The sequence below is a fragment of the Mixophyes fleayi genome, chromosome 4, assembly GCF_038048845.1.
Source record: "Mixophyes fleayi isolate aMixFle1 chromosome 4, aMixFle1.hap1, whole genome shotgun sequence".
In the NCBI taxonomy this organism is placed as follows: Eukaryota; Metazoa; Chordata; class Amphibia; order Anura; family Limnodynastidae; genus Mixophyes; species Mixophyes fleayi.
The window spans coordinates 98774041-98834988 of NC_134405.1; the positions used below are offsets into that span (position 1 = coordinate 98774041).

At 39.7% G+C, this 60948-nt stretch overlaps 1 protein-coding gene across 2 annotated transcripts; it reads left to right on the plus strand.

Annotated features, from left to right (window-relative positions):
* Positions 1-24168: 24168 nt before the first annotated feature.
* Positions 24169-59821, plus strand: LOC142151821 (ras and EF-hand domain-containing protein-like). 2 transcript variants are annotated; one of them, XM_075207843.1, is made up of 17 exons: positions 24169-25190; positions 35101-35256; positions 36063-36153; positions 37736-37831; positions 40962-41039; positions 42951-43066; positions 44447-44515; positions 47823-47901; positions 50521-50570; positions 52271-52475; positions 52589-52705; positions 53125-53272; positions 54966-55047; positions 56071-56185; positions 58187-58300; positions 58395-58471; positions 58951-59821. In XM_075207843.1, the coding sequence occupies exons 1-17, from the start codon at positions 24877-24879 to the stop codon at positions 59042-59044; spliced, it is 2001 nt and encodes a 666-aa protein (XP_075063944.1). In that variant the 5' UTR covers positions 24169-24876; the 3' UTR covers positions 59045-59821. The 2 variants fall into 2 exon arrangements, with proteins under 2 accessions (XP_075063944.1, XP_075063945.1); XM_075207844.1 differs by lacking the exon at positions 24169-25190 and adding an exon at positions 30771-30969.
* The last annotated feature ends 1127 nt before the right edge of the window (positions 59822-60948 follow it).

Below are 60948 nucleotides of genomic sequence, written 5' to 3' on the forward strand. Positions count from 1 at the left end.
ACATTCATAGAGCTGCACCTTGAAGCTGTTTGTCAAGGGTGTCTTATGTAACTGCAGGAATGTGTGGTATAAAACCCTTTTGTAATATCCTTTTCACTAGTAGTCCGTTACCCAGTAGACTCTATGTGGGAGAATACACAGGCACTAACTTAAGTTACAATGCGGAAAAGATCCTATAAACACAGAAGACATTCTCTTGATTTCCTAGGACACAGGATCAAAGAGGTTACGTCATCCCATAAGACTATATATCCGTTTAACCAGCATCTTCAGTAAAAAAAAAAAAAAAACGTTTATAGTGACCTGTCATCATCACATTAAATCATAGTAGCATCTTTAAAATAGCAGAGATTAGTACACTCTACTGAGCTTCCAAAGAGAATATGAAATAAAGTCACTGAATAATGGAACTTCTACTGCACTAAGGGTTTGATTGAAGTTCTAACACATCGTGCATATAAGTTGCCTTTTAAAAAGAGCACAAAACTTGTGCGTAGTGCCGACCATATTCAAATCCAAGTGGATCTCGAGATATATTTCAATTTGAATCTGGGTGTAAGTACGCTGTGCCTACACAGTTCTTGCTTTATGTAGACATACTGAACACATTGCAGTATACATACATGTGTAAGTAACATAAAAGGTCACATCAAAACACATAAACAACAATTTTTAACATAAAATAAAATAACTTGTAACAGTATAATTCATTTATAGAAATATTTATTTTAAAATAAATATTGTTTTACATTAAATTAAGATGATTTCAATGCAAATTGTACATATAATGTATGTTTATACCTTAGTTGTCCTGTGATAGCTACTGACTCTCATACTTTTTAACTCAATGCCTATGCCGTATCAGTCATCACAATAGTCGGCACTTACACCTGCCCTGTAGTAGGTGCAAATGATACAGGTGAGCACAGGCGCACTTACGGGAAACACAGGACTTGTATCAGCCGCATCTGCATTGGAACGCCCTTACAGTACATGGTCTATGTTAGTCCGCCCCTTCTCTCCTCCTTTCTGTCTCTTAAGTCCTAGTGTCATTTGCATTAGGAAATTTATTGCATGCAATCACGTTCATTGGCCTAATGTTCATTTCTGGGTATGTGTACAGCTATTTTGCGCAAGAAACACTACGCAAATGGATGTGCATCCGAACATGAATCAAGCTCTTAATGTTAAAAATACAGCAATTGTAAATTTATATATATATATATATATATATATATATATATATATATATATATATATATACATATACATACAAGTTAACCCGTGCATGATACTAGGGATGTGCACTGGCGACTTTTGGTGTCTCGTGTTTTGTGTTTTGAATTCGGATTTTCTCGATGTTTTGGGTTCGGATTTGTTTCGCAAAACACCTGCCGAAAGGTTTTGGTTCGGATTTAAGGTTTTGGATTCGGATTTTTTTTGAAAAAAGCATAAAAAGTTAAAAAATCAAGTTTTTGGGCTTATTTTCACTCCTACGCTATTATTGACCTCAATAACATTCAATAACAAGCATTTCCACTAATTTACCGTGAACACCTCACAATATAGTTATTAGTCCAAAACGTTGCAACAAGGTATCTTTCTGGACTGCGTAGTGGAGTGGTCCTCACAATATAATAAGAAAACCATCAACTGGTCTTAATCGCACCAAAACATGTTCCTGGACTGCGTAGAGGAGTGGGTCACCACAATATAAATTAAAAACCCTGAACTTGTATGATTCGCACCAATAATGTACCTGGACTGTGTAGAGGAGTGGGTCACCACAATATATATAATAAGAAAACCATCAACTGGTATGAATCGCACCGAATAATGTACCTGGACTGCGTACAGGAGTGGGTCACCACAATATAAATTAAAAACCCTGAACTTGTATGATTCGCACCAATAATGTACCTGGACTGCGTAAAGGAGTGGGTCACCACAATATAAATTAAAAACCCTGAACTTGTATGATTCGGACCAATAATGTACCTGGACTGCGTAGAGGAGTGAGTCACCACAATATATATAATAAGAAAACCATCAACTGGTATGAATCGCACCGAATAATGTACCTGGACTGCGTAGAGGAGTGGGTCACCACAATATAAATTAAAAACCCTGAACTTGTATGATTCGCACCAATAATGTACCTGGACTGCCTAGAGGAGTGGGTCACCACAATATAAATTAAAAACCCTGAACTTGTATGATTCGCACCAATAATGTACCTGGACTGCGTAGAGGAGTGGGTCACCACAATATAAATTAAAAACCCTGAACTTGTATGATTCGCACCAATAATGTACCTGGACTGCGTAGAGGAGTGGGTCACCACAATATAAATTAAAAACCCTGAACTTGTATGATTCGCACCAATAATGTACCTGGACTGCGTAGAGGAGTGAGTCACCACAATATATATAATAAGAAAACCATCAACTGGTATGAATCGCACCGAATAATGTACCTGGACTGCGTAGAGGAGTGGGTCACCACAATATAAATTAAAAACCCTGAACTTGTATGATTCGCACCAATAATGTACCTGGACTGCGTAGAGGAGTGGGTCACCACAATATAAATTAAAAACCCTGAACTTGTATGATTCGCACCAATAATGTACCTGGACTGCGTAGAGGAGTGGGTCACCACAATATATATAATAAGAAAACCATCAACTGGTATGAATCGCACCGAATAATGTACCTGGACTGCGTAGAGGAGTGGGTCACCACAATATAAATTAAAAACCCTGAACTTGTATGATTTGCACCAATAATGTACCTGGACTGCGTAGAGGAGTGGGTCACCACAATATTATTAAAAAACCCTACACGGGTCTGAATTCCACCCAAAAAGTTTATGGACTGTGTAGTGTAGTGTTCCCCACAATATTATTTAAAAATTTTGCAGCAACAGTCAACGTTGTTTAATATCTGATACACCTCTATCTGGTCTGCATAGTGGAGTGGCCCCGGTACCCAATTTGGTACCGGGGCCACAATACCTCCTCCAACCATGGTACAGACCATTCGTCATTGAGATCCAATCAAGTATGTTAAAGACAGACAGGGTCAAAGTGTTATTGTTTTAAATAATGACAGGGCATTTAACTTTTGATTTAATTTATTGAATTTGTTGGCATTTTCTTTACTTTTTGAACATGGCAAACGACTGTTGAATGGTCACATAATGCCAAAAAAATAGTTGCAAGATGGAATTGTCCTTGGGCCCTCCCACCCACCCTTATGTTGTTGAAATAGGACATGTACACTTTAACAAACCAATCATTTCAGCGACAGGGCCTACCAAACAACTGTGGCTGAAATGATTGGTTTGTTTGGGCCCCCAACACCAATAAAACAATTCATCTCTCCCTGTACAAACTAAACAGGCTCTACTGAGGAAAGATGTCGTCCTCATCCTCAACCTCTGATTCCTCTCCCCCTACAGTGTGTACTTCCTCCTCACACATTATCAATTCGTCCCCGCTGGACTCCACAACCACAGGTCCCTCTGTACTGTCTGGAGGGCAGTGCTGTACTTCATTGAGGAATTGATTATTCATTTTTATAAACATCATTTTTTCAACGTTATGAGGAAGCAACCTCCTTCGCCGCTCACTGACCAGGTTCCCCGCTGCACTAAAAACTCTTTCCGAGTACACACTGGAGGGGGGACAACTCAGTTAAAACATAGAGCCAGTTTGTACAGGGGCTTCCAAACTGACTTTTGGAGTTCTACCACGTCGCTACCTCTAGTTAATTTAGATTGCAAGGCTTGTAAATATAAATACTTTGAAGATAAAAAAAGCAGGCTGCACAGACTGTGGAGCTAGAAAGTGAAAATAAATGGACCACGTTACTTTGATGGCTATCTATGCCCCCCCCCCTGCCCTACACTTGTAGTTGAATATAAATAAAGCAGCCTGCATAGACTGTAGAACTAGAAATTCAAATATACAAAGAAATGGACAAAGGCAGTTTGGTATCTGTCTGCATCAGATCCCCTCTCCACTAGGAGTAAAACAGAAAACTTTTCAGCTGTTATATAATCTAGAATATAAATAGAAATTGAGAAAGGCAATTTGGTATCTGTCTGCATCATAATCATCAACATCCTCCTCAGCGCCAGCTACATCAATATCCTTCTCCCGGTGTACAACATTCACACCTTCATTAGCCAAATCTGTAACTGGACTGTGGGTGATCCTTCCAGCATATGCAGAGGGCATGCTGCAAATGCTGGATGGAGTCACCTCTTCCCGTACAGTGATGGGAAGGTCAGGGTTCACAACCAACAACACCCTTGGACTCGCCTTGGGGATTTGTGATGTCATCTGTTTAGAAGGCAGAGTTCTTTGCTGTTTTGTTGTTGTTGCTGACAGCATAACTCTCTTAAATTTTTTGTAGGGGGGGGGAGGAGGAGGGCTTAGATCCTTGGATGAAGCTGGACCACTAGTCATAAACACGGACGGGCCAGGGCCTAAGCCGTTCCTTGCCACTACGTGTCGTAAATGGCATATTGCCAACTTTACGTTTCTCCTCAGATGATTTTAAGTTTCTCTTTTTGCTATTTTTGGAGAACTTGGGCTTTTTGGATTTTACATGCCCTGTACTAGGAGATTGGGCATCGGGCTTGCCAGACGACGTTGATGGCATTTCATCGCCTTTGTCATGACTAGTGGCAGCAGCTTCAGCATTAGGAGGAAGTGGGTCTTGATCTTTCCCTATTTTATCCTCCAAATTTTGGTTTTCCATTATATGTAGCACAAGAGAGCGTACCCCTAAGCCACACACACTCGGCAAAGCCTTTAAAAATTATATGCGGCACAGGAGAGTAGCACTGGACTTATACTGCTGAATCAGTGAACTTTGTAATAGCAGTACCACTGGACTTATACTGCTGAATCAGTGAACTTTGTAATAGCAGTACCACTGGACTTATACACTGCTGAATCAGTGAACTTTGTAATAGCAGTACCACTGGACTTATACTGCTGAATCAGTGAACTTTGTAATAGCAGTACCACTGGACTTACACACTGCTGAATCAGTGAACTTTGTAATAGCAGTACCACTGGACTTTTACTGCTGAATGTGTGAACTTGGTAATATTGCAGTACCAATGGGCTTATATACTGCTGGATTGGTTTTGCAAATTTGGTTATAATAATTTTTTTTTTTTTTTTATAACTTTTTTTTATTTTTTAAAAACTTGGGAATAATGGGGAAATAACTATGCCCTTAGAAGCACAGAGCACAGGACACAGCACCACTGGACTGAACAGGACACAGCACAGGACCCAGCAGCACTACTGAACTCAGCAGGACAGAGCACAGGACACAGCACCACTGGACTGATACTGCAGAATGTGTGAACTTTGTAATATTGCAGAACCACTGGACTTTTACTGCTGAATGTGTGAACTTGGTAATATTGCAGTACCAATGGGCTTATACTGCAGGATTGGTTGTGCAAATTTTGTTGTAATTAAAAAAAATAATAATTAGTTTTTTGTATTTTTTTTAAATAACTTTTTTTTATTTTTTTAAACACTTGGGAATATTGGGGAAATAACTATGCCCTTAGAAGCACAGAGCACAGGACACAGCACCACTGGACTGAACAGGACACAGCACAGGACCTAGCAGTACCATTGACCTCAGAAGGACAGAGCACAGGACACAGCACCACTGGACTGAGCACAGCACAGCACAGCACAGCACAGCACAGCACAGCACAGAACTTAACTCAACAGCACAGAACTGAACTGAACAGCACGAGATATAGCAGGACAGAGGACCACCTAACACACCCTCCCTCTACCCTGATCAATGCCCGAGTGAAGATGGCGGCGACTAGAGGGGAATTGATAGGATCCGAGTATCGCGAGATCCGACAACGGGATTATGAGTCAGAGCCTCAGTTTCAGATTTGAATTTGGCGCCAATACCCGGATCTGTCTCGGATCCGACTCGGATCGGCAACGTTCCGGTGGGCTCGGATTTCATAAATCCGAGTGTGCTCATCTCTACATGATACTCATGCATTCTAGTCAAATCAAGCTACTTAAGGTGTTAAAAAGGTTCTTGTCATCTTCATCGCCACACACACACGCCGCTAGGCTTTTATATATTAGATAATGCTAAGAATTTAGTAGGTCAGTGTAGTATATAACTCCGCACAGCAGGTGGCACTGCAGCTTGAGCACTCTGTCACCCGGTAGTTTTTACACACACACACACACACACACACACTAACACAGCATGTGTGTTCATGAGGTAAAATTACCTCACGAAAATGAGTTTGAGCCCTCAACTCGTAAATTTAGCCTTTACTACCCCTCCCACGGGGTGAAGGGGGGATGATGGAAGTTAACTGACTTCACTATTATAATTTTTTTGTCAAATAATGTCAGTATACCAAATTTCAGGTCAATTGGATAAGCCCTTTCTGAGAAAATCGTTTTTTCCACACACACTAACACACGCAGCTACGTTTTTGTATATTAGATAATGCTAAGAATTTAGTAGGTGAGTGTAGTATATAACTCCACCCAGCAGGTGGCGCTGCAGCTCGAGCACTCTGTCACCCGGTAGTTTTTTCCACACACACACTAACACACGCCGCTAGGCTTTTATGCTTTTATATATTAGATATATATATATATTTTATTTATTTTTTACAGTATTTGTTTGGAAGCTACTGAAATGTTTGTTGAAATTGGACATGTTAGTAAAGGCATTTGGAAGATAACTGCTATTAACCTCTGTGTACAGTCAACTTCCAACTGCACTAACAAACCTCACTGACACTAAAAGAAATACAATTAACCCATTTATGTGCACAAAAATCTGCTCTTTCCCGACTGCACAATACCACCAAAGGGATACAAAGTTATATTATATACCGTATTTCATTGATTCTAGGACACCATCGATTGTAAGGCGCACACTAATTTCAGAACCACCAACAGTAAAAAAGTTTTATTTATATGGAATTGCAATAATTTTTCCAATGACGAACATTTACCATACTCAGGGTCAGCGCCACCATTAGGCAGCATTAGGCAGCTACCTAGGGCGCTGGACTCTGGGGGACAGCACGGTGGCCAGGCACCCATACTAACAATGTCTCTGAACGAGACATTGTTAGTTGGGCAGATGGGCAGTGCTGGCCATTTTTCCAATACTGACACATAAAGGAGGTGCTGCTCCCAGCATCTCCCCGGCTCTAGGCGTGTGACAGAGTTATGACGTCACCACTCTGTCGGCGGAGAGAAGCCCAGAGACTCCAAGAACTAAGAAGTAGGAAAAAAAAAGAAGCGATGAAGATGAGAAAAGAAGAAAATGTAATTACATTAATGGAAGGAGAGTGGCTGGAGAAAATGGAGGGACAGAGTTGGACTAAAGAAAATGTGGAGAGGGAGCTGGAGAAAATGGGGGGGGGGGGGGTGGAGAGACACGGAGAGATGGGGTACCAGAAGTATGGGGAGACAAAGAGAGAGAGAGAGAGGGGCACCAGAAAATATGGGGAGACAGAGAGAGAGAGAGGGGTGGGTACCAGAAAATATGGGGAGACACAGAGAAAGGGAGAGAGAGAAGGGGTAACCAGTAAATATGGGGAGAGAGTGAGAGAGGGAGGGGCACCAGAAAATATGGGGAGACTCAGAGAGAGAGAGGGGGGCACCAGAAAATATGGGGAGACTCAGAGAGAGGGGGCACCAGAAAATATGCGGAGACACAGCAAGAGAGAGAGAGTGGGCACCAGAAAATATGAGGAGACACAGAGAGAGAGAGGGGGCACCAGAAAATAGGGGAAGATAGAGAGAGAGGGGGGGGGCACCAGAAAATATGTAGACACAGAGAGAGAGAGGGGGCACCAGAAAATATGGAGAAACACAGAGAAAGGGAGAGAGGGGGGGCAGTAAATATGGGGGGAGAGAGAGAGAGAGAGAGGGAGGGGGCACTAGAAAGTATGGGGAGACAAAGAGAGAGAGGGGGGCACCAGAAAATATGGGGAGACAGAGAGAGGGGGCACCAGAAAATATGGGGAGACACAGAGAAAGGGGGCACAAAAAAATATGGGGCGACACAGAGGGAGAGAGCGGGGGCACCAGAAAGTATGGGGAGACAAAGAGAGAGAGCAGGGCACCAGAAAATATGGGGAGCCAGAGAGAGGGGGCACCAGAAAATATGGGGAGACACAGAGAGAGGGGGCACCAGAAAATATGGAGAGACACAGAGAGAGAGAGAGAGGGGGCACCAGAAAATATGGGGAGACACAGAGAGAGAGAGGGGGGCACCAGAAAATATGGGGAGACAGAGAGAGGGGGGGGGTGCACCAGAAAATATGGGGATACACAGAGAAAGGGAGTGAGAGATGGCACCAGAAAATATGGGGAGAGAGAGAGAGAGGTGGCACCAGAAAATATGGGGAGAGAGGGGACTACAGAAAATGGGGGAAAGGGGGCGGATATTTTTAGAAATCCACACAATTTACATACCATTCATTTAAAGGGACTTAAGGTTTGAGCATCCATGTATTTTATTAGTATTTGCTCACTATTTGGCTATCCCCTGTTGCTATCTATTAGTATAATTAATTTAAGACTGCAGAATACTTTAACACATAAATAAAAGTAAACTTAAATGTGACACATACAGCATTAAGCTGCTTATTTAAAATTTTGTGGGCAAGAGGGCATGTGAGAAAAAAGCTGGCTAGGGTACCTAGGACAAGGGTGTATATGAAAGAAAAGCTAGTGGGCAGGGGGCATGTGAGAAAAGCTGGTGGAATGGAGGTAGCGTGTGACAAGAGCTGATGGGTATGGGTGGCATGTGTGACAAAAGCTGGTGGGCAGCACGGGACATGTCAGTGTCTAACAGGTGTTTTTTTTGTTTTGGCTTATTCTGAAATCCAACATTTGGAGCCTGCCCTCTAGATATCCTGCATTTGCTCCTGGGCAGCAGTGAAGCCTGGACAGTATTCTGCGTCAGACATCTGGACAGCAGTGCATCTGGACTACAGCCTTACCAGCCAACTAGGAGGAAGCAGGGCCGGATTAACCCGAGGTCTAACTGGGCTACAGCCCAGGGGCCTCGGGCATCCAGGGGGCCCTTGACAGAGCTTAGCAGAATTATTGATCGGGAAAGGGGCGGGGGCGCCCCCGGCCCGATCAATGCTGAGCTCTGTCACTGCAGTCCTCCTTCTCTGGCGCTCAGTAATCTCCTTACTGAGGAGATCTCGCGAGAGTGTCATGAGATCTCCTCAGTAAGTAGCTTACAGCGCGCAGCGGAAGAAGGACTGCAGTGACAGGAGAAGGTAAGCGCTTGGGGGGGGGGGGGGGGGGGCGGTCGGCTAACAGGGAGGCCAGTCTGCTAACGGGGGGGGCCTCACGGGGGAATGGGGGCCCCCTTAGCCCAGGGGCCTCCATTCCGTTAATCCGGCCCTGGGAGGAAGTAAGAGTTACTATTTTATTTTATAAATGTCAAGTGTTTGAGAATCTAGGAAGTGGGTATTGGTGAGAGGAGGGGTAGTAGCCTGAAGTTTAGCCTAGGGCGTCAAAAAACCTTGCACCGTCCTGACCTCACTAATGTCAAAATGTCGACTTGTAGCTCTATTTGCACATTCTTCTGCATACACAATAACATTTTGTTTCAATGTGACTTCGTAGTGCAATCTTTTTGACAACATTTTGATTGCAGTAAGCAATCAAAATGAATGAAATACAGCTCCACTATCATGAAATAATGGTGGCTTCACACTTGCAAAGAGCAGCACTGTATTTAGAGGGCAGGGGGAATCAACAACGGTCAAAATTCTGCCTGCTATTCTAAGGCGCACCCGCGATTCTAAGACGCACCCCAATTTTCGAGATGTTTATATGGGAAAAATGTGCGTCTTAAAATCAAAGCAATACGATATCTCTTGATGTCTTACCGTGTTTGTATTTGCAATTCAGCTGGTAATTGTGTATACATGTTTTCATAACAATGATGTGTTATGCAAAATATTTGCTAAAGGAAAGAAAACTTTTGTTCCAAGTCATGGCAGTTCCTTGTATGTAAAGTTGTGATGTAAGCACAACAGGAGGTAAACAGAGAAATAAGAGGCTAGATGTCGTGCTGGACAAGTGCTTTCGGTGAGTAGGGCTGGATATTTATTATAGTTATTCATATTTGTGGGTGCTCCAGTTCCTCCCACAATTCAGTACAAGTAGGTTAATTTGCTTATGACAAAATAGACCCTAGTTTTTGTGTGCTGTAACAAATTTTGACGGTAAGCTCCAGTGGCTGACTGGTGTGAATGTATAAACTTTCTCTGAAAGTGGTGCACTCATTCGAGCTAGTCAGTATAAACTTGTTTTACAGGGATATTTCTCACAGTTTGTCAAAAACAACTTTAAATGTACTGTAAATTAAGAGAACCTAATAGCTTCCAGGTACTTTTTGTGAATTTAAAGTATGTCTTGTTAAGATAGGTCACAGAAGCCTCATCTAACCAGACAAGTGATAGTAAAAACAAACAAACTCGCCTTTCTGGGAAAAGTTGTATTTTGTCAGTCAAGCAAGTACTTAGTGCATGTTGTGGACATGACCAAGGTTGAAGAAACAGTCACACCTTCCCTCAGACAAAGCTCTGTTGAGATTACTCCTTTGAACCCATGGGCTTTGTCTTTAATAAAAGTGTTGTTTTAAAAAATTACTTCAAAACTATGGGAATTGGTGGTTCTATGGACCTCCTCATAGTAATATACTATAAAACCTCTACCCTATTCTTCTCCCCCCACTCTACTATCTGTCTACTCAACCCTATTCCCCCACAAATCACTCTATCCGTTTCTCCTGTACGCATCCCAGGCTTAACTAACATCTGTATTATCTATGACTATCCACGGATATTTTTCCATCATTATTCAAGCAAGCTGTTATTCCTATTCTGAAAAAAACAAATTGTAACCCAAATTCTTTCAGATTACTCTCAACCCCAATGCCCCTCCAAGCTTCCTGAGAAGCTTCCTTACACTCACCTCACTCATTCTTGGACCTTCTTTGGTAGAGATACTTAGAGTTGTGAAAATGGTTTTTCAATCAGTTTGTCGAAATGGTTTGAAAATTAACTAAGCTTCTCTAACATTAGATCTCTAACTTTAGTGTCTAAAACAGTGCTATGTAACAGGCGGCCCTCCAAGCCTTCAGCTGCGACCCCCAGCTCCTTCCTGCTTGATTGTCAGACTTGTTTGTTATAGCTTGTGACACTTGTTTAAAATACCTGCCAATATGTTATTACAGAGGTGTCCCTTTCTATGATTATTAAATGTTTTATTTTAACTGTTTATTGATATTGAAGGTAATTGCGGCCCTTTTGAAGTTTAGAGGGCCGCACCATGACACTGTCAATCACCCATCAATCATACAAAAATTCAGGCAATGTTCTTTCTGGCTCTCATCAAACAGCTCCTTCAGAGTTCATTTTTCTAGATTCAACTTGTTTGTGTTTCCTGTCAGTCACAAGGCTCTGTCCTACGCCCTCTTCACCTCTCTATCTATGTCACTTCTTTTGGAAACCAATAAGCTCCTTTGGGTTTCATTATCACCACTATATAGATTACACCTAAATGTATCTATCCTCTCTGGATCTTTCACCAAATCCGCATTTCTGTACTGATCATGTGTACAAAAATATGTATGCATGTATAGATGTAGACTTGGGGGCATCTTCCCCTTGTGACTTTACACTTAGAAGTGGAGCGCGGGAGGAAAGGGGTATGCAAGAGTACAATAAGGGCGTGTTAACATAACTGCAGCACATTCACATTCAGAGGAGTAAGAACCCGCAGATATGTCTGGTAGGTGGCCTATATGTTGTGGGTGCCCACTCCTGGTGCAACATACGTAATGGTGATGATGATCAACAGCATGGACCTTGCTAGTGTTTAAAAAAATTAAATAGTGACTGGTAGTGGCCTAGAGGAATTGGGACCTTAAAAAAATGTGGCTCCATTTCCCTCAAAAAAACAGTCCTGATCAAGAAGTGCAGGCATACCCATGATTCCCAGGGTCTGCTCTAGCCTGTAGTACACCAGTGTCACAGAATTTGCAGAGGTGGCCCCTAGACGATATTGGTGCTACTAAACAGGGAGGCGTGGAGTCTATCGTACCCCTGGAATTCACCAGGGACCCACGCAAGGGAGTTTGGCCTTTGCTGTACACACAGGTCACGGTTCACGGTTCACTGGTATTGTGACAGAGTAGTCAGGCGTAGTCGAACAATCTGAGTCTGAACCAGCTGAGTAGAATAGTACACAGGGAGGATCCAGAGAATAGTCAGGACACGCCAGAAGTCAGAACCAATCGAGCAATAAGGCACCAAAAAGTTAACCAGGAGAATAGTAGGAGAAACCAAGCTGAGTCAGAACCGAGGAATCCAGGATACAGGAACCACAGGTAAGTGCTGAAGCAGGTAGTGAACCAGTACTCTGGCATGTGAGGAGGTCTGAGTGGCATGCGGGTGCATGTGGGGAGGTATGAGTGGAATTTTGGTGTACGTATGGGATCTGAGGGCAAGTGGAGGTCTGAGTACTTCTGGGTGCATTTGGGGGCAAGTGAGGGTCATGTGGGGGTATTTTGGGATGAGTGATGTGGGGGTGCCCTGGTCGTTTGGGGGCTGTATTTTCATTTTTGAAATAAAGAGTAATCGGCGGCCCTTTTGAAAGTTGGAGGGCCGCACATGCTGCCCTTGAAGTATGTCAGAATGCTCATCCCTGCTCTATGCCACCCAGACTCATACATGCAGCCATTGCAGATTACATAAATCCTATCATGACTCATTTAGACCGATAAACAATTTCATGTTCCCATTTTTACCGCTGATTTTCCAGTTACATTGATCTGGGCAGAATCAAAGTGTGGAAGCAAAACAAAGGGTCTTATTGAACAGAATTAGATAATTGCCCAGCTTAGAACAGTACTGTCCTAGCACAAAGGCGATATTATTGATTATATTAAACGTAGTCATGCCGATAGAGTACTGCTTAGTAAGGAGCTTTCTTTTGGATCATCGCCTACGTTTGCATGTAGCACACAAATACTAGGTAGAATCAGCTTTACACAGTGATTCAGAATTGACCCCTCCCATCTCTAAATATGTCTATATATGTAAAATTTTGCATGTAGAACATAAATATTAGGCAGCTTCATTTTTACTCTGGGATTTACAGTTGACCCTCTCCCCCCATCATCCCATCCCCATACCTCCCTACTCTTAATTTGTCTGCATATTTTATACCCCCCTCCCCTACAGCACATCATGGTTCAAAATCAAAATACATATTTACATTTTTAACTTGATTTCTGTATTTTGCTCTATACACTATCATATGTCCCCAGTGGCTGCTACTGAAAATAAATCCAGTCGGCGTAAAGAAAATAATATCATTTAAAAACACAGGACTTTGTCACAATAATAGTAAAATGGCTCTTCGGGTTCTTTTTGACTTTTACACAATTTTACACAATTGTATCCTTAACACACATGTTCTGAATACAGGCTTTACCTGCTCTTCGGTCATAAATAGAACTAACAGCAGCTGCTCATTACAATAGATGGCTCCACCTTACATAAATTATAACTGGAGAGTGCCAACTGCACATGTACATTGAATCATTTGATACTATATAAGATCATAAATAGTTCTTTATCATCATTCATAGGGGGGAATTCAATTGGGCGCGTTACTGCCCAAAGTAACGTGGCCTGCGCACTATTACGGTAATAGTGAGCGTAACTACCGTTAATATGGTAATATCAATGCCGGCTAAGGGAGCCGTGAGCAGAAAGCAATAGCAATAGTTTAACATGGCTTTACTCTGGGGGGAATTGAATTTCCCCAATAGAGTACCTACATTTTACTAAGTGTTATACAATTATGGATGCACATAGAATAGCGATTTGAGACAAAACAGAGAGGGGAACCGAGAAAGTTAGAAACCACAAGCTGAAGAGAAAAGATTGGTAAGATAGGAGAAGTTTAATGAAACAGTATATTTAAAAAGAGATTAAAACAAAAGTAGGATAACCTAATATGAACTAATATATAGAGTATAATAGAGGCAACTGAAAGTTATATATAAAAACTATTTATATAGAGAAATATATAACAAAAATAAGAGTTTTGATAAATCTTTAACGGGGAATAATTAAACAACAGTTAACATATAGTGGCAGGCAAGAGGGAAGGACAGGCAGAGCACTATAGAAATGGAAAGCACTATTGCCTCTAAATAATGTTCTCCCAAAATACCAAGTAGAAGCGGGTGGAAACAGGCATTAAAAACACAGTTAAAATATAATAAGGATTCAGGCGCTAATTGCAAGCAAATCAATCTATATGAAACATGAATAAAAAAAGAGGCTAAGAATAAAAAACTAAATGCAGCAGCTGTTCGAGTAAGGATTAGAGTTACAGTCAAAAACCACAGTACAAAAAAGAACAGCACTGAATAAGAATAGTATGGCAGAAAATATATCCTAAAAATTATTGACAATAAAACATATATTTATTCATATAATACCATCACACAACACACATTAAAAACACAATTTACATGCACGTTAAGCCTCAATTAGACAGTATAAAATCCTGAGTAACGCTTATAGTTTATGCTTGCAAATCTGTAAATATAGGAGCTGATCCTACAGAAAACTTTAGTAGCCATTTTCCTTATGTCTCCGTTTTGAACACCGTCAGCCTAATTAGGAACAATACAGTCCAAAATAAAAGTTCTTTGTACGATTCCAGACCTTTTTACTATGGTTAATAGCTAACTCCAACCAAAGAAGTTAAGGAACAGCACAATACCTTTTACCACTACAGTCCCTGTATTTATAACAAGGCAGATCTCCACTGCAGGACCGTCCTGATATCCTTCACTTCTGTCTTTCCATCAGATTACCACAAACCTCATGCACTTTACATCAAATTGCTGGTTATCAGCTCCAAAAGTCTTTTTAATGTGTGGATTTCAGTTGGCTCTCAAAACACACTTGACCTCAGATCATCTATAAAAAGCGTTATCTTGGATTGGTTTTTGAGGAGAGATCATCCACACACTGATTACAAATCTACAAGTACAAGCATGGGCCCCAATGCACACACACACAAGTGTACACTATAAATGATGCCCCTATAATGAAATAAGAAGTGTTACCCCATCATAAAAAAATTCTTAGTGCCCATTGTATAAATCATATAGTACGGTTTCATTTAGATATTAATGATTTAAAATTGCCCCTTTCATTCACACGCTGATTACAAATCTACAAGTACCACCATGGGCGCCAATGCACACATACAAGTGTGAATCGCCCTTTGATACATTGCATGATTTGTATTCTTTACATGTGTATAAGTCAGTTTCAGAACTGGCTCTTTGAAATAATGCGGTTTGATGTGCGTTTTTGCCTTTAGTAAATCTCAAGGTTTACGAACTGCCAATCAGTTCTGCAAAACTTCACTTTCGTAGAGCTCCCCCTGAAACTTAGTAACTTCCCTCTTAGAATTACCAAGCATTTCAAGTGAAATTTTACTTTTATAACTACAGACAGATTCTGAAACCCTAATTGGTGCAGATGCAATTTTTGTTGCATGCAGTGACAATTCTTCCATAAAAACTAGGTAGCATTATTTTTACATAGGGATTTAGCTTTGAGCTAGAATAACCCCTACACACAACTCTAAATTTTTATATTTGCCCACCCTCCATCACGCAACATGGTTTGGCCATTATGCCAAATTGCACCTTCTAACTGGAATTACTCCTAACCTAATAAGGACAAGAATGTTTTGTACAACTAGTAATAAGTGACGAGGGCGAGTCAAAAATGAACTGCACTCTGGCTATAGAATTTATTTTAATCAACTTTCAGAAAAGACAAATACATTATTTTTTCAACATAATCTCCTTGCTTTTCATTACACTTTGTCCATCTGTCAACAAGCTTTCGTATTCCTTTATTAAAAAATGTTTTAGGTAGAACTATGAGCCACAAATGTACCACTGTGTTCACCACTTTATCAGGCGTAAATCTTTGTCCTCTTAGGGCTTCTTTCAGGGGACAAAACATGTGATACTCCGATGGGGCAAAATTAGGACTAGAGGGAGGATGATTTAACACCCCAAAACGAAGTTTTTGGAGAGTGTTGACGGTATGAGCAGTGGTGTGTGGACGTGTATTGTCATGCAATAACACAACACCCCTGGATAGCAGTCCTCTGTAATTTGTTTAAAATTTAGGCTTCAGCTCTTGAGTGAGGATCTCACTGTAATGAGCACTGTTGATTGTTGAACCATTTTCCTGATAATGTTCCAATACTGGTTCTTGAAAATCCCAGAAAACTGTAAGCATCAATTTTTCCAGCTGATAGTTGACTTTTGAACTTTTTCTTTGGTTGGTGCTTGAGGATGTTTCCATTTCATACTCTGCCATTTACTCTCAGGCTTGTAGTGATGAATCCATGTCTCGTCGCCGGTAATGATTCTTTTTAAGAAACTTTCTTCTTCCTTAGAGTATCGGTCCAAATTTTGTTTGTACATGTCCAAACGCTTGTTTGTGCTCATCGTGAGTTGTTTCGGAACCAATCTCGCAAAAACTTTTTGATACCCAAGTCTGTCGTGCATTATTGCATAGGCAGAGCCATAACTGATTTGCAAATGATTTGCAACATATTCCATGTTCACTCGTCTATCCAACAGAATCAGTTTCACATGAACGCTCAATGTTCTCAACAGTCGTGGACGTGGACGGGCGTCCGGGTCCTTCTTCGTGGCTGACACTTGACCTTCTTTGAGCTTGTCTATCCATTCATACACACTTCTTAGCGACAAAACTCTTTCTCCATACTGTGCACAAAGTCTTCAATAAATATCGGCACCAGACACACCCTCAGACCGCAAAATACGAATCACTGCATGTTACTCTTCTTTCATGGAAATTACAAGTGGGGCACCCATTTTTCTTGCACTGCAGTCACAAATGAACTTACGTAACACGTTCATACCTGCACAGCAGTGACTCGGGAGACAGTGACCTAGTATGGAAAGCGTTTGTAAGACAGTGCGGCCACCAGAAGTTTTTTGTTTTGTTTTTTTTAAGTTTTATTTTTGCAAGGTCAAGATAATAACAAAGAATGATTGACAGAGTGAATACAGTTAGCAAAAATAGACACAAAGTAACAAAGTCAACGACCAGCGTAGCACATGTGAAACGTTAAGTCAACCGAACTTTTAAGTTTGGTAGTAACGAGTGACCCAAAGTTTTTGTAGAAAGAGGAAAGAAGGAAAGAAATTGTATAGAGGAAGAAAGGAGTAAGAGAAGAGGGGAAAAGGAAGGAGGGTAAGAAGTGACTAGATCCATTGTAAGGAGAAAGAAGTCCAAGAAAGAAATGAAGTTTTTGAACTTGGTTATGTAAAGGGTGGGCACGCCTGAAAGAAGGATGACCGTGGATCCCAAACCTTGGTGAAAGCTCTTGAAGAATTCAGAATAATACTGGTCTCAAAGAATTCCGAATAATACTGGTCATATACTCCATCCGTTGTGTCAAAGTCGTATAATTGGATGAACGAAAGTATATTGGTTAATATTGTTTTGCCGTGCGATTGCGATTCGTACGCCACGTAACACAGATCCGTACGCCACCTAACACAGCGCGTGGTGCGATCGCACGGTAAAATACGCACGTACACACTCGCATTACAACATTTAGTTATTTATATAATTCATATTCATGCTAGTCCGTTACACTGTAATTTATGAGCAGATAGTATTTGGTTTATTATTAGTTTATATAATATGATTATATGTACACTTCAGTGATATTTAAGGTTCAGCTTATAAGAAAGGTGTCATGTCTAATATCATATTAATCCCCTTTACATCAGCAGCTGTTCGGTGCATTCTGTGAAGAGATCGCACATTGCATACTCTAGTTATTGATGTTAGGGAATAAACCTTTAATATGATATTAACTGTCAAATGCTAATGGACTGATTGTAATTGGAGTTTGGCGGAAGGAACAGAGCAGTTTGGCGGGAAGAACAGAGCAGTTTAGCGGGAAGAACAGAGCTATCCCCTGGAGAGACCCCCACCTTTGGATTCCTTAGATTGAATCAGCCTATGATATGTAACCCCCTGGACCCTCCTGATGCCTGGACCAATAGAAGCAAGCTATACCACCTGCATTGTTTCACTGTATCTCTGTTTGCATATAAGCAGTAGCTCTCATGTAGTGTTCAGTCTACTCTGATCACAGTATTCAAGGGTGAATTACTGTTCACTGGTGCCCGTGGTTAGCGCAGCGGTATGTATTTATCTTTTGGTATTGGCTGTACTGTACTGTATTATATTACAATCATGTATTAAATTGTTGACTTGTTACATCTGCTAAAATAAATCACTTTGTGCGTTAGAAACACAATACAATCGCTTGGGCAATGCTTATTTGAAAACGATACAATTACTTTAATAGTTGAGTCTGCCAGACTCTATTAATTATGGACTGCATGGAGGGAGGGGATTGCATACGCCAGTCTGCCGCTATTTGGCAAGTAGCTGCCGAAACAATGTGCCTAATCAGTTTATTCTGATGTCGGGATGCCGAGGGAGCCCCCATAAGGTGTAGAAAGAATTTGGGCTCCAAGGGAATGTCCACCTGGAGAACTGAATTAATCAGACTTCTAATCTCAACCCAGAAGCCTGATAGTTTTGGGCACGACCACCATATGTGGAGGAGTGTGCCTTCATGGGAGCACCCTCGCCAGCACCGATCAGATGAGTCATGGAGAATTCTGCAAAGACGCAAAGGCACATAGTACCATCGGTAAAGCACCTTGTAAATGTTCTCTTTAATTCAAATACAGATGGAGCTAGAGGTGGCATTCTCGTATATATTTGACCACTCCTCCTCCGAGAGCTCCTCACCAAGGTCCCACTCCCAGACTAGTTCATGGGGGGCTCTAAAAGTTGAAGAGGAGGGAGCAAGTTCATAGTAGAGCATTGATATTAGACCTTTAATTGAAGATTGGCATAGACAGAGGGCTTCAAAGGTGGAGAGAGGTCGGGATAAAAGGCGACCTTTAGCAACACTATGAAAATGGCGAATTTGCAAAAACTGGTAGAAGTGCTTTGAGGAGATGTGGATATGTGATTGAATTTCAGAGAACTGAGGAAAAGTTGCAGAGGTGGATAGATGATTAAGGTGCCCCCAGAAGTTTTAATACAACTGGAGTGCGGATAATTTTTGTATTTTATATAACTGTACAAAGATTTATTTTTTTAATAATTTGGCTAACTTACTAGTGTTATAACTAATTAACTTTTCATTCATACATTCAAAATTCCTTTTCTTAATAATTGGCCACAATCTGGCAAGAGCACCACAATTTTTTTTTTATTTCATGATGTTAGGATTCCTTGTGCATTCACGAGGCAGCAACAGAAGTAAGAAACCAAGGGGTAAATGTATTAATCTCCGGATTCTTGAACTCCCGCGAGTTTGGCGTCTTCAGTGCTTAAATTTAAAGCGGCGCTGCCTTGTAAAGGGAAAGTTCCCTTTACAAGGCACCGCCGCTTTAAATTTAAGCGCTGAAGACGCCAAACTCGCGGGAGTTCAAGAATCCGGAGATTAATACATTTACCCCCAAATGTCTTTATTCAGGCAAAATATAGGACAATGATTCTGTTTTGAGAATATGCAGATTTCGGAAAAGCAAGATTAACAGGTATACTCCAAACACAGTTATGAACAGGTGATTAATGGCAGGAAATGTCCACAGAAATAACAGGTTCCAGTGAATGCAAATACAGTTTAAATGCAGGAATAAGAATGGGGAGTTACCCAATGCCAGGATGCAAGAGTCTGTCCAGGGAAACAAACAGAGGAGTAGAGTCCAATGACCGGGCAGAGGTCTGAGCAACACAAGTATAAGCAAAGTCCAGAAGTTTAGCTGAAGGTCAGGGCAACAGGCAAACGAGCAGGGTCCAGGAATCAAGCCGAGGGTCACAACAGAAGATCAAGCAGTAATGGAGCAAATGCGGGAACAGGGCAACAGCACCCAGGAATAAATGGATGAACTGCCCTGAGCACAAGTTGAGGCAGCCATTTGAAGCAGTGAGACAGGTGCAGTTCTAATTAGGCATCATGCAAGCAGATTAACTCCTTCAGGCATGTACAAGAGTTCAGGAACAGAACAGCAGCACCTCTGGTCGTATGAGGTACTGCTGCTAGATACAAAGAACAGGCAGAGTTGTAACACATAATAGTTATTTTAATCAATAACTATCCCCCGCAGTTTGTTGAGCATTACATGGCAAAGTCCTGATTGGCTTTTTCATATTGTTTGGGGTTTATCACTCTAGGTTAAGATAAAAATCAAGACCTTATAGAGATTTTCCAAAGATAAAAAATTATATTGTCAAAAGCCTTTCAGTTTACTTTGCCAATTGTTCTAGGCCCAATGTCTAATTAGATAAAATGTGATATACTATATGAGGAGTGTATTTTAATACTTTTTCTTTAATTGCTATTTCCACTCAAAACTTAAACAAATAATGTTTGAGTGGAATATTCTAAAATAGAATATTACCTGTCGTCCGGTATTCTTGAGCTCTGGCAGGAACCCTCATATCTCCAGAAGGATATAAATACATTAGAGACTGTACAAAGAAGGTCAACTAAAATGGTGCATGGCCTACATCAAAGCAGAGAAGGGAAAGGGGGGACGTGATAGAAACTTTCAAATATATCAAGAGTTTTAACAAGATGCAGAGTGCCGCTATGGACACTATCACTTGTTGGGTGCGCTATAGCAGGATATGGGAGGTCAAGATCAGATCTACCCTTCTACTTACAGTATTAGATGAAGCGTGTAACCTGGGTTCAATAGCGGCTTGTATGCCAGCTACCATAAGATATATATTGTACATAGATATGACAATGGAGGTGAACAGTAAATTAGGTGAATGAAAGGTAGTCAATGCAGATACCAGAATGATCACTTAATAGGAGCCTAACAAGATGCAGGATGTTGGTTGCTGTGAATCCTCCTTGCCAATGAAGAAGCACTTAGGACAGTGTTGGATAACCTGTGACACTCCAGGCGTTGTGAAACTACAAGTCCCAGCATGCTTTGCCAATATATAGCAGCTTATTGCTGGACGGGTATGCTGGGACTTGTAGTTTCACAATGTTAGGCTCTTACCCGCTGAAGCTCCGATGCGCCGCACTTCCGGGTAGTCCCGGCAACGATCACATGACCCAGGGGCGGGGAATTCAAATTTCTATTTCAGCCTGCTCTGACACACTATCTGTGTCAGAGCAACGTGTTCTCAGTGTCTGGCTTCCTCTCCTCGTGCTTCCTTCCCCTGTGTCCTCCTGTGTGCTTTGCCTGCTTGTTTCCTGTGCACCGACCCGGCTATTGTTCCCTGGCTATTCTCAAGTCTCATCCCTGGCACTGCTGACTGGACTGATTCCTGTGTACCGACCCGGCTATTGTTCCCTGGCTATTCCCAAGTCTCATCCCTGGCACTGCTGACCAGATTGATTCCTATGTACCGACTCGGCTATTGTTCTCTGGCTATTCTCAAGTCTCATCCCTGGCACTGCTGATCGGATTGATTCCTGTGTACCGACGCGGCTATATTCTCCAGGATATCACGGTTAGTGAGTTTCTTGCTGCTAACACCTTGTTGCGCTATTTTACCCTGCCTGTTCATCTCATAGAGCTCTATCCTTACGTCAGTAGGCTAACCTGGGGGCCGCGACCTGCGGTTCTCCGGCAGCAAAAACCATCCTGCCTGTTCTTGGAGAAGACCAGGGGGGCCGTTAGACTCCGCACCCTGGGAAGGCCAGCACTAATACTGATTAAGGTAACTCCTGGAATTGTAACACAACACCTGGAGTGTCACAGGTTAGCTAACACTAATTTAGGAGGTAACAGGAGAAAGGCAAGATGACCTTGTACAATTCAACATTAAAGAAAGAAGTAGCAGCATCACTCCCGTATGCATTTTGTCATGTAACTTCAACAGAGGTATGTGCTGCTATTAAAGGTGATGGTTTATATAATATGCCCTTGATGGCTATTGCTGGATAAATATAATATAAAATAGGTAAAGGCATTTTTAATATTAATGTATATAAGCTTAGGTGTACACTCCACTTAGGACTGTGGAAGACCATCAACATCCTGCATCTTGATAGGCTATTATTAAGTGTTCTTTCCAGTAGGTACATTAGCTGTAATTCATTTACCTAATTTACTGTTGGGTTCTCCGTTGCTCATCCTTATATACTGAAAAAACACCTGGGAAGCAATGTGACTTAGGAAGGATGTACCCTCTCCATATAAAATTTTAACAGATCCTGATTTGCTCGCCCAAGCTGTATTATTTGCGGGTGGTTAAGGGCAAATGCAAATAGCCCATGATGATAATGATGACGGTCACCAGCAATAGAGAACCGCTTGTGATTTGCTGTTTGCGAATGTTCCGCTGACAGGTGCTTTCTTTGTTGCACGTACATACATTATGCTTTTGTGTACGTTTTTCACATACGTGAGATGGAAGTTGGTTCTCCTGTATCAGAGGGGTTTTTGATATGTTATTGCTGCCTAATAGTGAATATGTATTTTGCAAACCAAACTATGGTTTTAAACAGGGGCGTAAGTGTATGTGACATATGCCTGACATAAACTGGGTGCAGAAGTTACTTGTGCAGACCTACACGTATTAGCAGCTTTGCATATGCCCACAATTGCATCATTTTTACTGAGTTTACATCAGTCCCTCTATGTTTGCCAGTTTTTCTCTATATAAAACCATACTTGCCTACTCTCCCTGAATTTCCGGGAGGCTCAAGAATTTCTGGGAGTCCTCCCGGAAGAGTAGGCACCCTACCAGATCTAGACAGAGGTGGGGTTTAATGACTTGTGTCATCAAGCCACACCCCCACTATGCAATGCATGGTGCTAACTTCTTCATTACATAGCAGGGGGCAGGGCCACTGTACTGCGTTGGGGTCACCACACCGCCACCTGCACTAGCCACCTCCAGGGCCGGATTAAGGGAATGGAGGCCCCTGGGCTAAGGGGCCCTCCATTCCCCGCGAGGCCCCCAATGTGAGCCGTCCGCCGCCCCCCCACCCCCCGCGAGGACCCCCCCAAGCACTTACCTGTCAGTGCAGTCCTCCGTCCCGGCGCGCTGTAAGCTCCTTACTGAGGAGATCTCGCGAGAGTTCATGAACTCTCGCGAGATATCCTCAGTAAGCAGACTACAGCGCGCCGGGACGGAGGACTGCACTGACAGTATTTAGCAGCATCGATCGGGCCGGGGGCGCCCCCGCCCCCGACCGATCAATAATGCTGCTGAGGAGTTTGAAGGGCCCCTGGATGCCCGAGGCCCCTGGGCTATAGCCCAGTTAGACCTCGGGTTAATCCGGCCCTGGCCACCTCACCTTCCTTTCCCTCCGGGATCTCCTGCAGGGGGGGTTATAAAAGTTTTCAAGTATGTATAAGGCCCATTAAATAAACATATAATTGTTTCAATACACTACTCAAATAAAGCCCTATTTGATTGGGGGGAAAGTAAAATAATAAACTTTATATTGTTAGGCCAACAAATAAAACAAAGGGGAAAAAAACATTTTTTATCATAACAAAACACGATGCATTCATTATAAAAACTGCTAAATCAGTCTGGTCAGCTGCTGTAGCATGGTTGTCAAACATGAAAAAAAATCATTTTACTAATACACAACAGGGAAATGTTATCTGATCTCAGTGATACTGGCACATCTCCAAAATGAGAAAATTGATCGGGTCATAAAGGGAAGGAAAATGTACAGACGTGAATAAGTAAGAACAAGTTAGTCTATCGTGTAGAATACATTAGAATATTATAATAAAACAAAAGAATTCTAAATTTTTTACCCCTAAAGATCAGGTGTAGCACCAAATATGTGGTTGTTCCAGAAACGCTATTTCTTAAGAGATCAGACAGGTACAAGCTGAGGATAAAGTAATGTTTAAGTGGCAGATAGAGGCAAGGAGGAGCTCAGGGAGGAGGGACTGGTGTGTTTAGGTGAGGGCTGCTATGTGCCGCAGGACACCGTGAGGTGAATGGGTGGAGCTGCAGGGATGGGATGAAGGAATTGAGTGAAGCAGTCCAGGAAGGTAGAAGAAAGAGACAGTCACGGCGCCAGGAGACGTTACTTCCAAATCCCCATTCCCCCATCATCATCATCATCATCATCATGTCCTGGGAACAGAGAAACTCTTATCTGGAAACTTACTTTACTCGGAGCCTATCATAATGTCTTCTTTTAGGACAAGCAACGTAGAGGAATTCTCATCCACATCATGTGTTAGTATTTGGAAACAACATTATTGGCTGAAACGCATTTGATTTAAATAAACGTGGGACAATATACGGATGTTCTCTGTCAATCCCGTTAGTACATCCTGTTCCGTACAGTGCAGTCATTGGGATTGAAGAAACTTTTGGAACTACCTATAATATCATGATACTAGTACATACTACAACAGCTGTCCGCACAGTGACAGCGCAGGGTTATTAATCTCTGCATATTAATCTCTATATCTATCTCATTACTGGGGTTTCTTTTAGGGGGGGTCTCACTGGATTGATTTAGCCAGAGGAGCGCTGGATATCCAGCATCAATGTCCCATTGGCCCAGGTGGCGAAGACCCTGCCAGGATCGTTGTTTGCGGAGGTTGTAATCTAGTGACATTATTCAGACGTGTGGGGTGGTCCCGGCTCATTCCCGGACCTCTGTCCTGATCTCTGATGGGGTCTGCACATGATCTCTCCCGGCTCCAGGGCTTGTTCGCCGCCTGTGATGTGAATGGCTCCGGACTGGTGGAGCTGGAGGACTTCGCCGCTGTGTGCAGAGATCTGGGAGTGCAGCCCAGGCTGGTCCGGCCTCTGTTTCGCCGGCTGGATGTTGACCAGGACGGAATCATCAACTTCGTGGACTTCTCTGCTCGGTTCGAAGAGGTGTCCGAAGCCCTCAACCTGTCTACTTTCCACCCCCCGGAACCGCCCCCTGCCTGGCTGGAGGTGGAGGGTAGACTGGGGGGAGAGACTCAGCACCTGACCAGGTACAAGTATTCATAAAGGTGGCTTTACCCCCTTTCACACGGGGTCACCAGGGCCATCTTAACATTATGGGCCCCCGGGCAAAGCAGTGCACCGGGCCCCCTAGATATAGATATAGAGATGTATACAGATACAAATATAGATATAGAGATATAGATAGATAGATGTACTTGCTCATTGACCCTTGAAGGTTTTTTTTTGCATATTATTTACTTTTGCAGGATTATTTATTCTCATTAAGAGCCGTGCCTATGGGGCCCCCTTGCCCGTGGGACCCCCCGGGCAGCTGCCCATCGTGCCCAATGGAAAAGATGGCCCTGGGGGTCACATACCTCCCACCTGCCCCTCTTTGGATCTGTACGGATAAACTCTTGTAATGATTCATTTTCATAAGTATTAGTTTGGTGTTTTAATATAACATTCACACTGTACCTTTTCGGTGATCTGTATTGTTTGTTGGTGGCTGTGTTGTAAATTCAGTTTCTGTGAACAAGTATGGGAAAGGCCACCGATGTGTGTGCTTGTGTACAAACACCATAGTTGCCATCTCTCCCTAATTGCCATGGACAGTCCCAGGTTATAACATGTCATTCTTTGTCAATACTTTCCAACGCACATTGAAATGTCTCTTGTAATTCTTGCTACCTGTTAAGTTAACATATATTTAGATGTACAGTAGTTACAATGCTTGAATCTGCATCATGATCAAATACAGGTTACATAACCCAATGAACGTTGTAACACTCCAAGGACCACAGAGAGAGTACCGCAGAGCTGTGCTTTAATGAACCATCTTGGCAGCAAAGTGCCCCTGAAAATTATTTTAAAATGTTGGAAGTTACACAAAAAAAATAAGCATTTTTTAGAATCCTGTCTAAGGGATTGTTTACACTAGTGTTTGTTTTTACATTTCGGTACATTGTGTGTTTAATTTAAAACGCATAGATGGAGTCCACAGTCATAGGCATCTTTGATACCTAAAGGCAGTGGTCGAAATGGGGGTGTATACAGTGGTATGCCATACTGCCGCTTCACCTACTGCTTTGGTTGTAAAACTCTCACATTACATTTACTTTCATTCCTATTACATTTTCCATACCACGACTTCTAAATTTTCGCTTCAGCCACAGACTATAGCAATAAACAAGTTCTGGTTGGAAAACCCAGTACATTTTAAATAGAAGGAAAATATGAAATGTTGCGATTTCTTCCATTTGGTTTATTTTCTTTTTGCTGCTGTCTGTGTATACAAAACAGATTTAACTGAATAAATGTAATTTATGCCCCTATATTATACATGGCATGAGCACATCTACTTTTAGGGTATGGAGGCACTGTTGATTTACTTGGGTTATGTGTTCCAACCTCCAGTCTTGCGGACTGTCCTCCCCAAAGCTTGTGGGGTTTATCAGAAGGACACCTCACTTCTGTCAGTGACGGAACCCATGCGGCTGCTATTGGGCCTGACGATACACCAGAGGCTCTGAGGGCCTGCACATACTCAGAAGAGAAGAGAGGTGGCCCCTCCCAAGTTTTGCGTCTTGCATTTTGTGCATTTATTGACATGAACAATTAGACATCAGCAGTCGTTTTTCAGTCGTGTTGGCTACCTGGCTCCTGAGAACAGCACTGGTTTCAAGGATACCTTAAGGACTTGTTCACACAAGTATTTTACCATCCACTTTATGGGTCCATGCAATCATAACCATTTACTTAATGCATTTGGAAAAATAAATTAATCGCTTGCTGCACATATACAATAAAACACATGTTGTCATAGGGAGTCCTAAATTTATGGACCATGACATTGAAGTTAAAGCTTTACTATGGCAAAAAATGTGACCATCTCCTAAAAATGCTACACCATTGGAATTTTGTATAGATGCCACAGAGATTGTCTCTTTCAAGAAGGCTGTTTGACTAAGCAGATGACGTAAGTCAATATTTACTATAAGGGCATTGTCTGCTTATGTATTCACAGGAACTATCTCTTGAGCTCTATTGTATATTTGAAACTCTTTACTCTCCAAGCTTATTTTTTTTATTTTACCCAAGTAATTTCAGTCAGAAAGTCAGCGGTAAATGCCAGAGCAGACCAATATCTGCTGGATGAAGTAGAGCAGGGTAGCATTCCATGGAAACCCATAAAGGCTGCTGACATCTAATTGGAATCTATTTTATGTCAATTGGGGTAGATGTTAAATCTGGTTGGATGATAACTACAGTTTACTCTCTATGCAATCATCGGATCTCTCTAATGATCCCCATTGGATCACACGTGCATGTCCAAAACTGGACTGGACAAAACCTATGTGTGACCATGTAATTCTTACTTCCAACCAATGGTTGAAGTGGAAATTTAGAAGTGGTGGTATGAGAAATGTAATGGGAATGTAAGTGAATGGAATGTGATAGCTTCACAATGAAGGCAGTAGGAGAAGTGAAGGTATGGCATACCGCCGTATACTCCCCCCCTCTTCGAGCACTGCTTCCAACCATGATCCTTTGCACTTTTGCCCATTTATTTCCCAGTTGTACCAACCTGAGTAGAATTTACATTTATTTTAAATGTGGTTTTTTTTAACATCAGTCGCAAGAACATAAGAAAAATGGGAGCAAAGCAATATATCCTGGGGTGAAATGGTCTGATAGAGAGGCATGTTATAATTTGGATCCCTTCACAAGCCCCACATATCGCTTCTGTCTGCAGCAGGTTTCGTAAATTGCTGTGTCCGTTCACATCTGCACAAGCAGGAATGTATTTAAGTATGTTTTGTTGATATGTTCAGTTTAATTGGGAATTGGAGATGGGCAACATACCCAGTGGCTTTACAAGTCACTCTTGGACTAATACCTTAGGTAGGACACACCTTATCTTTTCAAAGAATGTCGGATGGGAGAACGTTGCATTATATATACATCCTCTGTCACTGTATGTTTTATACATTTGTGTGACAAAATTTGCAATCCAGTCTGCACAGTAACCAGTAGGCCAGACGCCCGGTAATGGGTTACTGTTAAGACCATATTAAGCATTGGGCACAGTATTTCTGCGTTATAAGTGGATATGTATTAAGCAAGCATAGAGCAACCTATGTCACTTATTTTTGTTTTCTGTCACGGACTAAGAAAATGAACCAAAGGAATGAGGAAAAAACAGGTTGATAAATGTTTTAACTGATTGTGAGGAGGTGTACCTTGTATGTACTCGCTATGTGTTTATGTTTAATTAGTATTTTGTGTGATTGGTAATGCTATCTGTCTGGCCCTGCAGAGTTTGTGGCCCCTTACAAAGAAACGATGATGATGAAGGCACCTTAGGATTTGTACCTAAAGACTCCGGCAATGCTGTTAGGCTGGGTGATTGCCACATATGTTATATTAGAATTAGGGCATAACATGGGAAATTACTCGTCGGTATGGAGAAAAATGAATTTCTTGAGCATCCCATGGCATTTGAACCAGCAGTTGTCTTCTATTCATATAAGTCTTTTTTTTTTTTATTTTACTCATTGTGTAACGAGAACTGCCCCACAGACAATTCTAATAACAACTTTTTGAGATTTTTAATTGTGTGACTTTGTTGTGACCAAGGTTTTGTGTCCTTGGTTTGGAATTGTAAAGTACAGTCAGATTACTGAAACTAGTGAGCTCTATATTTGACCAGTTAACATGATTGTTGACAAGTAGTCATACAGCCTATTCTTAATTACAATAAGGAGCTTTTCTTCTTTTAAAAAGTGGCATAATAATAGTACTGATTATTTCCTGTGTCCTAAGCTGCTAAACAGCCACTTCTGCTCTGTCCAGCGTTGTACTTGACAAGAAATACAACTATCATTTTTAACAATGCTTAAATGAATATCACTTTCAGGGTACTGTAGTTGGTATTACTGTTTTAAGAGTATTTTTTTTCATGATCAAAATCAGTGCAGTATATTACCATTTGTATATACTACAAAACCGTTTGACCTTGCTATTGGTGAAAGATCTTTGCATCAGTGCCCAAGAGAACATTATTTATCACTTATTTGTAGAAGTGTCACGTTGCTGATGGACAGCATTCATTTTGCTCTCGTCTGTTTTGCCAAATGCATTTTCCTGTTTTCAAGTTTTACCTGTAAAACTTCTCATGTGGCTGGTTCACTATGATTGCAGTTATATTAAATTTCAGTTATATCAGTACAATGGAATGCAGGTAAAATATGTGACAGACAGATATGCATAATACATTTGTGTTGTGTTTAATGGAAAACAAACTAAAATTACAAGATTAAAAACTTCAATTATGAACATTTCTGTAGGCGAGTACAGAGGCGTTTTAATCTGTGGGTAATTGGACTGGAAAATGCTATTTAATTAGCCCTGTGTTTACATATTGGATTCTGTAAAGCTGGCTACACACAACCAAAATGGCCAGAACCTGCACCTAAATTGATTGTTTGAACCATAAAAATATAATTGGATTTTACCGCTCATAATTGTAAACCAGGTGGACGTATGATCTGCATCAGTGCGTGAGGTCAACGACCAAGCTGAAAGGTTTCCCATTAATCTGCAATCCAAGTCTTTGGTCTGATGACTGAGATAATAGATTCATGGTGCTTGGTATCTGGATTAATGGTGTCGGACATGGCACAAACACAAAAGCTACTAATTTTGTTATAATTACAATCCAGTGCTGCTTTAAACAAACATTTTAATGAAAAATATATAATGGTGTATAGATTTCTTGCTGAATTAAACACTGGTTTCTGGCATTCAAAAGCTATTGCTTGGTTAAAGCAAGACTGGAAATTTTGTGACTCTTTGACTTTGAGAACACTGTTCCTTTAGATACTATGGGCCATTAATATTTTCTGGCAAATTACGCAATAGGGGAGAGCATATTGGTATTAAAATACATATAAATAAGATTCTCTGTGCAGAATAACCCACAATCTTGCGGTTAACTGAACATTTTCTACATAAAATGAAAATAACCTAGCTATCTCTGAAGCCATTTGCTAATATGTATTCCATGGTGTAATTAAGTGTAAAGGGTAGATTTATCACACTTACTAAAAAAGGAAATGTGAAAGTGTTGCTCATAGCAACCAATCATATTCTAGCTACCATTTATGTACAAAGTGACAGCTAGAATCTGATTGGTTGCTCTGGGCAACACCTCCACTTTTCATTTTAGGTTTGATGAATCAATCCCTAAGATGGCTCAAAGTAACCTGAATTCCTCTTGACATAACTACGGCTATATGTGTATCTATAACATACCAGGGGGTCGCTTAGACCATATTTTATCTGACTTCATAAAACTGTCTGCATAATCTAAAACTATATATGTTATCCACGTTTCTGACATTATCCATGAGAGGTAAGTATGGAAGATGACATTTACAATGGCTGAGCTTTCTGTGATAGAGCTTGTTTGGCTAAATGCCTATAAGGCTGAGTCATTGGTCACTGAGTCACTGCTATACTTCTCCACCTAGACTGCAAATATTCAGAGAGATGTCATTGAAGGTATTTCTGACTGTGTTGGAGCAGTGTAAAACTCGACTTAGGAGTTACACCTGTTTAAAGAAGATAAAAGGACAGTACCATCGCCCACATTCCTCACCATCCCAGTCTCAACCTGCTGACAGTCATTTGTTTTTACTGTGTTGATACAGCTCATAATCCTGCTTTATTGCGCTTCCATTAAGAAAAGAAGCTACATGCCGTTGTTGGCAATTAGCACTTAACACAAATTTAATAACATCAGGTTTTTGTTTCCCACACAAGGTATGTATGAATATAATTTATTTGCAGTTGTATGTACATGTCTATTACTTTTCTGTAGACTATAGAAAATGTTGTACATTTCTATGTTAAGGTCAGTTAAAACAATTATGTTTGCTAACAAATGGTGATCCCTGTATCTGAAAACCTTCATGTGTATAGGTTTTGCGCCTCCATTTCCAGACAAATTCATATTTTTGCGATGTGTGTTCCTCTGGGAATAATCTTTTGCCGCATCTGACCCCCAAATTAAGTAACCTATACATCCCATGCATGCCTGCTTTTTGGACCTCCACCCCCCCTTCCCCTTATTGCAAGTCATGATGCGAATCATGTCGATGTTATCCCACCCTCTGTACAAGAAAGGAAGATGGGATTTGGGAGAGTAACCTACTCTTCAATGAATCCCCAACGTTGGGGAGTATTCAAGTATGATATGTCTCCTAAGATTTACCTCAGAATTAATAAGCTAGTTCGCCGGATTTTATAAAGCTGATTACCCACTAATTTATAAGGCCCCTTCCCCAATGGGGTTATAAAAACATGTTCAGAAATCAGGTTTTTTGAAGGGCAGTGAGTAAGGGGCCTAAGAGAGCCAAATGTGTGCTCCGGGCACTAGACATTTGTGGGCCCCATTGCAAGATTTTGTAAGGGCCTCATGTACCATCCAGTTGGGGGCTTTGACAGGGAAGGCTCCCCCACCCTCATGCTGTGGGTCCCATAGCAGCTGCACCCCTTGTCAAAATGTGTATACGTTCTACAAAACTTGACCCCATGTCACGGTCTTGGAAAAAATGTATAAATTCTTTGTGAAAATCAAGATGGATCTGAAGCTGGCGTACATTATCAGAATTGAAGAAATCCAATGCTGTCAGCTCTGCTCCGAAGAGCAGAGCTGGACAGCGCATGTGTGGAGGGATCATATGATCCCTCCCTGTCACTCAGCGCTCTCTCTCTGCAACTATCGTTGCAGAGACAGAGAGGGGATCTTTGTGCGCATGTCCAGTTCTTGGAACTGGACATGCGCAATTGAAGAAATGAAAAGAACGAGGAGGAGACCCGGAGACAGCGCTTCCGAAGAGGGGGGTAAGTATGTTTTTTTACATCACAAAAACAGCAGTTTTTCGGAACTGCTGTTTCTGTGCAGGGTTGTACATAAATGTGAGAAATAGTTCAATCCTTATCATTGCGATAAGGATTGAAAACTACTTTTCACTTTATGTGAATATTGATAAATGTGCCTCTAAATCTCTTCGGAATATGTTCAGGTTTTTTTTACATGTACATATATGGTACAGACCATGCAGATTAAAAGATACAATGGTAATCATAAATCAATCTTTCATGTCTTTATATAATCAGCAGATCACAAGACCATTTAATAATAAGTCATAATCAAATGACTATCAAACAAAACAAATTATCATAACCTTTAACTTTATCTTATACATCATTGCACAATATATTTAATACATTATATAGTATAGTAAAATAGCAGTATCAGCAATTAGGTCATGTCAGAGTTTTTAATGATTGGTAAGCTATATTTTATTAACTCCTTATCATTTTACTAAGCATTAGTTTATTCAACTTCCAATACATATTTATCATCCATATTATTCCACTCTCTGTTGCTAACTAGCAACATACTACTTACTATTGCACAAATCATGTGATAAACTAATTTCTATGGTGGAATAAGGATACAGACAACACAGGAAAAAAGGCGGGTGCAATCATAACAGGATAATCGCTAATACTCTCTCTCTGTATCAGATATTAGGAAGCCCTACAATTTAGAAAGGATCACAAGTGCAAATATTCCTTTAATATATAACATTTGGATGCTTGACTTTTCATAAAAAAAAATAAAAAAAAATTATTTTTCTTACAACTGCTGTAAAATCAAAACATCTGAATTTCCTTGTCTCATCATTTCCTAACATTGATTATTGACACCTCCCATCATAACAAAATTGAGTCCGACATAATTCTCCTCTTTCTTAATCAGCTCTCTTACTCGTGAATAGCAAAGGTGCAAACTTAAAACCTATGTAGGTAATACCAATAATCACCAATGCTATGACAACATACGGAATAAGTCCTGCTACCATTCTTGACAATCCTTTTCCTAACCACCCAAACGGGTCCCATCCAAAACCCTTCATCTTGTCTTGTAACTCTTGCACCTTCTCATGTATTTTTCACTCATTATCCTTTATGTATGTACAACATTCCTATTTCAATTATTGCACAACTCCCTCTGCTGCCAGAATTTGATCCAGTGCTATTCTATTTTGCAATGCCGTCCATTTCTGTGTCACAACTGCTATTATCAGAATTACACCTATTCTCATGAATCTTATGCATTGTCTGATTCTTAACCAATGTCCCATTTTTGGCTACTGTGTACCACTGACATTCACTGCTTCCAAAATATGTGGGGAACTTCACCATAACTATAGACCCAAAACAGTCTGTCTAACCCAATCCTGACCCTGGCTACGACTTTGGGCTCTCTTTTTAATTTTTCCTATCATAAACTTACTAATTCTTGCGGAATCCTCTAATTTTACACAGAAAACCTGGAGAATCACTCCTTGCAATCACAGTAAGTGCTGGAGATTGTATGCTAGCTTCCCTTGATATCTTTCTCCTGGGTGTACCTTTATTGTCTCTACAATGTTCAACTAGTGTGGTGTTCGTGAAAGCAGCACATATCCAATCCAAATTAGGTCATTTAGCGCATCTAGTTATTTTAAAGTGCAAACCCCTTAATGTTCATTGACATATGGATATTCTCTACTCTGCATGGAGAGCTTGTTTCTGAATTAATGTCATTAACCGGTCATTAATTAATATGACTTTGATCTTCTATATTGTTTAGTAAAATTAAATATCCAAATCTCCCTCGTGGACAATGTATCATGGAAAATGAAAGAATATTTTCTTTGCAATATGGAAACAGAATATATATTGTTTTGGAAGCAAAATCTGTGTTTGTTGACACGTTCTCTCTTTTAAAGTACGAATCATAACAATCTACCAATTGTTATTAATACATTAGCAATTGATCCCAAACCTTGTGAATTATTATTATTATTATTATTATTATTATTATTATTGTATTTGAATTTGGGAAAGTGTCCTAATAACTAGCATGCAAATTTAGTTGTGTCTGTGAATGGGAAATGCACAATAACCAACTATATAATTCAGTGGAGATTAAAATATATAGATCCAGATATCGGTAATCGGATGTGTCTATAGAACATCAGCCCAATATTCACTTGAAAATTACATGATGTATGCATTTTCTAGAGATTTTTTATTTATTTTTTTAATATAAATTCTTTGAATTTTTAAAGATATTTATTTATTTTTACATACAAAACACAATATAAACTTACCAATGCACAGTGACTATCCACGATGCAGTGCACACAGGTCTGGGATTCAAAGTCTCTCCTGAGTGCTGGTTCAGGGCAGCCCTCCAGGGAAAACAGGATTTCCTGTTACTTTAGCTATTAGCAGCCCCCCCATACTCTCGTTACCTATCATCACTCACTTTCTCTGCTGTGTTATGCTCTTCCCCTCCTGGCCCCTGCATTGTGATGCCTAAGCAATCCCTCCTATAGGTACAGTGTGTGAGAAGATTGTATTTTGGCAGATTAATCTGGCAGTGACGTGGGTAATTTTTATATAACAGGCAGGGGAGCTTGTAGTTATGAGTATTTAGGGAATAAAGGGGCTCCATAAAGTGAGTAATTATTCATGGAGTCACTTTTTCCAGCTATAACTTTCATTTTGCTGGTTCACCACCCTATCTCTCTGCCCACTCCTTGCAAACATTGCACATTAATTTATAATTGGTAAATTTGGGGTGGCGCCATAATTGGTTACCCTTTATTTGGTGCTGTGAGTTTCTACAAGGGCAATTTCTACCATTGTATTAGTGACCGATTCAGAGATGTAGTAAGTTCCTTAAACACCCCTGCCAATGGATATATAATTTTCTATAGTATAATTTTTTGTTTTACATTAAGAGTGTCACAAGAGTTCTTTTATAGGTTTAAAAGGCTACATTGGCGTACATCTCTATTAACCTTACCTATCCACATGTTTGCATTGTAGTGAGACCAGAGAACATCTTTTGAACTTCTACCAAGAAGTCCAGGGGGTCTCTGTGCCCGGACTCCTTGAACAATATGAGAAATTGATGGAGAACATGTCCTATGACTTTCGTGCTCAACGGCTTAACATTGAAAAGTTGGAATCCGTCCTGAAAAGGTTTGTGCTGGGAAACCTGTATAGATGAAGTCATCCACTGGGGCTGAGATCAAGATCTAAGGGTTTTCCACTTCTATTTCCTGCTGAGTAACCATGGCAATGAGAGAGAAGGTGGGGGGCACCTGACGTTAGGAGATGTGTCTGCAGTTAGGGACATTATGCAGCTCAGCATGAAAGCAGGACATGAGGGCAGACTTTTCACGTGGCCTTTTAATCTTACTTTCAGTTGCTCAGCCCCATCAATAATTTGTAAGTAATTTCAGTGTTTTGGGTTTTTTCTTTAACATTTTCCATTTTGACATGACTTGTGCATTCCGCTCTAGTGTATAAGGCTATGGGGATATCGTTATCATTTAATCAAGTAACTCTATAGAAACTGTGAGCTGATTTGGACCATAAAAGCACATATTCTGTGATTGGTTCTATTGGCGTGTTGTGTAAGATCTTTGTGCCTGAACTAGAGAAGCAAAGTGACAAGCTGTCCTTTCATCCGTGAAGTAATCAAGGAGGAAACGGGAGGACGTGTATTATGATACCTTTTAAGTTGTTAAATGCTTTCATAATGTTGAAATCTATTCCTTTATTTGTCTGGATCTACCTACACTTTGGTTTATTTCAGTGAACCAAAATGATTGAAAGATTTTACTAGTTTGTACCTGGTTGAACCTCATAGAAATAATGTTTTTCTTTGCACTTTGTATTCAAACATGCACATCACCCCTCCTTTATTTATGTAGTACATTACTGTAACATGATTCTCTGATGCTAAACTCACATCATGTAACATCAGTTTCTGTATCTACTAGGACTGAGGAGACAACATCCATGCAGATGGCAGAGTTGGAAGAAGATTTGCAGCATCATTTGGTGAAAATGGAAGGCAAAATTCGTGATGAGGTAAGATATTAACCTACAGGATGGAATCGTGTGACTGACATATATGGGTTGTGTGATGTTTTCATGTGACTGGCTTGACAATGTCACATGATCTGTTTAGAGAGCAAGTAGTCCTATATAGAGTGTAAGCTCTTGTGGGCAGGGTCCTCTCTACCTATTGTCCCATGTCTGTCTACTGTCTGACTCCCTTGTACGTCCTGTCATGTATTTTGCTGCACTCTGTGTGAGTCCCCATAGCATTACTCACTCATCTATGCTACTTATGTGTATTACCTCATATATTTGTTACTTGCTTCATATCCGGCGCTACAGAATCTGTGGCACCTTATTAATAAGTAATAATATTGAAGATATAAAATATACATCTCTCTGAGCTGTATAATATAACTGAATAAACTGAGCCTGCATTATAAACCTGAGAAGATTTTGAATTCACACTTGACTAAGTATCTATTTGTACCATACCTTATCCTGAAATCAGACCTGCTAAAATCTGAAAATACTTTCATCTGGGTCTCTTGCAGTGAAAACTGCTTTTTAACACCATTCTCTATGTATGGGAAATGTATATGTGTTATTTTATTTGCCCTTTAATTTAATTATGTTTCCTGCAGTTTAATAAGATGGGATTCTCTATGTTCTCAAACAGATAACTGTTGCTGTTACTTTGATTTTGTACACAATGCTCAACTGCTCCATACACCCTCCTATGTAGGGTAAGCATAGGAACATACATTATGCCACCAGTTTCTGATTGTTATCTCATCATTGTCACTGTTCATTTGTAAGATGCCACAAATCGGTGCACCAGGTCACACCACTAATCACAGGATTAATAATTCATGTTAAGGACAGTTTCATACAAGTATCTGTGCTCCCTTAACAGCAATTTTCCCCAACCCCCAGTTGCAGTCAGGTAGGGAATTCACTCGCCTTAGGATTGCTGCTACAACGGTTTCACATTCTGGGCCCTCCCATTGTCTGTGGGCTGGAGATATTGAGGGCAATTCAAATGGTTGTAAAAGTTGGCTGTGAAATGAATGTGGCATCTGATTGGATGTGGGCATCATCTATTCATAAATCGGGGACATATACTGGAGTGGAGTTCTCCACTCAAAATGGATAGGTCACATCTGTTCGTTAAAGATTCCATTTTAAGTTGCTAAACAAAATAATTTCATCCAGAGACAAACTAGGATAGAATGAAGTAATTTATTGCTGCCATTACCTATAAGAACATAGACTGTGGAATGGCTAATTTTAGGTTAATTAGTGTGATTCATTATAATGGTAAATTTGCATACTCCCCAGGGGAATGTTGACAGAATTAATAATGTGAATTTAAATAGCACAATGCCAACGTTTTGAGTTTGGCATAACTCCTGTTGCAATGATAATTGTTCATGTATTACTGTCACATGTGTAACATCCTGATTACTAACAGGAGATAGTGGTGAAATACAACACTAAAACAAAAAGGACAGAAGTTTTGGCATGTCGGCACCTGCTAAAGTGCCGAAACCAATGTGTGTGTATGCACTTGTATCCAACCTATATTTGGAATATCCACGTCTTGTCACAGGAACAGCAGAGACTTGAAGCTGCTATTCAGGAGTTGCAAAGAAGACATGAGACTGAGATAACAGACTTGCAGGCCAGGATTGACAGGATAGCAAAGGTATAACTTCCATTTTTATCCTTTTATTTTTATTGTTTTATTCTTACTAGTGTCTTTGTGTTAGTTTAACATTGTGCTTTCTCTAGTTGGTCAAGGGCAGCACTGATGTCATATCAGTGTTTTACAGTGCTGCTTTCTTTCACTTGTCAGCATTCCACATTTGTACCATGGTTACCATTGAATATAGGGTGTCAATAGTGTAGTACATTGCAGGGAAGAAGTGTTACTCAAGAAGTACACAATAAACTAATGGGAGGAGAAGAAACTAAATATTGAACCTATAGCTTAAAAGCCTTTCAATATGTGGTGCTTGAGTCAAATGGTGGCAGAACCCAACTGAGATTTAATTGCTACCAATTCATTTTGTAATCTGTTGTACTTGGTGAGAGACTTGAAGCTTGCTGAAGACGTTATATACACATCTACAACACACTCTCTAGTACTAGCTATGTAATCTCCAAATACCACATAGCAATAGAATTATTACTAAAATCAACAGGTTTAACTCTGTCAGAAACGCAGTGATTTTATGTGAGGGTTCTCATTTGTAAATGTGTGTTCTTTTCACAGATTCAATTAGTTTGTGTATTTTATTTATTTTAACAAGTTGTGATTATGAAATAAATCTAACAATTAGTTGCAACTTTCAATTAAACAAGGCCTCTTAGGAAGAGTGACACTTCCATTGTCCCATGCAAACAAATCCGTGTCCTTTCCACTATTCTGGATTGTCTTTGTGCTGTTGCAGGTCGCACGGTCTCCTTACTATTTTGAATCTGTGTTTGTACATTCTCACATCTTTTTCATGGTGTGAACTGTATGCCACAAATCTGACACTTTCAGCAAATCTATTTTTAGGAAAATTACTGGTTTATCCTGAAAAGCAAATGCTCATTTAGCCAAATTAAATTTGCCTACTGTAGTGTTAACTATGTATTCAATCACACATTGCTTACATTGTCCCAGCCATGTTGAAATGTACACATACATAGTGTTACTGGATTGTACTCCTTACCTTGGTTGCAAGGTAAAAGGAAGTCATTTGGAAGGTTATAAAGGGAAAAAAAGGTAAGGCTCTATTTACCCAGAATCCTTGGCTGTACTGTAAATGGTATAATTATGTGGTTGGACGGGTTTTTCACTTGTGTGAGTGAATAAAAATTCTTCTCAGTGTGTTCATCTCTACAAACTTTACCCTGGATTTCAAGACTCTTAAGCTGCTTTAAAGTTTCAAAACTGTTTAACAAAATGTAAGTCAGGAAACCTGATTTTCACGAAGACGCTCCCAGCTTCAGTGACTTTACTGTATGAGGGAACACACGATTCCAGCCCGCAGTCTCTCTGTACCTATCACACAGGTTATAGACCTACTGAATCGCCCCCACACAGCGCTCTCACACCCCCACACACTTCAGGTTTCCCACCACCTCTTGAATACGGGCAATAGGACCCCAATATACTGTCCCACACTGGCACACAAGGCTTCTGGCTACCCACAGGCTAGCAAAGCCCACCCCAGCAATCAAAGGGTTAACTCTTCACACCTACAGACTGTTACACAAATGTAAATGTAAGCACACACTAGACCTGTTAGGTTAACTTGGTTGAGCTATATTCTTCTTAACATGTTAATGGATTTGTTAGAGTATCAAGGACGCCACTTAATATACAAAAGTACAGGGCAGTCAAATATAAAAAAAAACAATTCATAAACAATTGACATAACGTACACAAGCAAAAACAGTTTAAAATAAAAGGGGTTACATTCAGAGTATAACTTACATGAGTTATATAATCTGTGCCATTGGGAAATTGGCTAGGAAGATTGACAGCTTATCAATGTGGATTGATTTTCACAAAAGACTGACAATTTGTTGTTACTGGTCTCAGTTTTTTAAAGACACTTTCACACCTGTCCCCACCTCCTGGGGCTTGTGGTCTGTGACACTTTTCAGTCACCATTTGCATGTTGTCTGATTTACTACCTAATTCTACTATGTGACCTAATTTTTCTGTGGAGCGTCACACAGACCCAATTCTATTATTAATAGATCCCCTATGAATTTGTCTGTCTTTTGATAATAAACAGGCCTAGATACAGTGTATTAGTAGAGCTTATACTCATTTCCTCAACTTCCCTGTGTGGTAGAATTCTTAATTTGACATATGTGGTTGATCTCTACTTTTATTGATTTTAAGTGGCATATTTTAAAACTAAATTCTATTTGTCTATATAACATATATAGCCAAGTCAGCACATGGTCTCTTTGAGCCAGACACCATGCTGAGGGGTTCCTTAAAGTCTATTCAGGTATCAAAACTCCTTAGGCCAGGATATATCTCAACGCAGGGGCCTTTGAAGCTGCCACAGGTGACACTGCTATCTTTTAACACCGGGATGTGCAGAGTCACCAAATACATACACAGCAGACTTTCTGATGTCACATTTTACACTTTAGTAGCTCAATCTATCGATTGGATTCATTTGATATACTATATTTACACTGTGGAATGATTTAGGCCTTATTCCCCACAATTATGTGATGGGTTAACCCTTGTAAATAACTGTAAGTTCTCTGTGTTCACGACACTGATCAATGTTGACTTTATTGTAGACATATTATAAGTAGCCAGATATACTTTACTAGGAGGTCGTGTAATGCATTATTGTTGCATTGTGTCTCCACCTTATTTACAAGCTGAGTATCAGGGTTGGTTTTTAAAGTGAATTATTTTAATTATCTCTGATCATTTTTCCCTGCTGCAGTATGTGTTACTCAGAATATGCCTTTGTAGTACGTTACGTTTGATTATTACACCACAGTTTATTAATGTAGGATCCAGCTCACCCAGTAGAAATAGACTGTGGAAATGCAATGTGGACATTATTGCTATTGAATTCCATTTTTCATTACATTTTATTTTAAAATCTTGTGGTGTTGATGAGGTAATCTTACAAACATGCACAGACATCCATATTAACATTTCTTAGATAGCAGCCAGGCAAACGCACACTTTATGGTCTGTGAAAATATATCATTTTCTCAGCATACTAATCAGAATTGTTTACACTTTGAATTTTGGAATCTTCTTAAATACCTACCATTTTGTTTTGTTTTTTACCCTGAAGCACAAAGATGAGCGGAAGGCCCAGGAGACCAAAGAGGAAAGCACTAAACTGAAAAACCAAATATTTGACCTATCTCAGGTAATTGTTTGAAAAGATATTTGTAGTGATTTGGCTGATAGAATGACTGTCTATGCTGAGTCAACAATATTACCAAATGTGAATTATATCACTGATGCACAAGTGGGGTCCCAGAATCTGTTTTTTTGAGTTCCCAGGGTGGTGGTGCAGTGACTTATGGATTCCCAGGGCGGTGGCTCAGTGACTTGTGGGTTCCCAGGGAGGTGGTGCAGTGACCTGTGGGTTCCCAGGGCGGTGGCGCAGTGACCTGTGGGTTCCCAGGGCGGTGGCGCAGTGACCTGTGGGTTCCCAGGGCGGTGGCGCACATCTGAGCTAGCCAGATTTGGTCTTCAGTTCCACCAATCTGGAGAGGGGGGTGTCTAAAAATAGATTTATTTTTAGGTGTAGATATAGTTGTCTGTGATGTGCTTTATTACCGTTACTATGGTAAAAAGTGACGTAGATTTTTGCTTGCACTTCTATGGGGCACGATCAGAAATCAGCATTGCGTCTGTCAGAAAATATCCGCTTGAGGTGGCTCGTGGCTGTTCGAGGCACCTTGCGTGGATATTTTCTGAATTGAATCTGCCTGTAAAAGTTAAAACATTTTTACATATTATTGGATTTAAAAAAAAAAATGCTTTTTCCTTAGTATGTAATGATTTTGGTGTGTTGTTGCCATCCTGAGAAGACGATGGATAATAGAACCGATATTGTGGCAGTTTAAATAACATGCTAAATGGGATCCCTACAGCCACTAGGGTTATATCCAGCGATAACAATGCTGTGTCTGGTGCTAATCCTTGGACAAGACAATAACAAGACCACCTCTAACACCCCCCCCCCCCCCCAGCTCTTAGATAAATCGGCCTTTTGGTATCGAAAAGTAATTGACTGGCCTTACATCACTAATACATTTAGGTTCAAAGTTTAACAGGAATCCTTGAATGATAAATTAGGTTTTAATTTTCAAGGCTCCACTAATGACGTACCACTGCCTGCATGCTACCTACTATATAATGTATTGTAGTAGTTTCCTTGTTCCTCTTTGTAAATACTTTGTGCTAGGACACAATATGTTTTGTTTGCATGGGTGTCTATATCCGTTGTGTATCCTTTAGGCACATAAGACAATTTATATATTTGTGTACCAAACATCAGCATTGTTTTTAGCCCTCAAACTCAGCCCCAGAATATTTATTCAAGATAGGGAAGTTCCACCACTTTGCATTGTGCCGTACTCGGCACATGTGTGCAGGGCTCTTTCTGTACCAAGTACTGTGCATGCATACTCAGGGTACAAGTCCTGGCAGCGGCATGGCTGTGTGTCATTCCTGTGGCCAGCTGTCAGGACGTGGTGGAATTAATGCAGTGCAGCTGTTTGTTATGACTAAGTATCGCAGCTGTGTCTTGTGGCCTGTACTGTGTGAGGCAGGCTCCCTTTGTTTAAACGGTACACGTTTCAATACTGTGTATTATTTACTTTTGGAGTCACACTCTGAACTCGTGAAAGGATATGTCTGAAGCTACTTACAGAACATACATTTCTGTAAATACCGCCTATGATTTTTCAAGATTTGTTTAACTTCATTATGTGGTTTGGATATTGGCCAGAGTGGTGAAAAAAAAGGACGCAATACACACATTCAACAGAAACAAACATACAACTAAAAGTAATATACACTTTAATACTCCGCAGTGCCATTTTTTTCTATTTTGATATAATGTTTGCTGTAAGATAGTATTTTGAACATGGCTTCAACTTTACAACGCCAGTTCCCAATAACAGACTCCAGAGCATTGTAAAATCGTCATGTCTATCATCTTTGTAGATCTAGTAGCAATTATCTATGTCCTTATTTAGAATTCAGGTTGGATTCTGAGACCATTGGTTTCTGCGTATTTTATTCCATCACTTTCTTTGTTTTGAAGGAAAATGAACACTTGAAACAAAACATGTTAGACACACAAACCAGCATTTCACTACTACAGACTGAATTGGACAAGTTGAAGAATGACTATGTCGATCAACAAATGCACCATACAAGGTGAGGGAGTGAATGGGAATTTCCTAAACTGTTCATTGTTTGCAGCCGATGATACCACGTAACTACAGACACCAGGGGGTTAACTGCTGAGAGAGCAAATGTGTAGTAATCCATAGCATCCAAGTCGCTTTAATAAATCTATTGCAAGTTAGATAATGCCGTAAATGGCTGACTTCTTGCTGTGGTGTTTGCACATCTTTACTTTTGTACTTTGTAAATATCACACATTCTGTATAGACACACAATAATTGTCACGGACCTGGTACAGACTATCCTTGAGCCCTATCACGAACCTCTGGGTGTGTAACCGCATGGACCCACTAGGCTGAGTGCACAGCCTCGCCAAAAGACAATTCTCTGCATCAACCTAAAAAAGGTGTGACCGCACACAGCCAATAAGGAAACTTTTGTTCTGCTCAGCCCCTTTCCCCCTTACTTATGTGGTTCATGGGATCCCCATCTGCCGCCACCATAATTTACTACAGTCCGGATACTTTGTACCTGCCCCATCTCCCCTCTCAGCACCCCAGACCCTGAACATTATATTTAACAAAAAGCTGTAGCTGGCAAAATATATACATTATGCATACAAGGTGCAAATATTAGGCCACGGATGCTCACCCACTGTGTCTGCTCAGATATTTGGATAGTGACACCAGGTTGCAGGTGTCACTAGAATGTATAGGTATTGGGGACAAGTTTTAAAATAAGCTGGAATATACTGTGTGACCTACATTTTCATTCTTGACCTGGGGGTTTCGACTTTAAGGAGGGGAACGTTATTAAAATCTTTTACGTATGTGATAGTAGCACTTTATGTAAGTGGTGCAACATTTATTCAGTCTGTCTTCTGGAGGTAAGCTGTCCCCCCGACACTATAAATGTAGTCCAGTGACATTCAACCAATGTCTCAAGGTATTTTATTTGTTTTCACAATACCATGCCGTTTCTGTCATTGGAATTTCAAAATGATCTCAAAATAGGATGAAGAACTGCAATAGGGATTCTATATGACCATTATTGTAATTAGAAGTCAAAACATCCTAGCTATGATGTGTAGTTTTTAAGTGAACTCGTCATTAATAAATGACTAATGTAGAATAAGGTTTAAGTGCTGTCCTCCGTGGCCAGGCGTGGGCTAGGCTTTGGTGCTGCTCCTACTTAAGCACACTTGAGTTGATCAGGCAGTGATTAAGTTGAGGCCTTTGGGATAAAGTAAGAAAGATTTAATGTGTGTATTGTGTGTGGTCCCCATGGAGAATGACTGTTGTGCTGGTGTATGGGAAGATGAAATGCCACGGCAGTCCTGGACTAATAGGAAGGTATACATATCTCTCGCTGCACTCTTACATTTTACTGTGTGTTCTCAATGTAATACAGAGAAAAGGAGATGCTGAAGACCATGATTGATGAAAGCAGAGGGTACACCAGCCAAATTCAGATACTTAAGTGAGTAGAACACATTCTTGATTTTACACTTCTCTTCTCAATGTTTTTCTTTATGCTTTTTGATAGAAATTATGATGTATAAAACATTGTAAGTTTAATGTGTTGTTTTTTTTTTTTTTAAGTGAAACAGACATGACAATTTGACATTTACTTTTTGTTTTTATTTGTTTTATTTTTGAAAATTTGTATTTTACTAGTATCATTATCCGACCAGCATTCGTAACCCATGCAAACACTAAACGTATCCTCTTTCACACATCCTATTGCACACAGCATCTGCAGCAAAGTTATCATAAGTACTGGCGGTACTGCCGATTACTACAAGTTGTGAAGTAAACTTCACATACCGGCAAGATTACATTGACTACTTCTTATTACCTTTTATGTGAAGAGGAGGAATGGAATGAAGGAACTTTAGTATACATATGCCAGATTGTAGCGCTAATTAGGAAACCGTTCTCTCTCCATAAGTGGGATCTATCATTTAGTACTAACTATATCTGATGTGGGGATGTTAACTTCCCTAACGTGCGGGGAAGGATTCCTTAGGAGAGTTTTACTGGATTCATGTTCCATGCGAATTTACGTCTGACCTGTATAATACTACTTAACTCCTGCAGTGCTGGGAGTACTCTAGAAGCCATTACCTATTAGAATTTTTGTTTGGTGTTGATAGACTATATTTATTAGTATTTTGATATTTATTTATTTTCGTCTTTGTTTATATAATTCTTATTCTTATGTTTTTATATATTCTTATTAAATCTGTGTATTTTAATATTGGAGACCAAGCCCCTTTTTATTTTGTCACTACAATATTATATGCACATTAAGGGGTATAATAGTAATCCATACATCTAGTGCCTGATTCATCAAGAAATGTAAAAGAAACGTAATGTACGCTTTTTTTGTTTTTTGTTTTGCTCTTCAATCGGGCATTCGCATGTCCGTATTAAAACTACAAGCGGATGTGAATAAATGTCTCCCATTAAATACAGGTCTAGGACGCTCTGCTTTGACAGACACAAAACACTGCAGGATACGTACAATACATATGTAGAATATAAAGTCCCAGGAGAACACACAGGGGGAAAAAAAAGAATTCAGTTACTCACCTGTTAATAATATAGTCATAAATAGTTAATTACTTTTTTTTCTTTAATTTTTTTTTTCCCAATTAAATACATTAATCAGGATGTTATTAATGTCCATTGTACATAAACTGAATTTTTACAGTTGCTCCTCATTGCAAACACATGTTCTAGCATGCTGTGTGCGCTTGAGCTTGGCACGCCCTTACCGTAGATTGACTATGTACATACGCCCATTACCCTCCTGTTCCGCCAATGAAATCGTAGCCTGTCTTAATTGTTCTTTGCACTTTTAGATGATTTGCGTACACTTGCGTATAATTTGTTCCTGGGCATGCGCAGTGCAAATTAACACAAAATACGGAAATTCTAGACCTTTAGATTCCTTAATTAATCATGTCGCTAATGTCCAAGGTGTGTGTATCAGTGCTGTAGCGGTTTATGGCCATGTGTAGACTAGATGGATAAAATGAACCCACCTCAATATGACACTCAGAGCATAGACCAGAATCGCTGTGCTGTCCAAGTTCTGAAGTTATATTGCATTTAGTTTAGTTACATCTGATGTCATCTGAGAAGCAACATCTCAATTCAGCACCAGTCATTCCCACAATCTGGTGTTTTTTTTATGCTATAACTGTATGCTTTATATGTAGATTATTATTATTTTTTTGTTATCTAAAAAAACATTTGAAGCTTTATTTCATTGATTGCACACATGTTTTGTGATGCATCTATCATCCGCATCCTAAAATACCATTAATGTGAGCAATTTTTATATAATACAATGTTAATTTTGCTTTAAGAGAACAATAAATTGCAGCATTTCTTGAACATTTGTAATTGAACCTTTCTCTTTTTGAAAGTGGAATTTTTACTTTTATGTTACTTTCCATAATAACCAACATTGGGTAATATAAATATCTGCTTCTGTTTTACAACTTTCTTGCCATGTTCAGTAATCTATGTTGGAAATAAAAGAAAAGAAATATCCCACCTTTTTAAAGTAGACTCTAATCCTATCTTTCATATTTACTCTTTGTATTTGTCTAATGTAAATTTAAGGAATGCCTGCATAGACAAATTTTTGTTATAGAACTTAATTTAGTTTCATTCTGTAGAGATTCGATTGTTTCTCCTCTGTTTCCTATGATTCATTTTATCTCCTTCCTGATCGCACCTATCGATATTATAGGCATCTTGCAATACATAGCTTGGGCCTAGTGTCACATGTGTGTCACATCATTGAGGGAAGAGTATGACATCATTGGCAGTATCTCAAGGCCCACAAAGGACTGATAATATGACAAGGAGGAGGTAGAGAAGTAGCAGACACAGCCCAGGGTATGATCATAGCTCCAACAGAGATAACACAAAACTATATTTAGCATATACACGGTTAATCAAAAAACATTCTTTTTTTATACAGTCACTTATTAACTTTCAGTACATTCACTGAAACTGTGAAATAAGGAGCATAGACCATTATGTTTTATGTATAAAAGTATATGACATTGTGGTGTCGCCAAGAATCCCCTTACAGATCAGGAAACCTTTATTATTTATAGCTGTACACTTAAGGAATTGTGATACAAAGAATGTGAAACGGGGGGTGTAGTAAGTATGGCCCTGCCCAAATGTGCTTTACACCCTAAGAGTTATGGGGAACAATTGCAACTGCTGTTTGTGAACGTGCGTGGGGCTATTGTAAGGCAGAAGCAAGATCATCCCCAATATTAAAGCTGCCATTGATGACAGCCATTATGGATCTCTGAACTAACTCCATAAGCAGTTGCGATATTAGTTACAGTAGAGCAAGATATTAGCTCTAAAAATAGAGGAGACCTATTGGATTATCCTGTGATACTTCAACGTCTGGTGCCTGGTTTAAAAAATAAAATAATGAACAACCCTCCCCCTTACTTGGAATTTCTATTTTTTTTTTTTTATAGATTTATTTAGGTTTTTTTCACCTGTCTAATACCAAACAAAGATATATTTAATCCAGTATCCTACTAAAAGAAAACCACGTCTCCTAGAATATAAAATTAGGTTCCCCTGCCAGTGCTGCAAGATGAAAATTGGAGCCATCCACCTCCCGTAATAAGCAGTGTCAGGTAATGCTAACAAACATGACATGGTCACTCACATTTGTTTGCATTTGTTCCTGTAAGACCGCAAAGCTTAACCTATGTCTTGTGTCTTCACACTTGCAGTGAGGCCAACAAGTCTCTGTATGACAGTAATGACAGTATGCGATCAGCTCTTACAAACATTGAAAATGAAAGGAAACGAGTGAGTAGTTTTATATAATTCATATATTTACACATACATACTCTTTTATTTGTGTTATTTAATGTTTATTGTAGGACTATATTCTATTGTCTAAAATTCGGACCTTAATTTTAAGACTGTGCAGATGAGTGCTTTTATTTTATTTATTTTTTATTTGTTGATCCCTTTAGAAAAGTGCAGACCACGTGCATGGCATTTGTACTTAACTCCAAATGAGTATTTTTTTTTTTACTGTAAATCAAACCATTCCCTGCTTAAATGCAGCAATATAAAAACAAGCCCATATGACACTTGAATCCTTTAACAACACAAATACAGAATTTTATCAAATGTGTTTTTAAGATAACAAAATATAGTCACAATGCTTACTGATAAATAATGGTTATAAAATTACATACTGAACTATAACCATGTTTAATTTTAAAATAAATCAGAAATAAAACACAGGAAATGCAGAATTAGAATCTCATATTTTTTGGTGTAAACTGTTGCCTGGAGAAAGGCAACAAGAATTTGGAAAACTTATGAGGAGCAGGCTGATCCCACAAATAATCATCATCAATATATATTTATGTAGCGCCAGCAGGTTCCGTAGCGCTTTACAATTGTTAACAAACACAGTAAATAAAACAATACTGGTTAATAAAGACAGATAGGTAAGAAGGCCCTGCTCGCAAGCTTACAATCTATGGGACAATTGTTTTATACACAAGGGTAAGTGCTACATCATATTGAATATTTGTCCAGCTAGAAAGCAAAGGTTACAAAGTATTTAGTGGGCTGTATGCTCAGTCACACAACTATGTCACACATGTTTCTCTCTTTACATGTGTTTTGTGTGTGTTTACTGCTGCTTTGCCCATGGCCACCTACTTTCTGTCCTCACTGTAAGCAGTGTGCTGGTATGATAATCCGTTTTACAACCAATTTTGTGCACTTTTTTGTTTCTGAACATTTATATTCATCACATCAAAATATGCCATAACTTCCTTCTGGCACATCCCATAGATATGGCATTCACTCTGCTAAACCTGGTATATAAATTAATACACATATGGAACATGAATTAGTTATATTGGTTCCTCAAAGAGATACATCATTCGTATAGGTTCTTATGTGGAATGTATATACCATTGATGTGTTATTCCATTACCTTCAGGGGGGTAAAGAGATCTATGTCTTCACAAACATTTATTATGTGATTTACACCTTTAATTGACCCAAATTTCCTTTAATCAATATAACTTGAACTTTGTTCAACCTATATGGTTCTTTCTGGCCCAAATAACTCTGGCCTACTCTTACTTGCTTAATAAAAGGTAGAGTTGATTGCATTTGTTTGAGAATAGGGCATCTCTCCATAAACAATCAAGGCAAGGTGACAGAAAGCAGGCCTCTGTAGAATGTCTGTTTCTTTCATCAAAACACATTACCCCTAAAGGGAATACAGTAGTTTTCTATAAACCATCTTCTCTAAAGTAACTATAGTTTACACTATATTATGAAAGTGGTCTTCCTTGGGTTTTATTTATAGTTTGGTTAAGATTCAAAAACATTTTGGTAAACCGCATAGAGTTGGGTTATTTGTGACATATACAGATATTTGGGTTACTTATTAGGAAAGAGGTTTATCCTTCCCTGCCCAGCTATCCTGGGTTCTGGGATAAAGATTTAGGGAGGCCTCCAAACAATATTGGGTCAAAGCATACCAGTATACTCTGGCAAGCTCTACTAGCCTCTCTGTGGTGGAGACGCGGTACAAGGTCCTCTCTCTCTGGTATATCTGTCCATCCCAATTATGAAAGATGCACCCGGGTGTCTCTGGGTTCTCCCAATATCATCATCATCTATTTCTATAGCACCACTAATTCCGCAGCACTGCACAGAGATAAAAAAAATCACTACTTCTTAGATTGTAAGCTTGCAAGCACGGCCTTCTTACCTCTTTTCTGTATTACCCAGTATTGTATATTATTGTGTTTTCCCCAATTATAAAGTGCTACGGAGTTTTCTGGCACTATATATAAATAAATGTTGATGATGAAGAAACTCTGGCATTTGAATAAAGTCATTCCAGTAGACTGGCAGTCTCCTGTCTCCCCCAGTGTGGGTAATGGTTTAGACTGATAGATCTATATAAGCTCATAGATGATTTTACCATTTATGGCTTTGCTGGCTTGAATTCAAGGAATCTCCATGTTACCATTCCCTCATGGACTGCGGATAGGCTCTTGGCACCACAGAAACATCTGGATGGGCACTGATAGGGGTATTACACACATCTGCACTTGACGTTCTTTCCTTCCCAAAGCTATTCTGATACCCTGAGAAATCCCCTCCCCTTCTCTGATTCCCTCTCCCCCTCTTGTTTTCTTGTCCCCCGTTTCCCTCTTATTCCGCTACTCTGTTCTTCACTGTTTGTCTTTCATTGTTTGCATTCTTTATTGTTAGTGATGGGCTGTAATGTTTCCTAATACCTTCATCATTGTACTGTGTTCCATCTGTTACATAACCCTTTTTCAATAAAAACAGATTACACAAAAAAAAGAAAGAGGTTTAGAAAACTTTCTGTAGAAGTGATTGTCTTTCATCGTGGTAAAACGTCTTTTCCTCTTTCAGCATTCTTCTCCCAATCATCTAAAGGAAGCACCTGTGATTACCTACAGCAGGTAGGATGCAGATAGAAACCAAGGATATATTTTACAAATGTTAAAATAATTTGACTCTTGGGTAACAAAAAAAAAAAAAAAGAGGAGCCACATTGCAATCTGCTATTGTTGCCTTACAGTCCATGTATGTCCCTACCCTTAGTGCATTTAGAGGGCTGTGTATTCTCAGGCAGTCTTTGATTTAGATTTCCCACATTACTTTCTTCTCTGTAAATACCCTTATATATTCTGCTTGGTACCATTATCACTGACTTCTTCCCTTATTATATGACTTCATAGCTTGGTCACGGCACGGAAATTACTGGTAACTTCTAATGGCAATCATAAGAGACAATCGTATTTAATTACAAGGTGTATAAGTGAATTGAGTTTTATCGTTTTTCTGCTACACATGGTTGGAAAACATTTTCTGGCTTGTTGACATCTGTCCTGTTAATGCGCTTTTCAGCTGCCGACTAACACATTAAGAGCGCATTAAAATAGAAAGCAAAGAAAATAGATTACTTATGAGCTAATACAACCACTGGATTGTAAACCTTTACTCCTACGTGTACAGTATTAGGATCTAGTGTACTGGCTGCATGCATTGAGGCATGGAAAGTGTGTTAAAATCGCATTACTAAAATGTCTACCCATGTTCTCAGCACATATATGTGAACAAACCCTTAAACTCCTTGGAGTATAGTTACTAAACTGCGGGTTTGAAAACACATTTATTTAGTACATTCTACAAAATGACAGCTAGAATCTGATTGGTTGCTATAGGCAACATCTTCACTTTTTCAAAGCCGCAATTTAGTAAATATACCCCTTGTCTTCTTTTAGAGCCAGGGGTTTTCTTTATAGGAGTGTTTGTTGCCTTGCATCCAGACTCTGTAAATGTGGATTGCCTGAACCTGAAGTAACCCAAAAACATTTATAATTTTTTGTTTTTGAGCATCCTAGTATATAACAAGAAGGACTTTTTATACAGGGTATCCGGAGCGCTCTTCAGATACAGGCCTAAAACACCACTCTATTTTTTTAGTGTAATTATCAGAAAATGACTGGGGCAGGGAAAGGCTGTACCATTATAAAAAGAGAAATAAGACATCCGTCTGGGCATACTCTAAGGAGCGTTTCTGAAGGATCAGATCTCTTCAAAATAAAAGAGTGTAGCCGTACGGTTACAGGACTTGCAGAAAGCTACAAAATTGTTGCAACAAAATAAACAAAAGAAGAGTTGTCTGTTCTGCTTGACAAGTTCTACTGGAGAGATGTAAAAGCTCAAACTAGGTGGTCTTAACATCACACTGGAATCTCCAGCACACAAGTAGATAGGTTAGGAACAACTTTAAGATATGTTTATTTTTCCACCATAAGGCAACGGAATAGTCAATAGCAATTTGCTAACATGTTAAGGGATTTGAAATAAAAACACGTGAAGCTCCCTTTTAATCTGACATAAGTACTCCTTGCAAGTGCAGGGGATACTATGAATCGCATCATAAGCCCTGCCCAATTCACAAGTGAGGTGAGTGGGATCCTGGAAGAATCCCCTACTCTCCTGGAAGACTGAGAGAAGTCCCTGCAATTTGGAAGAGTAGGCAAGTGTGACATAAGTAACCCTTATTGCGCCATAAAATGTAATTTGTCTCAAGTATTTAAATTGAAATAACAAAATGCCTAATGTTATCCTCCTACTATGACCTTCTCCACAGCTATACTACAGAAGATGATCCATATCGCAAGTTTACCGATGTAGCCAAGTGGGCCAATAGGTGTAATGAAAGTGGTGTGTCCCTGCCACGCAGCCTTGGATACAGTGACGTGGACAGCTCTGCCAGTGAATTTGGAAGTGAGCACAGCCAAAGCTCCAACGAGCACTGGGATGGCAGTGCTTCTTATGTCAATTCTGAAGCAGAGGTAACTGGTTTGTTGGCAGCTGCCCAGAGGAGGACAGTACGCATCTATTCTAATAGCTGTGTTACACATCTGTTTCGCTATTACATAATTGTGTGTTGTCTTCATTTTACCAGACAGTGGAAGCTAGATCAGAAGTTGATGGAAAAACCAAGTGGACTCCATCTCGACCTGTAAGCCGCAGCGGTTCCTCTGCCTCTTCAAAAAGGCGCCTTACTGCGTTTACACCAAAAGTGAGTAAAATCCATCCAATGATACTGTAAGCAGCTGGTAGAGGGCCATTCAGATGTTATTTCCTCTGTATCTTTGGTCTGAATTGAAATGCTTTAGCAGGAATTTATCGGAATGTTAGATTTGTATGATGGGTTTTCTTTTCATTGCTACTTATGTACTTCGTTCTAAAGATATACATCTTGTATAGAGAGGTAGAGAGAGAGACATCAAATGGGTGTGCAGTGGCCATTCAAAGGTATACATTTTATTCATGAGCAAACTACAGGATACTATTGTCCATTGTAAACTACTGGCTGCATTTTAACCATATACGAATATATTGAAGTTATTCTGACTAGTATGTGCACTGCAAATTAATGATGATTTCCAGCAGTCCTGGTTTCTTTGTAAACATACATTGTGCTTGTGTTCTGTGCAGAAAGAAGGATTGGTTTTAGAAGAAGGATCTCAACCCCCCAGTCCAATTTACAGGCTCGTGCTGGCTGGAGATGCTGGATCCGGAAAGTCCAGTTTCATTCTAAGACTGTGTTTGAATGAATTCCGAGGCGACATTCCCACCACATTAGGTTGAGTGATAACGGAGTTTTTACAGTTCATATTAATAGACTTTCTCATAGATTAAGGGGAAATAATGATTCTACTCAATTTACAAAGTAATGCCGTTCATGATTTATTTTTGTATAAATGTCCAGAAAAACACATGGACACAAGTTAGGGTGCATTGTGAATCCTTTTGCTTTGCATAATCATTCATTGGTGTATGTGGGGGGCTGCAAGGTGTGATGCTTTGTTGTAGCGTCCAATAGAAGCTCAGCCCCTGGTGAAACGTGCAGAATTGTAGCCCTAAATTACTAATACCACTTTCATACTGCCACCCCGACAATATCCTGGGTATATAAACCCGGTATATTGCCTGGGGACAGAGCCTCCCACATGTCAAATATCCGGGTAGAGCGTGTTCACACTGGTCTGCCCGGGTCTCCATGGCAACATCACAAAATGAGCTCTGATTGGCTCCTCTTGTGATGTGTTTTTTGTTTTGTTTAACTTTTGAATTGGTGGTGGTGAGACCCAGGTTGAAAACCCGGGTCTCACCGTTCACACTGACATCTACCCGGGTCGGACCCGTGAAAAACCCTCCAAAAAACCCGGGTTCAATTCCCGGGTCATTCGACCTGGGTAGATGTGGGGACCCCCTTTCACACTAAGCCTAGACCCGGGTGGCTTTAGGCAATGTGAAAGGGGTATAAGTAACAACTTAAGACATAACCCTTTCACCGGATTTTTATAGATGCTTTGTACAAAAAAGGGTACTTGGTAAAGTGGAGTGTTCCTCCATTATCCACAGTTAGGTAGGCCACCAGGGGGCACTGTTCTATTGGCATCTAATTTTATAATCTCTGCCAACAAAACAATATGGCAGCTCTCACTTGTGAAAGCTGCCCATCTGCCCTCTTTACTCACCTTCCTGGCAATTTAAAATTATGTTTCTGTTGCAATTATACATTGAAGTTTAAGGTGGAATGCAGTGCAGGTGGGACGAATGTAGTAATTTTATATTTCTCGAAGTCTGTTTTAACATGTGAGCTTTTAATTTTGTCTCTTATAATACACTTATATTTTTCTGGTAAATGTAGAAATGTTTTAATATGTGATGAAGTATGATGTGTATATCCTGTACCTTTTAGGTTCCACAGTATACCAAAGCCTTGTAGAGTATAGTGGGCAGCAGGGTAGCTTAGTGGTTAACACTTCTGTCTCATAGCACTGGGGTCTTGAGTTTGATTCCAGACCATGGTCTCATCTGTGAGCAGTTTGTATGTTCTCACCCTAGCCTGTGTGTGTGTGTGTGTGTGTGTGTGTGTGTGTGTTAGGGAATTTAGACTGTAAGCTCCAATAGGGCAGGGACTGATGTGAGTGAGTTCTCTGTACAGCGCTGCAGAATTAGCGGCGCTATATAAATAGCTGATGTTGTTACATTGTAAATTTACATATAGAGGTCGATGTTGTCTATAGCTATGTAATATTTGTTTCCTTCTAAAGATATGGTTTATTTGAGTAAGAGCCGTACTGTGCTATTCTCACCTACTTTATAACCTTCGCCCTGGATGCTGTTTGTTTTTCCACTTCAGATCACCTCATTGACAGCAGATTGTTTCTGCTAAGCTTCTGTATCCTCAGATATGTTCTACACCATAGTATCGAAGTTCCTCGGTTGCTATAAACATGTCTGTTAAAAATCCTTCTCTTTACTTTTAGGGGTTGACTTTCAGATGAAGAAACTATTAGTAGATGGAGATTATACAACACTGCAGATCTGGGACACAGCTGGACAAGAGCGGTATGTGCAAACATTGAAATGATGTGCATTATCTGCACTGATAAGAATACTGTACTTGGTTTAAAAATAGCAATGCCTATGTAATCCATCACACAAAGTACTTACAAAACTTTTTTCTATTTCCTTTTTAAAAAACTGCAGTTAAATTTTTTTTTTCTATGACTGGAAACTGGAGATGATTTGGGGAACAATTATTTTAGTACTTTAAACTCGCCAGGGCTGCCATTAAGTTTTTCATAATAAATCGCATTAGCTTTTAAACATTTAATTTGAAACAGCTGACTAGTGAGCCGGTAAAAGCTGTGGAATGCCAGTAGTAAAGCACGATTGTAATCTGATATATTGTATGTGATCGACACAACTGAAAGATGGCCGGGATTGCATTTGAAGCCGCAGTTTACACCACGGTAATGGTGCATTACAGAGGTGGTGCCCGTATAATTAACGACCTCGTACACAGCAGGTGAACATCTATATCTATTTAAAAGCATAGACAAAACCTTGTACTTTTTACTGACATTTCAAAACTGTTCAGTTTGTGTTCTCTAAGCCACCCTGCAGGATAATGTGCTTAATAAGTGGTCCCATAAAACTCCATAGCTCCAGAAAGTATGTGGCTGTAATGGGCCATTCACTTACATAAGTTTTTCGACTCTCTGGGTTAGGAATGTTTTGAATGCAGAATATTAACACTTGTGCTATTATACATGAAACAAACGTATACTATACTTTTTTTAAACCAAGTCCTTGGATCCTTGCATTCCTCCCACACCCATATCAGGTGCCTATTACAAATATGTAGAAAGCCTGAGAGTCATTCTTAAACAGTCTGAGAATGACCCATAGAACTAGTGGAAAAAAAAGCATTGGGGTAACATTATTGTTGTTGTTATTATGATTACATTATAATTAGTCTATTTTTGGACATTTGGATGTGTTGACCTCTTTTATAGTCTTCTGATAAATGTAGAAATGTTTTAATATGTGATAAAGTCTGATGTGTATATTTTATACCTTTTTTAGGTTCCGCAGTATAGCAAAGTCCTATTTCCGAAAAGCCCATGGGGTGCTGCTGATGTATGATGTCACATCAGAAAGCAGTTTCCTCAATGTACGGCAGTGGATTGATGAAATCAAGGTATGCTGTATTCAGGGCCCTCTTAACAACATTTTGTATATACACATTTTATATATACATATAAATATAAAAAAAAAAATGATTATATATATATATATATATATATATATATATATATATATATATATATATATATATATATATATATATATATGGGCCGCAAGAAAAAAAAAAAAACTGGGAAAAAAAAAAAAGATAATACTTACCTTGCGGTCAGCTGGCGATCCGGCTCTCTCCATGGTCTCCTCCTCCGTCGCGCTTCGCATTGGATGTCGGGCGGGCGTGATGACGTCACGCCCGACATGCACTGTGAGCGCCGCACAGAGGAGGAGACAATGGAGGGAGCCGGATGGCCAGCTGACCGCAAGGTAAGTATTGTCTTTTTTTTTTCCCAGTTTTTTTTTTTTCTCTTGCTGCCTCCGACGGGCCCCCCTGGACTGCAGGGCCCCCGGGCACCTGCCCATTGTGCCCAATGGGAAAGACGGCCCTGGCTGTAGGGTCTGATGGTTTCTATAACGTGTTTTTATTATTTCATGGTATTTCCTTTTTAACTCACAAATTTGATCAGATGTTTTCTAAACTGTAAAAAAATGACAGAATTCTATTTGGTTGCTACTCTCTTTTGGGACATAGAGCAACTTGTAGCCAATCAGATCAGCTGATTGGTTACAACAGCAGGCGATGAGTGTGCTGAAGGCAGAAAACAGACGTCCACCCCCCCCCCTCCTTCCCCGTGTGATTATGTTAGTGGGGACAGGGCAGTGTGATGATGTGCGGAGGGGGATGGAAGCATGATAGACCACAGATTGAGTTTGAAAGAAACACGATGCTCCTCAGCATTATATCTGCCAACAGTCACAGGTTCCTGGGACAATATGGATTTTCAGCAACCAAAAAGGGCTTGACAGGTCAGAAAAGGGGTGTGGATTGTCAGGTCCGGGCATTATTTTGGCAAATCAGAGATGTGGCCTATTTTGCTTCAAATTTCCAATGAAGAATTTTGTCAGCTATGCAGCAGTACAGAGAAGTGATTTGAGGCTGCAGTTAAGCTTATGTGGGAAGATTGTAATGTCACATGCACCTCTATATGAAATAACTATATCCTTATTCTTTAGTCTACTCAAGTGTTGTCTTTTTGGGGAGACATGGGGCTTCTGTTTGGCAGCAGACTGCATTACTTGCATTGTATGGAGAAAAAGTAGGATAAAATTGTATTTAGCCATGGATCTGACACTTATTTTAAGTTGGTTATCTTATTTAGTTAACTTATTAAAAGTTGGTGCTATCCCATAAATTTAAATTTATTCTACAGAGTCTAAAGTTTATATTATTTTATTTATATTCACATTTAATATAGACCTCATTCTCCCCAAACTCACCCCCACATTCAATTAATAGCCCCCAAACCACCCCATCTTAAATTAATTTTCCACTATTAAATTAAATTGCCCCACCATCACCTCACAAACACAATAGCACCCACTAATTAGCCCCCTGTGCCATCACACACGCTTGCTTGCTTCTCTCTGCACCGCTCCTCACGCCCAACATTTAGTGCAAACGAGCAGGGAGGAAGGACGCCGGTGCTGCGATCAGATAAGTTTTTTAATAGTTATAATTAAACACAAAAACTGGACTCTCCTTGATGGGTGAGTATCTTGTGAATGTGTTATCTCCCAGAATTATGTGACCTCTCCTTAAACTGCAAGGAAAATACAAATAAGGATTCTCTAACAAGTTACTGTAGTTACCTCTTTACAGACACAAAAAATAGCATTTAGGACTTCTGGGAGAAGTATTAATTGCTGTAAGTGTTCGAGAAAGTCTGTGTAAATACTGCTGTTCTGTTCGCTTGCTGGAAATTGATGTCTACCTTTTCTTCAAAAGTTATTTTTATGCCTTGTATACAGTGGTATTTTGAAACATTTTTGTGCAGATGTTCTTTTAAACCTTCTGTATGTGTAATATTGAACTGTTGCTCACACATACAATTATTCTCAGAATTCCTGTGATAAATCCATACCGCTCATGCTAATTGGCAATAAAACAGACTTGAGGGCAGAAGGTAATGGATCTGACGGAATTCCAACTGCAGTGGGGGAGAAGCTAGCCATGGTAAGCAGAGATTGTGCTCTGGCTGTTGTATTCATGACATACTGGTAGACAGATCTGTGTGCAGAGTTTCATCTGGTGTTTCTTTTCTATACAGGCCTATAGCTCCCTCTTCTGTGAGACAAGTGCAAAGGATGGTACCAATGTTGTGGAAGCTGTTCTCCATCTTGCTAGGTAATTGCTCAGAAGAAAATCTATTACACTAATTTATTTAACAACAAATCCAGTTTTATACATTTGTTTTACAGATTTATAGTGGACCCTTTGCCTCACTGTTTGCAGTTAACAGGTCATCTTTAAGAGGAATAAAGACAAGGGAAGGGTTATCTTATTAGTATCATATCACCAGTGACTTTCAGGATCAGAATATGGACGTATTATGTAATTTGGCAATAGTTTTGTTTGTCATATTGATTATAGGGCAAATCACATAAGTGGCCAATCAAGGTGCTAGTTGAAGGGTTACAGATGCTCACACACATTACAATAGTAAAACTCTTTTCTTCTTTTCTGTATTGCTTTAAGGAACCCTAACATGTTGTTGTTCTTTTTGTCGTTTTTTTTTTTTGTTTTTTTTATTCAATCTTCACATTTCACACTAACAAGATTTATGCACGTTTTTTTTGTGGTTTTTTTTGTTTTTTACTGTCCAGGGAAGTGAAGAAATCTGTGGATCCAGTGAAAGAAAGCGCAGAAGCACTGACCAGTCTCAGTATTCCAGAGAAGTCTAATTGCTGCAAGATCTAACCGCATATAGTTTACATCCAGGGCTGTATCCCTAGACAAGACAATATGAAGGATTAAAGTGATTGGTCAACTTGTCAAGAGAACAACTGATCACTAATGGTTTTCACAAAGTTATACCCCAATATGGGTTGGGGAAAACAAACTTTTTTTTTTCTAAAATGAACAACAGTTGACTTTCCTTATCTAAGAACAGAATACAGAGTGAATTCACATGGGAACAAACACTTTATTTTGTAAGACTATTAATCCATTTTTTTAAGTCCTGTGGAAAATGTTTATATTTTTTTCTAATTTGGATATTGGTTTTTCACTGCCTCTAATTATCTAGGATCGATTGTTGATATTCCTCCAATGTACGTCATAAATTTTGAAGTTTTGGTAGCTTAGTGGTGAAAAAGAAAAAACCCAAAAAGCCAAAACATGGTTGGTTACCAAAACGAATTGTCTATGTAACATAATTTTAGAATATTTAACATTTAAAGCTTGTTTTGTTTAGTGTGTCAGTTTGACACAAGACAGAACAGTAATAAGGGAATGCTCCTCTATGAGGCTTTTATAGGTTTATTTTCTTACTGAAGCATTTATGGTGCACTAGGTGGTTAGATGTCACAATTATGAATCAAGCACACTTCATTTGCCTTAAAGGTCTCCTGACTAATGCACATGAACTGTTCGTACTTCAGTGCCTGTGACTATGCATATTTTAAACGAATTCTAAGGGTTTGGTCATATCATTTTTTTTTATGCTAAATAAAGTTTTTATTTAAGTTATCTGAATATCGATACGATCATGTGAATTACTGAGTGGGTAAATGGTATTCCAAATACTTGCTATTTTGGTTTGCTTTGGTTAAAATAACTTAAACGCATTCGTGTCCAAGTGAATTTTATGTTATTCTTCACCCTGTGATATACATGGCTTTTTTGTAGTAGCATTTTAAAATTGATAGTTTATTTTAGACAAATTGTAAAAAAAAAAAAAAAAGTGGATTTCCTTTTGATACTCAATGGGGGCCCACACAATTGGTTAACTCCCTATTCAGCTGAGTGTAGACAGGAAAAAATTAAACACCCCTGGAGGGTATATAAGTTGACTCCTCCTCCATATTGGCTATGGGCTAAAAGTATGTCTTCAGCAGTAGTGGCAAGAAGAGCACTTTGGCTACGCCCATGGGCGGCAGACTGAGAATCAAAAACCCGTCTGGCTACACTTCCATTTTAGTGGTACATTTCTTTTTGATTAAAAACTTGGTGATGTGATGCAAAAATCTGCTGTAGGTAGATCTAATAATAGTCTACCGCAATATAGAAGAGAACGGTGTTTTTCATATCTGTCATGGAGGCAGCAGTTTAAAGAATCCTGTACCTATAGGGAAGCAGTATTCCAGGCAGTTTGACAACAGCTCTAGACACTCCTTTCGGACAAATACTGTCTTCAAATCCAACCTCTGTTTACTACTGTAGGGACCTCTGTCACTTTGCAGAGGTGGGGAAACTCACCACACAGGATCAGTGGATGTAAGAAATTGTCAGCAAAGGCAACAGGATATAGTTTCTCATTTGGCTGCAAGAGGAAGTCTTGTCAGGTCCCGAGATCCATCTTCCTTCTTGGAGCAGCAGGCTCTAGAAGACAGCCTTCAGAGTATGTTAAAATCAAAAGTTATTTCTCCAGTCCCTGCAAGCCAGGAAGTCACTGGGTTTTATTCAAAACCGTTTCTAGTGCTGGAATTGGGGCACCTTGTATCATCTTTATACAATCCTCACCACAAAAAGGCACGTCTCACCAGGACGGTGTTTTCTCGTCTTTGAGTATTTATCTCACCCAAGTGCACAAGTCGCAGCGCTCCCTGGATATCTTTCCTTACACTCTGGCCGCTGGACATTGTTCTGCTTTAATATAAGCC

Bases quoted from the DNA above. Each gene is read 5' to 3' on its own strand.
- LOC142151821 (XM_075207843.1), top strand. From the start codon at position 24,877: ATGGGGTCTGCACATGATCTCTCCCGGCTCCAGGGCTTGTTCGCCGCC. The intron at 37,832-40,961 runs GTATAACTTCCA...TTTACCCTGAAG, and splicing joins GGATTGACAGGATAGCAAAG to CACAAAGATGAGCGGAAGGC. The intron at 43,067-44,446 runs GTGAGGGAGTGA...AATGTAATACAG, and splicing joins CAACAAATGCACCATACAAG to AGAAAAGGAGATGCTGAAGA.